Consider the following 71,409-nt stretch of genomic DNA (forward strand, 5'->3'; position numbering starts at 1 on the left):
TCTACTTGAAACAGGTGAAAATTGTCAAATAAGTTATTTTTCTGGTGTTATTTTTCTGGTGATGACTCTAAATGTTACAAACTAAATGTTGAAATATTGAAAGCAGTAAAACCACATTCATTGATGAAATGACATAAAGGATGGAAAGGGGGGATGATTTTGACCGTTTTTATTTCAGGGGGGATGCCATCCCCCCTCATCCCCCCTCAACTCGAGTACTGATTATAGGATATCATATACTGCTTAAGAAAATAAAGGGAACACTTTAACAACACAATGTGTTTTTCCATTTTAATTTTGAGTGTGACTCCAAATCCAGAACCAACTTTGATTTCCATTGATAGTTTTTGTGTGATTTTGTTGTCAGCACATTCAACTAAGTATTTTATGAGAATATTTTATTCATTTAGATCTGAGATGTCTTATTGTTGTGTCCCCTTTATTTTCTTGAGCAGTGTATGTCGGATGATACATGAAGTTTAGCAGAATTGCTGTATCGTGATATTAATGCGATTGCGTATCATATTGTGACATACCTGCGGTTTGCATCACAAAAGCAGCTGCTAGTATTCTGGGCTGCATCAGTCAGCGAGAGAAGGACCCAGTAGACCATTAAATACTCTTGCAGATAACAACATTTACATCACAAAAGCTCTGACACAAGTGACGGCAGAAACTATGAAACTAATAATGAGCTGCCTGTAACTTTTTCCCCTTTTTCCTTCTCTTGGCCGATAACCGTAGACATTCTGATGTTGAACACATACGAGAAAAGCTGCAGCTTCTCATTTGAAACATTTGGTCACTTTACCAGAACAAATGAGACCTTTAAGCGTAGCATTCTGATCTGTTGCTAATATGGTTATTGATTTCCTCCAGACTGAACGCTGCAACTGACTGAGCCGAGAAAAGGCTCACATTTTATCAAATGTTTTGCCTGCCAGAATGCGCTGCCACCAAAAGTCACATTTTAAAAGAAGAGCATCAGGGTGCGCTCTGTGTCCGGGTTGATCTTTACAACTGAAGGTTGCTTGTCATCCCAGACTACCTGAGGCACTGTGGCATTTGTTCTTGGCAGGGGTTATTTAAAGCTCCAGGGGCTTTATAGAACCGTGTTGCTGTGATGGTGTCAAGGATCACTTCCACTTGGTTCATGTAAGAGGCTGTAATCCTGCAGGGGAGATCGTGTCACTGTTCAAAGCATGATAGCAAAAGCAGGCAGACAAGATTCATTTGTAGATCACAAGGTTAGTGGACTCTAAAAGCCGTGCATCCAGGACGGAACGAGTAGGGGAAGGTACGACTGAAATCAGGCTCAGTAAAAAGCAGGTTAGTATGACTGGAGCCGGACGACAAGCGGCACAAAGTGAACCTGACAGAGGTGATGGCTGCAGGTATCTAACCAGAGGGAGCTGAGATCCTTGGAAACATTTAAGAGACGTGTCTGGGAATATTAATAACTGGTGGGAAACGAGACAGGAAGGGATGGATTGGTCTCTCACTATAGGATAACAGCAATGTTTGACACTACAGCAATAAGAACAAATACAAAGGGCAGATGTTTATCCGTTTTAGGAGTAAAACTGTGGAACTCATTACACAACAACGTTAAACTAGCAAACTCAATAAAAGCATACAAGATATTATTCAAAGCAAAGGTAATGGACACATATATAGAAACACAATAAGCAAACAAAGAAGAATGCACACATGCATGAGATGAAATGACAACTTAAATTGGTTTTGTCGGTTTCCTTACCATCTTTTCACTTTCTGTTTTCAGAGCTATCATTATTATTGCTATTATTATTATTACTATTATTATTATTATCATCATCATCGTCATTATTGTTATTATTGTTATTATTATTATTATTATTATTATTATTATTATTATTATTATTATTATTATTATTATTAATAATAATAATACTATTATTATTATTTTGTGTAGCCTCATGATACTTCTTTTTTATATTTATATATTTTGTATATTTTTTGTATATTTTATTGTTAATAAAAAATTGTTAAAAAAATGTTAAAAGGTGGGCAAGATAAGCTTTATGCTTCAAGCCCAGACCTTTTCGGTCAAAATAATCACAATGTTGACCAGGGAAAAACCTGTGTTATCTTGTTGATTATGTTTGTGATTGACCGAAATAAATATTAACTAACTAACTAGTTTGGAAAGAGAGAGAGAGAGAGAGAGAGAGAGAGAGAGAGAGAGAGAGAGAGAGAGAGAGAGAGAGAGAGAGAGAGAGAGAGAGAGAGAGAGAGAGAATATGACCTTGCCACTTGTTGTTTCCAGCTCTTATAATTCCCTTGGCAGTGGATCCATAATATTCAGAACAGGGGTTACAGGTCTTATTTGAACCTCAGTTGAATAACAATCCGTCGCATTTGTCACTGTGCCGTTATTTACGTGAGAAAAAAGGAGCCAAAAACCAAACAGGATTTAGGAGGGTAGGTTGCAGCCAGCTGGTCATCAACCCTTGATCAACTGGCCATAAGCAGGTGTGTACACCTAGAAGAGCAGATATATTTGGCAATTTACGAGTCTATGGTGTTCAAGTATTTGTGTTAACACAATACCAAGAGGGAAAGACATAAGCAATGGTCTTATAAGAGCAAGTGTTGCAGCTCATCAGTCTGAAGAGGGCTAAAAAAATATTTGAAAATATCTAAAGTTAAACGTACCAGAGGGAGGAAGATTAATTGCACGTGGGAAGTATTCCCAGGAGCGGATCTCCATGGAAATTTACATATTTAATGTCAATTAAATACAGGACTGTCTCAGAAAATTAGAATATTGTGATAACGTTCTTTTATTTTCTGTAATGCAATTAAAAAAACTAAAATGTCATACATTCTGGATTCATTACAAATCAACTGAAATATTGCAAGCCTTTTATTATTTTAATATTGCTGATTATGGTTTACAGTTTAAGATTAAGATTCCCAGAATATTCTAATTTTTTGAGATAGGATATTTGAGTTTTCTTAAGCTGTAAGCAATGATCAGCAATATTAAAATAATAAAAGGCTTGCAATATTTCAGTTGATTTGTAATGAATCCAGAATGTATGACATTTTTGTTTTTGTAATTGCATTACAGAAAATCACAATATTCTAATTTTCTGAGACAGTCCTGTATAATAATAATAATAATTAAAGCTGCAAGCAGCGATGAACGGGCCCTCGCACTCACGGCCACCGCCCCCCATAAGCATAAAAGATCAGAAATGACACCACCCACGACTTCCTATGTCAAACCATTCCAAAGTTATAGCAGAAAATCGGGACAACCAATCAGAAGAAGGGGCGGGGCTAATTAAGGCCAACGAAGCTTAAGAACTCATTACAGAGTCCCATGACACCACCCACGACTTCCTATGTCAACCATTAAAAAGTTATAGCAGAAAAAAGGGACAACCAATCAGAAGAAGGGGCGGGGCTAATTCAGGCCAATGAAGGTCAAGGACTCCATAAAGAATCTGATGACACAAGCCACCACTCTCTATGTCAAACCATTCCAAAGTTATAGCAGAAAATCGGGACAACCAATCAGAAGAAGGGGCGGGGCTAATTAAGGCCAACGAAGCTCAAGGACTCCATAACGAATATGATGACACCACCCACGACTCTCTATGTCAAACCATTCAAAAGTTATAGCAGAAAATAGGGACAACCAATCAGAAGAAGGGGCGGGGCTAATTAAGGCCAACGAAGCTCAAGGACTCCATACAGAGTCCCATGACACCACCCACAACTTCCTATGTCAAACCATTCAAAAGTTATGGCAGAGAAAAGTATTCTAGGGGGCGCTGTTGAACCGTTAGGCCACGCCCATTAATGCAAACCATGAAATATCAAATTTATCGCCAAGTCTGTCTTGCATGCCAAATTTGGTGACTTTTGGAGAACTATCAAATATGGACCAATCAGATTTCAAAATGGCCGACTTCCTGTTCGGTTTCGGCCATGGCTCCAAGAGACTTTTCTTTAAGTTGTGCCATGATACAGGTGTGTAGCGATCTTCGTGCATGTACATCAAACCGTATTGTGGGGCTTGAGGCACAAATTTTTCCGGGGGGCGCTGTTGAGCCATTTTGCCACGCCCATTAATGCAAACCATGAAATATTAAATTTATCGCCAGGCCTGGCTTGCGTGCCAAATTTGGTGCCTTTTGGGGAACTATCAAATATGGACCAATCAGATGAAGGGGGGGGTGCGCTTGTTGGCGTCTAGCGTCGCCACGGTAACACTTTTGAAAGAGAAAAGTAATGCGTGTAGTCGCAGGATGGAGACGCACATTTTGATGTATAACACATCTGGGTTCACGATACGGTTCGGGCCGTATTAATTCTTGAAGGAATGGCATATATTGCTCCAAAATTACGCGATTAATTCAGAATGTTCAAAATGGCCGACTTCCTGTTCGGTTTCGGCCATGGCTCCAAGAGACTTTTCTTTAAGTTGCGACATGATACAGGAGTGTACCAATTTTCGTTCATGTACGTCAAACCGTATTGTGGGGCTTGAGGCGCAAAGTTTTTTCTGTCTGAACCAATCAGATGAAGGGTGGGCACGCTTTTTGGCGTCTAGCGTCGCCACGGTAACGCTTTTGAAAGAGAAAAGTAATGCGTGGTGTCGGAGGATGGAGACGCACATTTTGATGTATAACACACTTGGGGGCACGTTACGGTTCGGGCTGTATTAACTGCCGAAGGAAGGCATAAATTTCGCCAAAATGACACGATTAATTAAAAATGGCCGACTTCCTGTTTGGTTTCTCGACATGACGCCCAGAGACTTTTCTTTAAGTTGCGCCATGATACAGGTCTGTACCGATTTTCGTGCATGTACGACAAACCGCATTGTGGGGCTTGAGGCACAAAGTTTTCAAGGGGGGCGCTGTTGAGCCATTTTGCCACGCCCATTAATGCAAACCATTAAATATCAAATTTTTCGCCAGGCCTGACTTGCATGCAAAATTTGGTGACTTTTTGGGCACGTTTAGGGGGGCAAAAAGGCCTTCCTTTTGTCAGAACAATAAGAAGAAGAAGAAGAATAATTCCTACAGATACAATAGGGCCTTCGCACTGCAAGTGCTCGGGCCCTAATTAAAGCTGCAAGCAGCGATGAACGGGCCCTCGCACTCATGGCCACCGTCCCCCATAAGCATATCAGACACGACACCACCCACGACTTCCTATGTCAAACCATTCAAAAGTTATGGCAGAAAATAGGGCCAACCAATCAGAAGAAGGGGCGGGGCTAATTCAGGCCACGAAGGTCAAGGACTCAATACAGCGTCCACCCACGACTCTCTATGTCAAACCATTTAAAGGTTATGGCAGAGAATAGTATTCTAGGGGGCGCTGTTGAGCCATTTTGCCACGCCCATTAATGCAAACCATGAAATATCAAATTTATCGCCAGGGCTGGCTTGCATGCAAAATTTGGTGACTTTTGGGGAACTATCAAATATGGACCAATCAGATGAAGGGTGGGTGCGCTTTTTGGCGTCTAGCATCGCCGCCACGGTAATGTTTTTGAAAGAGAAAAGTAATGCGTGTTGTCGTAGGATGGAGACGCACATTTTGATGTATAACACACCTGGGTGCACGTTAAGGTTCAGGCCGTATTAACTGCAGAAGGAATGGCATAAATTGCGGCAAAATTACACAATTAATTCAAAATAGCAGACTTCCTGTTCGGTTTCGGCCAAGAGACTTTTCTTTAAGTTGCGACATGATACAGGTGTGTACCGATTTTTGTGCATGTACGTCAAACCGTATTGTGGGGCTTGAGGCACAAAGTTTTCTAGGGGGCGCTGTTGAGCCATTAGGCCACGCCCATTAATGCAAACCATTAAATATCAAATTTTTCGCCAGGCCTGGCTTGCGTGCTAAATTTGGGCACGTTTAGGGGGGCAAAAAGGCCCCTTTCATCAGAAGAAAAAGAAGAAAAAAAAAAGAAAGAAAAAAAAAATTCCTGCAGATACAATAGGGCCTTCGCACTGTAAGTGCTCGGGCCCTAATAATAATAATAATAATGGAGCTGTGTTTCAGGTCCTACAGTGGGCATGTTTAACTGGTCTTATTACATGTTCAGGTCAATGACAGCAACATTAGAAAACACTGAGCATTTCTGTTTGGTTGGAAAGGTCATCAGTAGAAAGACTCTTCACAGAAGCCTGATACACCCCGATACAAGCATGACTGAGGACGGGACTACAAAACTGAACAACCACAAGACATCAGCAAGGACGCCCTTCAGACCAGTCCTCTTCCAGCCCGGTCCCCAGGGCACGGTCCTGCACATTTCAGGTGTTCAGTGTTGCCCGCCAACACACCGGACGGCAATGACTGATATCACCATCAGCTTGTCATCGGGGCCCACACAGGTCTGTCAATAGCTCACTAATTTGAGCCAGGTGTGTTTAAACTGTCCAGAACAACGCGCCCTGTTGCCTGGACTGAAAAATCCCTGCACTACACAGATGAGAGCAAGCTGGAGCTTTTTGGAGTTTAACCCTTGTGCTGTCTTCGGGTCAAGGAAGGAGGAAGAGAAGAAGGGAGGAAAGAAGGAAGGAAGGAAGAATGAAAAGAAGGAAAGAAAGAAGGAAGGAAGGGAGAAAATAAGGAAGGAAGGAAGGAAGGAAGGAAGGAAGGAAGGAAGGAAGGAAGGAAGGAAGGAAGGAAGGAAGGAAGGAAGGAAGGAAGGAAGGAAGGAAGGAAGGAAGGAAGGAAGGAAGGAAGGAAGGAGAGAGCAGGAGGAAAGAAGGAAGGAAGGGAAAAAAGAAGGAAGGAAGGAAGGAAGGAAGGAAGGAAGGAAGGAAGGAAGGAAGGAAGGAAGGAAGGAAGGAAGGGAGAAAAGAGGAAGGAAAGAAGGAAGGAAGGGAAAAAAGAAGGAAGGAAGGAAAGAAGGAAGGAAGGAAGGAAGGAAGAAAACAAGGAAAGAAGGAAGGAAGGAAAGAAGGAAGGAAGGAAAGAAGGGAGTAAAGGGGAAGGGAAGAAGGAAGGAAGGGAAAAAAGAAGGAAGGAAGGAAGGAAGGAAGGAAGGAAGGAAGGAAGGAAGGAAGGAAGGAAGGAAGGAAGGAAGGAAGGAAGGAAGGAAGGAAGGAAGGAAGGAAGGAAGGAAGGAAGGAAGGAAGGAAAGAAGGAAGAAAAGAAGGAAGGGGGGAAGGAAGGTAAAAAAGAAGGAAGGAAGGAAGGAAGGAAGGAAGGAAGGAAGGAAGGAAGGAAGGGAAAAAGAAGGAAGGAAGGAAGGAAGGAAGGAAGGAAGGAAGGAAGGAAGGAAGGAAGGAAGGGAGGAAAGAAGGAAAGGAGGAAAGAAGGAAAGAAGGAAAGAAGGAAAGGAGGAAGGGAGGGAGGAAGGAAGGAAGGAAGGGAGAAAAGAGGAAGGGAAGAAGGAAGGAAGGAAGGAAGGAAGGAAGGAAGGAAGGAAGGAAGGAAGGAAGGAAGGAAGGAAGAAAAGAGGAAGGAAAGAAGGAAGGAGGAAGGAAGGAAGGAAGGAAGGAAGGAAGGAAGGAAGGAAGGAAGGAAGGAAGGAAGGAAGGAAGGAAGGAAGGAAGGAAGGGAAGAAGGAAGGAAGGAAGGAAGGAAGGAAGGAAGGAAGGAAGGAAGGAAAGAGGAAGGGAGAAAAGAGGAAGAAGGAAGGAAGGAAGGTAGAAAGAAAAGAGGAAGGAAAGAAGGAAGGAAGGAAGGAAGGAAGGGAAACAAGAAGGAAGGAGGAAGGAAGGAAGGAAGGAAGGAAGGAAGGAAGGAAGGAAGGAAGGAAGGAAGGAAGGAAGGAAGGAAGGAAGGAAGGAAGGAAGGAAAGAAGGAAGGAAGGAAGGAAGGAAGGAAGGAAGGAAGGAAGGAAGGAAGGAAGGAAGGAAGGAAGGAGGAAGGAAAGAAGGAAGGAGGAAGGAAGGAAGGAAGGAAGGAAGGAAGGGAAGAAGGAAGGAAGGGAAACAAGAAGGAAGGAAGGAGGAAGGAAGGGAAACAAGAAGGAAGGAAGGAAGGAAGGAAGGAAGGAAGGAAGGAAGGAAGGAAGGAAGGAAGGAAGGAAGGAAGGAAGGAAGGAAGGAAGGAAGGAAGGAAGGAAGGAAGGAAGGAAGGAAAAAAGGAAGGAAGGGAGGAAAGAAGGAAGGAAGGAAGGAAGGAAGGAAGGAAGGAAGGAAGGAAGGAAGGAAAGAGGGAGGGAAGAAGGAAGGAAGGAAGGAAGGAAGGAAGGAAGGGAGAAAAGAGGAAGGGAAGAAGGAAGGAAGGAAGGAAGGAAGGAAGGAAGGAAGGAAGGAAGGAAGGAAGGAAGGAAGGAAGGAAGGAAGGAAGGAGGAAGGAAAGAAGGAAGGAGGAAGGAAGGAAGGAAGGAAGGAAGGAAGGAAGGGAAGAAGGAAGGAAGGGAAACAAGAAGGAAGGAAGGAGGAAGGAAGGGAAACAAGAAGGAAGGAAGGAAGGAAGGAAGGAAGGAAGGAAGGAAGGAAGGAAGGAAGGAAGGAAGGAAGGAAGGAAGGAAGGAAGGAAGGAAGGAAGGAAGGAAAAAAGGAAGGAAGGGAGGAAAGAAGGAAGGAAGGAAGGAAGGAAGGAAGGAAGGAAGGAAGGAAGGAAGGAAGGAAGGAAGGAAGGAAGGAAGGAAGGAAGGAAAGAGGGAGGGAAGAAGGAAGGAAGGAAGGAAGGAAGGAAGGAAGGGAGAAAAGAGGAAGGGAAGAAGGAAGGAAGGAAGGAAGGAAGGAAGGAAGGAAGGAAGGAAGGAAGGAAGGAAGGAAGGAAGGAAGGAAGGAAGGAAGGAAGGAAGGAAGGAAGGAAGGAAGGAAGGAAAGAAGGAAGGAAGGAAGGAAGGATAGGAGAATTAGGTCATTTTGACCCAAAGACAGTATAAGGGTTAAATGTTCATCATGTTTGAAAAAGCAAACAGGATTTTAGCAGAAACACTTCCCACCCACTTTCAAGGGGGTCAAAGATACACGTGACACCCGGAACCATATCAGCAACAAACATCTGAGCTGGCGTGTAGTGGAGTAGGTACGGTGCTGATTGACCGTCGTCAGTGTGCCGTGCAGAAATACAGCATGTTATTAGCAATTCCGCTGTCATAGAGGCTGGATTGTATCCCGTCACGGTGGAGTTTGATATGCTCCGTACCTGTGGATCTGGCTGAGAACGGCAGGACGCGCAGACCCAGTTCGTGATGGAGAACATTCTGTGACATGAATGAGTACAGCTGGCCTGAAGAGAGCCGTGCACACGCACGTTCCCGAGCACCTCGGGGATCAGAATAGAAGCTGGAAAGAATGACTCTAAAATGCAATCATGAGTATCAAATATCTCCAAACAATTATGAAAAGACGCCCACTTTTTGTTTTTCTTTTTGACTTCATGTTACTTTTTTAAATAAGTAATGTTACATCATGAAAATGTATAAGTTACATATTCGTTTGTTTGTATATATTTGTTATATATATTTGTGCTTTTATTTTCTGAGTGGAAGTGTGGTGGCTTTTTATGTTTTGAAGTGGTCATATCTCCCAACACCAAGACCCGTGACGCTCAGATGATTTTTATTATGTTTTTACACAAAGGTTTTAAAGACGGATCGTAACTTTCGTACATGATTGTATTTCCTTATCTCCCTTGTTTCCTGTTTCAGGATGTTTGTTGTAGGAGTTTAATTTCTTGTGTTATACTTGGATCTGTCAGGTACGGTGGCCGACAAGGGCCAAACGCACTGCAACGGCCTAATGCGTCTCAGTTAAGGAAAACGGCTTCAAGTACAGAAACGATTCAAATTCACAAACTCAAAACGAGGTACAAAAAGAGGAACGTGGTGCAAATGAAAAAATGTGCTGCAAAAAACAAAGACAAATGCAGCATCATCAAACGATGATGAACAAAAGAGCGCCCCCTGCAGGTTTGGAGCACTTCCGGTTGTAGTGACCAGTTATGAAGCGTTTTTCTTTTGAAGATGGTTTCTTGTTTTATATCGTTTTGTGCTTTGCATCGTTTCTCTATTTGCAGCGCGTTTGATGATGCTGCATTTGTCTTTTGTAGCACGTTTTTTCATTTGCACCACGTTCCTCTTTTTGTACCTCGTTTTGAGTTTGTGAATTTGAGTCGTTTCTGTACTTGAAGCCGTTTCCCTTAACTGAGACGCATTACGCCGTTGCAGTGCGTTTGGCCCTTGTCGGCCACCGTATACAGGGTCTGGGTTCAGTTTAATCTTGCTTGTTTTTGAGGCTCGTCTTATTTTCTTGCTTCTGTGCTCTTCCCTTTCTGTTCATGTCATTTCCTGTTTTACTTTGAAGGTCTGTCTTTTCTCTGTTGCTTTTCAGTTTTACTTTCCTTGGCCTTCTCTCCCTGATTGTTTGCACCTGTGTTTCGTTAGGCCTGTGCTTGTATCTTGTCTGTCCGTTCCTTGGCTGCTCCGTCTGTCCGTCATCTTGGCCGTGTGTCTGCTGGGTTTTCTCATTTTGGCTTTTATTTGGCTTTCTGGTTTCCTGCTTGGCAGCATTTTGTTAAATAAAGTGCTTTTGTTTTCACACTCCTTTCATCTGGGTCATCTTCGCTCACTGCTTTACACTTTGACAGTATTATATCTATATAAACAGCACTGTTTTTACGGTGTCCAGACAGACACTTAGGTGACAAAATAATAAACATATTTATTTCTTACTACGTTGTCTATTTAACAGTTGTTACCATAATTGGCTTGGCACATTTACGTCCGTCTTCCTTTGCACAAAGTTGTTTTAGCCTTTCTGGGGCTTCAACACTATTACAAACCATTGAATCTTTTAAAAGCCTGTCTGAGAGAGACGTCATACTAAGATCGGGCCCCACGGACGCTCTGCTTCAGTGGCTTCACGATCTGCATGGCAAACAAATGCACGGAGCCGCAGCAGTGGAACGATTTATTGTTAATGGGCCAGAGCACGTTATTGATTTACATTCCCACTCACACAAGAAAATTATGAAGAATTTTCCCACAGAAGCATTTGTGTGAATGTCTTACGCAATGCGAGTCTCTCTCTCTGAATCCAAATATGGTCATCTTTGAATCACATGTTTTGTGTAAATGAATGCAGGGTGGAAGAGCACGCACTTTACAGCCCGCCAAATACGCCGGGTCACGTCTCCATTCTTGTTTGTTCTTGCCCTTTGCGGCTGAAACGTCCGTTTTAGAAGCATTTGGGGAAGTCCAGACTGTGCAATTTCCATTGGCCACAGTTATCTGCACTGAAGTGGTGGGCATGCTATCAAACACGCAATTTCATGTCACAATAACAGCCAGCTGTCTTGAAATGTAAGACGTGTCTTCAAAAAATGTGTCGGGCTCTCCTTCTAGCAAAACAACATCCACAGAAAAGTCAGGGCGTGATTGACAGCAGTGTTGATTGTTCAAGGAGAGATGCACAGCCCTCTAAGACACATCTATTTTTTATTAAAGTCCCCCACATCCAATAATTTCCACTCATCCCAAATATACATTCCTGCCTTGCTCTGAAAACTAGGTCTCGTACGTTTATCGTCTTGAGTGACTTGACACCCGTGTCGCCGTGGCAGGTAAACACCCACAGAGCTGTTGTTGTCGTTGGCAAGTCACTCCGCCGCTCTGCTTCTCAGACAAACAGCTATTACTGTTCCCTCAAACAGCCTGCACTTGAGAGAGGAGTGTGTGGGGGCAGTGTGAAGAAGCAGTTAACAATCTGTTGCACGAGCAAAGGAGGTGCAATAATTGGGTTTAAAATAGTTTTAGGTGTTAGATGCCGAGGGATCTGAACTGGGACTCAAATCACGTTGGCGCTGATTTGATTCGGAGGTGGAACAAAGTTACGTAAAAGCAGTCATTTCTGCTGCCTGGCTGGTTTGTTTTGGCGTTTGGTGCACCGAGACTTCTAAGAGAGACCACCTCAAGATTAGTAATCTCTATAAACAATGTCCGTTTATGGTTTTATAACACCACTTCCGAAGAGGTTGAGACACTGGGTAAACAATGTGTACCATTTCATGATAATTATTAACTTATTTTGAATTTGATGGTAGCAATGTGTCCTTTAATAGTTGGGCCGTGGACAACGGGAAGATGGAAATGTTTCTGGAGGAGAATCTTGACAAACTAGTTCAGGGGTCGGCAACCCAAAATGTTGAAAGAGCCATTTTGGACCAAAAAAAAAAAAACAAATATGTCTGGAGCCGCAAAAAATGAAAAGTCTTGTATAAGCCTTAGAAAAAAGTAGAAATGTCGAGAAAAAAGTTAAAATTTTGAGAAAAAAGGCTACATTTCCATTGTATTTAAACATTAATCTCAACATTTCGACTTTTTTCTCGACATTTCGACTTTTTTCTCGAAATTGTATTTCAACATTAATCTCAATTTCGATTTTTTTCTCAACATTTCGACTTTTTTCTCAACATTTCGACTTTTTTCTCGGCATCTAAACTTTTTTCTCGACATTTAGACTTTTTCCTCGACATTTAAACAATTTTCTCGACATTTCGACTTTTTTCTCGACATTTCGACTTTTTTTCTCAACATTTCGACTTTTTTCTCGATGTGCACAATAAAAAAAAATCTTCCCCTCCAATATTTTATCTCCTGCATTGCCCTGATACTCTTCCGTAAAAATCTTCGTTAACAGAAATGTTGAAATGTAATATTTATTTTACACATTTTTTTTTTTTTTTTTTTTTTTTTTTTTTTTTAATATATTATATAATTATAAAAAAAAAAAAAAAAAAAATAAATAAAAAATAAAAAAAAAAAAATGTTGAAATGTAATATTTATTTTACACATTTTTACAGCATTGGTTAAGAATGTTTGTGTCATATTTCTCCTCCTACGGAAACCATACGAAAACAAAAAATATATTTTCCTCCCCCATTTATTTCCATTTTCAAACATTTTTGGAAAAATCTCCAGGGAGCCACTAGGGCGGCGCTAAAGAGCCGCATGCGGCTCTAGAGCCGCGGGTTGCCGACCCCTGAACTAGATCAACAGTGGCATGAAAAGTATAAAAAAAGTATAAAAGTATAAAAAGAGTATCTTAGAAAGGAGGAACGTCAGAAGTAAAGATGAGCAGAAGTTAATCAGTCAGAGGAAACCTGCATCTCTAAATTACTAAGCAATCTCAGAATAATTTCCCTCAGAGTAGAGTTTGGAGAAGTTTGAATATCTCATTATCTGCAGAACACAATATCATCAAATGATGATGAGAATCTGGAGAAATCAGTGTACACGAGAGGGCTGCCTGCGATCCTTCTGCCTGCAGGCAGAAACCAGGCACGGTCCTGTAATGAAAGGCACTGTATGGGATCAGCTTTTTTCAGATTGTGATCATGTGAAGCTTCTGTCCTCGCCAAAGATAATTTAAAATGGATAGGGACAAAGTAGAAAACTGTCCTGCGGTCAGACAAATGGAAATCATTTTTGGAATCCATGGATGCCGTGTCCACCAAACAAAGAGGGGGAGGGATGATTCAGCTTCTTATAAACCTTAAGTCTAAAAGCCTGCTTTTTGTTTGATTGTTTATTGTGGTTTTTTTTTTGGGGGGGGTGGTGCTGAGGGAGAATATGAGTTTATATACTGTATAATACTTTTGAAAATCATTTCACACTGTTAAAACGTCCTAACTTTCTTGGAATTGTTTTTTTCTTCAGCATCTTCCATCACAATTTTGAAGAAGGTGTGAAAAATGATGAAGGGACTGGGATGGGAGGCCCTGAATGTATTTCTGGACTGACAGTGAATGAAACCTTTGTGTGCATTTCTCTGTTCGGCATCATCCCTAATTACAGTCGAGCACAGTAAATCCCATCATATGATGTGAGACCGAGAGAAGAATATATTTCTCAGGCGTATAATAATGTTTACATGGACAAACCCTGAGCAATGTTTAATCCCTGTAGTCCAATCATCCCTGCAACTTCCCCTAGTGGGATAAAAGGACGTTGGCCTCCATGCGTGAAGTCTCGTCGTGTAATGTTCTCCCTTACTAATACATGTGCGTGCTTCAGGTGGCCGAACTGGGCAGAACCGGGCCGTGCTCGGCTTTACACGGATCTAATAAGTTAAGTTAGTTGGTCCAAGTGCTCTGAGGCAACATATTCTCCCTTTATTAAAGCAGCACTATGTAACTTTCAGCTTTTGTTGAGTTTGGCGGCTCCTTTGGACAAAAGCGGTAGTGCTTTACCAGAAAGAACACTACGTTTCCCATGAGCACCAGCGCGTACTGCCGGAAAACTCCTGTCCCCGTTGCTGCATTTGTTTTGATGAGAGAAGACGGACGGACTTTCAAAACTACTTTTCTGTTTTCAGCGGTCGTTTGCAGGATGGACAGCAAAGAGGTAATGTATCTATTTTTGGCTAAACAATATAATATGACGATGTTGAAAATCACTAAGTTCAACTTGGTTTTATTAGTGAAGTCACCCCCGCCCCCGTCCTGTTTCAGCCAGATAATGCGCCCCAAATTACAAACGCTCTGGTTTTGTTCTACTGCACCTTTTTCTTGTCATGTTTTTTAGAGGGACTTCGTTATAAATTAGTAGTCCAACATACTTACTAACAAAATAAAAAATACTTTATAACCTGTGAATAACTGAATGCCCATTCCTTATATTTTGCAGATCAGCCCTGCAAGATTTTACAGTTCTCAGGAAAAATAGTAGAAATGTTCTATACATTTTCTTTGCATTGCATTCTTTCCTCTAGTGCTGTAATTCCATTCAATTGTATTATTATTTTATAAAGCTTCCTCATTGCGAATTACACAATTTTATGATCACTATTATTATTCTCTGTCTGTTGTTGATATTGTCAGTAATTTTAGAATAACCAAAACCCAAGATCTGGGTTTTTGTCCGGGCATTTAGCTTGTTACTCTCCCGCTTTCTTTTTTCGCCTCCTCCGATAAAACTTTTATTTTCTTCGTTTTTTTCGCTGCTTCGGCCATGATACCAGCTTCTGCTGAGCTCTGCGCTCCAAGCCCCGCCCAGCTTTCGTCTCGACTACGAATCAGGAAGGAGGGGGAAGTGACGTATGCCGTAAAGCAGTCAAAGCCGTAAAAATGTGTAGTTTTTTAGTGTGGAAGGGTTCCTACCATGCTCCTCAAAGTTACTAGTGCCAGTGAAGGCGATACAGACCCCTCAGACCATGACAGAGGTTCATTAAACCGGTTGGAAGTTGATGTTCCATCACAATGACTCTGGAAATATGATATTAAGCTGGAAAAGTTACATTGTGCTGCTTTAACTCCTCTGTCAGTAAAACCTTGTGAACTTGTCAAAAACTTGGCTGTTATGTTAGATGCTGATCTTAACTTCCAGAAACACATAGCTAATGTCTCCAGGACTGCCTTCTATCATCTCAGAAATATATCTAAAGTAAGATGCTTTCTGTCACAATCAGACTCTGAAAAGTTGGTTCATGCTTTTATCTCCAGTAGATTAGATTATTGCAATGCACTTTTTGCAGGACTAACAAAGCAAGTGTTACATAAACTCCAGACTATTCAAAATGCTGCAGCCAGAATTCTAACAAAAACCAGGAGGTATGAACACGTCACTCCTGTTTTATCCTCTCTTCTCTGGCTCCCTGTTAAACAAAGAGTAGATTTTAAAGTACTTCTTATTGTCTTTAAATCTATGAATGGCTTAGCTCCCTCCTATATGGCCGACATGCTCACACAGGGGTGTCCAAAGTCGGTCCTCGAGGGCTGCAGTCCTGCATGTTTTAGTTGTTTCCCTGCATGTTTTAGTTGTTTCCCTGCATGTTTTAGTTGTTTCCCTGCATCAACACACCTGATTCTAATTAACGGTCGTCACCACCTTGTCATCAAAGTCTGGATAGTTCTGTTGATGACCAAGCTCCTTGTATCACGCTTTGATAAAAAAGGGACACATCTGAAACATGCAGGACACCGGCCCTCGAGGACCGACTTTGGACACCATCTAAGGCAGTTAGATCATCAAATAATACAGGACCGTCTCAGAAAATTTGAATATTGTGATAAACGTCTTTATTTTCTGTAATGCAATTAAAAAAAAACAAAATGTCATACATTCTGGATTCATTACAAATCAACTGAAATATTGCAAGCCTTTTATTATTTTAATATTGCTGATCATGGCTTACAGTTTAAGATTAAGATTCCCAGAATATTCTAATTTTTTGAGATAGGATATTTGAGTTTTCTCAAGCTGTAAGCCATGATCAGCAATATTAAAATAATAAAAGGCTTGCAATATTTCAGTAATGAATCCAGAATGTATGACATTTTTGCATTATAGAAAATAAAGGACTTTATCACAATATTCTAATTTTCTGAGACAGTCCTGTAGTCTTCTCATCATACCTAGAATTCACACTAGATCTGCTCATGGTGCTTTCAGTCACTAAACTCAGGAATTCCTGCAGGAACTAAGGTCTGCTCCAACAGTGCCCTCTTTCAAAACCAGATTAAAAACGTACCTTTTTGCACAGGCATTTGACTAAACTCTACATGGTTGGCTAAGTGATCGCACTTTTATTAAAATGGAATTATTGTTGTTTTTCCCTTGACATACTCTTGTCTGTTTCTGGTATTGTAAACCTGTAATTTTGTTTGTTGGTTTATTTATGTATTTGAGCACATTGAGTCCATGCTCATCATGTGAAATGAATGAATGAATGAATGAATGAAGTTTATTCAGTCATGACAACACAAAACAACACCAAAAAAACATTGTACACAGCGTTAACTTTTCATACAAAACCAAAAAAATGTGTTGAACAATAACTGAAAAGGCATAGTTAGAAGCAACCTGCTTATAAAAGCCTATCCTACCAACTTTCTATTTTTGGCTACCAACCTCCAGAAAACCAAAAAGAGAATAGAAAAGCAAAGAAACAACAAAAGGCAGAGAAACAACAGAAAAGCAAAGAAACATTAACAGATGGTCAATTGCACTTAAGCTTCAAAAATAGCTTTACAAACCATTTTCTTAAATACAACAAAAGAATGACATGTTTTTAAATTTATGTTGGCATCATTCCAGAATTTAACCCCAGTAATGGAGACACATCTCCTTTTCATACCTTTTTTAGCCATTTGTACTGTGAAATTACAGACACCAATTCAGACACCAATTCACACTAGATCTGCTCATGGTGCTTTCAGTCACTACTACACTCTCTGGAATTCCTGCAGGAACTAAGGTCTGCTCCAACAGAGCCCTCTTTCAAAAGCAGACTAAAAACTTACCTTTTTGCAAAGGCGTTTGACTAAACTCTACATGGTTGGCTGAGTGATGGCACTTTTATACTACTATATTATAAATTATAAAGTCGTTGCAAAATATTTTTGCTCAAAAGTGGATACAGATCTTGTGATAGTAGCAAATATTGTTACTTAAGATGTGGATGTTTGGTTACTTAATCTTTTATTTTTGTTTCAATTTATTATTTCAGGAATTCTAGTGAATGTTTTTCACCCTTTTTTGAGTTGCATTATTGTATTATTAATCTTTTGTATGTGTATGTGTAGACCCCAGGAAGAATAGGCTTCCCATGGTGAAGACTAATGGGGATCCTTTTTAAATAAACAAATACACTTTTGTTAAAATGGAATTATTGTTGTAATTGTTGTTTTTCTCTTGACATACTTTTGTCTGTTTCTGGTTTTGTAAACCTGTAATTTTGTTTGATTGTTGGTTTATTTATGTATTTGAGCACATTGAGTCCATGCTCATCATGTGAAATGTGCTTTATAAATAAATTTGCCTTTGCCTTTCCTAATAAGTGTGCTCTGTGCGCGCCTGCACTGAACTTATTATGTAAGATGTTCCCAATCACATCCCAGCCGCGTCTGAGGCAGAAAGTCGCTCCAGGAGGTGTTTGCTCCTCTGGTGAAGGCGGCAGGACGCCTCCTCTCCTCCTCCTCCTCCTCCTCTCTTCCTCTTCTCCTCCTCTCCTCCTCTCCTCCTCCCGTCGACCCAAAACTCTGCCGTGTCTCAGTCTCACCTGACACACAACAGCGCCTCAAGTCCCCGAAGAAAGGATATTTCCGGAGGAAAGGACGGCTTACTTGGACTTGGACGGGTAATTAACATTTCCATGTTGTTTTTTCCCCCTCTAGGTGTGTCATAGGGAGCAGAGCAGGCTGTGTTGAAGTGATTTCAATCATTCCCAGCTGTGGCAGGTAGATTTTCCTCGCATTGTGCCCCAGCAAAAGCACTAGTGAGTAATGTTTCAGTCTGATATGTTTCTCTGTGACGCGCAAAGGGACTTCAGTAACATAATAAGCTGCATGGGAACCTAAAGCGCACATCCCGTGGAGAAAGTGTTAGAAACAGCTCTTTATAGTTGGCATTCATCAGGTTTTGAGGTGGGAATGATGTTGCCCCCCCTTCTTTCCTCCTCATACCTGCCCCGAGGTAAAAAGGTTTCCCCTCAGCGCCAGCAAACACATTTGCCAGCCGGACTTTGATCCAGGACAGCTGGGTAGGACGCGCACACACGCTCCCCTCTCGCCCTGTGTGCTCCAGCTCTTACCATTATTTCATGTGCTCGTTTTATTACTCTTAAATGGTTTGTTTAAGTGACAGAACAAAGCAAGATAAGATAAAATAAAATAAAAAATCGAATCAGTCGTGCATTTTCCCTTTTTTTTCCTGTGTGAGACCTGTCCTGAGGCTTTTAGTGGACTGAGAGCAATCAGTATCATCTGCACATTAAGGATGGAATGCCATGGCAGCCCGTGGCCATAGTCAGTAAATGTCCTTGCTACATTGTTTCCTCTGTCAGCAGACACAATACATAGCAATGCATCACTGTGTTAGTTAGGGGTCCAAGTTGTGCAGTAAATGATCAAAAGCATCAAGACTGCAGCTTATGTACGAGTAACTAGGGATGGGCGGTATGGACTAAAAAAATGTATCACGATAATTTCCGGCATTTATCCCGATAACGATAAAAATTACGATTTTAAAAAAAAAAAAAAAAAAAAAAATTATTTCTTTCTTTCTTTCTTTCTTTCTTTCTTTCTTTCAGGCTCATTTCCTTCCTTCTTTCCTCCTGCTCTCTCCTTCCTTCTTCCCTTCCTCTTTTCTCCCTTCCTTCCTCCTTTCCTTGTTTTCTCCCTTCCTTCTCCCCTTTCCTTCCTTCTTTCCTTCCTTCCTTGTTTTCTCCCTTCCTTCCTCCTTTCCTTCCTTCCTTCCTTGTTTTCTCCCTTCCTTCCTCCTTTCCTTCCTTCCTTCCTTGTTTTCTCCCTTCCTTCCTCCTTTCCTTCCTTCCTTCCTTCCTTGTTTTCTCCCTTCCTTCCTCCTTTCCTTCCTTCCTTCCTTCCTTCCTTGTTTTCTCCCTTCCTTCCTCCTTTCCTTCCTTCCTTCCTTCCTTCCTTGTTTTCTCCCTTCCTTCCTTGTTTTCTCCTTTCCTTCCTTCCTTCTCCCCTTTCCTTCCTTCCTTCCTTGTTTTCTCCCTTCCTTCTCCCCTTTCCTTCCTTCCTTCCTTCCTTCCTTCCTTCCTTCCTTCCCGTACGTTGTGCGTGGATTTAACGCAGAACCATAAATCAGCTTTACACAAAAACTTCATCAAGGGGAATTTATCGTTTTTACCGCGAAATGACAAATTCTTATCATGAGGAATTTTTTTGACGGTATATCGTGAACGGTAAAATATCGCCCATTCCTACGAGTAACATAACCAGAAATCCAGGCAGGGTGAAGTTGTCGCCCCCAACAGAATTAAAGTTCTTTCTATAAGTATTTCTCTCTAGCTAGGAATAGTAATCACCACACAACCTGATAAGACCTTACAGCTCCGAACAGAGACGGCCACAAGCAATTAATGTCCTACCTGTCACCATTTATCATTGTTATCATTGTTAAAGAGTCCTCCATTAAAAATGATAATTCCCTTAAATCCTGCAGATGTAATTCTGTTTACAAAAGCTGCGTCGCAAAACTAATTTCTGGGGAGTTGAACCGTGGGCAAAATGCATCAGGTAATCAGTACAATTTCCAGTGTGGCGCGTGCACACTTGGAAATATGCTCATAAATGGACGCATCAGCGCACGCTATTCAGATAGGTCCTGGTGGAACGAAATTGTATTTTCTGTAATGTTTTCCGGTACATTAACTTGTACTGTTGGAGGCTGTGAGGGCTGCACAGGCTTTGTTGGGGCTAAGCAGCTGCCGCGAGGGCTCCGTGACAACCAAAGGTCTCCTTTACGGACAGAAACAGAGCAGATTCCCCACCGTCGGAAGGGGAAGAAAGCGGAGAGAGGGAGATGATTGTCTCTGCAGACGCAGTCGTTAATGTCGTTATTGTGGGGGGAATTTAGATCAGCAGGCTATTACGGCAGGTCCACAAAATCTTGATCTTTGCTGCGTTCCTAATGAGACCACATCAGTGTGTTAGTTATTCATACAGCCTGCACCGGGGGAGATGGGAAATGTGCGTTCTGCCCACAGGGCTCACGTCTTCATACCAACGCTGATTTTTATGTTCCCATCAGAAGTGTTTGTTTCTGTGTTCGCTTCCACAGCTTATGAAGATGAAATGAGAAAAAAAACTCATTGCAGAATCGCAGAAAAAAAGACACACCTGTTCATTTGCATCCTAATGAGCAGCAAGTTTGGAATGTACTTCTGTAAAAACAAAATGCTCGTTTAAAAAAGGAAAGATCTTAGTTGAGGTCACATTCCGTTTCATGCTGCAGTTTTCAACAGAGCCAGATTTCAATCTGAGTGCTGAACCAAACCAAGTTCAACCAAAATCCACATAACAGTTTCAAAGTTTATTTAGACGGGACAATGCATATTCATGATCACTACATTAAGCAGTGTAAATACACCAGGTTTTAGCAGAATTGCTAGTTTCCACCCGCAGTCCCCACAAACAACCAGACACACTCACACCTACGGGCAATTTAGAATGATCAATTAACCTAGCATGCATGTTTTTTGGACTATGGGAGGAAACCGGAGTACTCGGAGGAAACTCACGCAAGCACAGGGAGAACATGCAAACTCCACACAGAAAGACCCTGCTGGGCCTGGGAGTCGAACCGGGAACCTTCTTGCTGTGAGGCAACAGTGCTAACCACCATGCCACCGTGCTGCCCAGCATTATAATATAATGTATCATTTTAAAATATCAGTTTTCAATTTCATTTGAAGGGATATTTTGAAGGGAGGTTTTCTCCTGCAACATGTGGGTACCTGCTCTGCAGGACTACTTCACGCGTGCACAGTGATGAAACTAAACCACAGAGAGAACGTAAACAATGGAAGACAAAACGAACAAGAGATGAAATCAGTAAATCTTAATCTTGAGTTATGGTTCTGCGTCAAAACGACGCAGTGCCTACGGCGTGTGGTTTGTGTCGACTAGGAATGGGTGATATTTTACCGTTCACGATATACCGTCAAAAAAATTCCTCATGATAAGAATTTGTCATCTCGCAGTAAAAACAATAAATTCCCCTTGATGAAGTTTTTGTGTAAAGGTGATTTATGGTTCTGTGTTAAATCCACGCACAACGTACGGGAAGGAAGGAAGGAAGGAAGGAAGGAAGGAAGGAAGGAAGGAAGGAAGGAAGGAAGGAAGGAAGGAAGGAAGGAAGGAAGGAAGGAAGGAAGGAAGGAAGGAAGGAAGGAAGGAAGGAAGGAAGGAAGGAAGGAAGGAAGGAAAGGGGAGAAAACAAGGAAAGGAGGAAGGAAGGGAGAAAAGAAGGAAGGAGAGAGCAGGAAGGAAAAAAGAAAGAAAGAAAGAAAGAAAGAAAGATTCCCGTTGATTATGTTTTTGTGTAACAAACATGGCGGATCTGAGAGCGAGATAGATTTATAGTTGAAAAGGTGGAGTTGAATTGGTATTTTTTTATCGTAATTTTTATCGTTATCGGGATAAATGCCGGAAATTATCGTGATACATGTTTTAGTCCATACCGCCCATCCCTAGTGTCGACGCAGACTACACGCCGTCACTGACGCCTCCACTGACGTGCACTTCCCGAAAATTGTAACTACGCATCAAGGCGACGCAGACCAAATGCAGACGGAGAGGGCTGTGATTGGTTTGCTTGGTAGCAACGCATTTCCGGTTTGAAGCAGTCGTGAACTTTCAGCGCTCTTTTCTTCGTGTATGTTTGATTTTTTTGTTTTGTTTTTGTTTTTTGCACAATACTTGTCCGTATCTCTTTGATTGACTGTGACCGGAAAAAGTCGGATAAACCCTTCAGGAAAAGATTGCGAATTAGCGGTGACGGGGGGTACTGCACCGCGACGAAATGGAGTGACGGAGAAGTCCGAAGGGTTCACGACGGCGTCACGGCGACGGCGTGTGCTCTGCGTTGGTTTGACGCAGAACCATAATTCAGGCTTTAGACAGAATTGTAAAAGTGATTAACGGTGGTACCCACTGAGCTAAACATTTGCTTTAAAAACCCACACCCGTCCGAGCCAATTATTTGTTTGACACTTCTTATTACTTTTCCAGGGAAAGAATGAAGACTGCGGTTGAGTGAGGGTCAAGGAGAACAGTGAAAGATGCAGATCCTGGTCTTTCCCACTGGTGGGAGAAAGTAAAGTCTTCTGGCTTTGAGGTGAGCCCAGAAAAGCTGATTATGGAGCTGCAACACAACACCAACCACAACCAGGCCTTGTGGAAGGAGATACCGTGGGATTCCTCGGAGGACTGCGCCCTCTCGGTGAGCGGCACCACTTTCCTCATCATGGCGTACAGCACGGTGATGGCCGTGGGCCTCATCGGGAACTCCTGCCTGGTGTTCGTCATCACGCGCCACAAAGACATGCACAACGTTACCAACATCTTAATCGCCAACCTGTCTTGCTCGGACATTTTAATGTGCATCATATGCCTGCCCGTCACCATTATCTACACACTGATGGACCGCTGGATCCTGGGAGACACCCTGTGTAAGCTCACACCCTTCATCCAGTGCATATCGGTCACCGTCTCCATCTTCTCCCTCGTCCTCATCGCCATGGAGCGCTACCAGCTCATCGTCCACCCAACGGGATGGAAGCCTTTGGTGAACCAGTCCTACGTGGCGGTGGCCGTCACCTGGATCGTGGCCTGCCTCATCTCGGTGCCTTTCCTTTCCTACAGCGTCCTCACTCTGCCTTTCCAGAACCTCACCATTCCCTTCCCGGTCAGCGACCAGCTCGTCTGTATGGAGCTGTGGCCGTCCGTGGAGGAGCGCCGGGCGTACACCACCTCCCTGGTCCTCTTCCAGTACTTCCTCCCCCTGGCCGTCATCATGGTCTGCTACCTGCACATCTTCCTGCGACTCAGGCGGAGGAAAGACGTGGTGGAGCGCGGCAGGAGCGCCAGTCAGAAGAAGAACAAGGGCTCGTCCAGGATCAACGCCATGCTGATCTCCATCGTGGTGGCGTTCGCCGTCTCCTGGCTCCCTCTCAACATCTTCAACACCGTGTTCGACTGGAATCACGAGGCCATCCCGTCCTGCGGCCACGACGTCATCTTTTCCTTTTGCCACCTCACGGCCATGCTGTCCACGTGCGTCAATCCCATCATCTACGGCTTCCTCAACAGCAATTTCCAGAAGCAGCTGAGGTCCACGCTGCTGCGCTGTCGCTGCTGGTCCGTGACAGAGCGGTACGAGAGCGTCCCGCTCTCCACCGTCAGCACGGAGGTCACCAAGGGCTCCATGCTGAGCAATGGGACGCTGAATGTCAACGGGTAGAGGCCGCGCTTTCATCAAGAGACTTAGAAACTGCCGGGACTTCGTCATCCAACGTTGTGTCATCATGTGGCGTTGTTTTTGTTTTGTTTTGTTTTTTATTTTTGGGAATACAAAAAAAAAAAGGCCTGCAAAGTTAAAATCCTCTCCAAACCTGTGCAGGGAAAGGAAACTTTAGGGCACCTGGCCAGTTTGGCACAGTGTTCCTGATTCAGTAATGATCACTTGAAAGAGGAAGTAATTAACGAAATGACGGTGCAAAGGTTGGACTTTAAGCATCGTAGAACAACCGAGGACTTTTCCACAAGCCTGTTTGCAGTTTTGGTCTGTACAGTCCTTCTCTCGCCGTGTCCGGCCAAATACGCAGACCGCGTCTCCTCTGTTCTGCGTGTAATTATTAGTTTAGTTTTTTTTTTAATCTAAAGTTCAGAAATATATTCATAAATCATGTTTACATGAATATCAGCTGTTATCAGAGGCTTTAGACACATCCAGCGGCTGTAAATGTGATGAACCTCCTGGGAGTGTTGGAGGGAACAAAGGCCACTGCAAACGCCGTTTTCAGTTGAGCTGTTTTCTGTTACTGGATTTGATGAAAATATTGGGGGAATGTAAGTTGTGTTGTGTTAATAATTAGCAGCTTCATTTGCAGCTGGAGGAGGAGGGTCGTAGTACATTAGATGTGGCTCGAGGCGTTTCCTGCAGTCGATTTTTACTAGCATTATCTTATTGTTTTTCTTGTGACCTTAAATCACCGCCGTCATCGTAACAATCTTTAACAGAGAACCTTTGGTACACGGGTCACGCTGTAAGCCAAGGTCTGAACTCTAGTATATGTGTATATATATTTGTGTGTGTTTGTGCGTGGGATGGTGACTCATAAAAAAGAAAAAACATCCATTTTCTATACTCTCCTCATCCTTTTCAGGGTCGTGGGGGGGAGGGCACTGTAGCCTAATCGATCCGTCATCAGACAAGAGACGGGCCGCGCTCTGGACAGCCCATCACACGGGCACAGAGACGAGCAACCACACACACTCACGCTCACCTTTTATGGTGAATTTAGATCCACCAGTGGAGAAAACATGCATGTTTTGGACTGTAGGAGGAAGCCGGAGTAACCAGAGAAACACCCGAACAGACGAGACTTAAAGCGGGAGTCTCCGTCCTGCGAGGCGGCATTGTTAACCACCGAACCACCAGGCTGCATACCTCATAAAAATGTGCCACAGAAATCTCATCTATCAGCTGCAATAAAACAAAATAAGTGACAGCAAAGGACTTTGTCAGAGCAGGTCTCTTCTTTGGTATTTATCACGTGACAGTTATAGTTTATGTTGTGATCTGCAATAAAAAGCACTTTGTAGCAACGCTAGTATCTCTCTCGGTAGCCTGATGTTACTCACTCTGTGGTATTGACTGCATTAAATCGCAACCTTTATCTTTAATTATTTTGCCTGTGTTGTAATATTTGGGTTTCACGAGCCAGAGTTTGATCCTCAGTCTGGTTTCTCGTGGTCAGAGAAGCTGCAGGAGCCTTCTCCTTTTCCCTCCGTGATTTTCCTTGGAAGAAAAAAGTTAGAAAAAAGCCTCAATAGGTCCAATCAAATTTAAAATTTCATGATATTATTTCATCTATTTTTTTCAGATATGTCTTGGTAATATCTGAATCTTCATCTTCTACCTTTTGTCGGTCTGATATCTGTTTTTCTATTTATTATTCTGACACCTGAGCAGATCAGCCAGAGGCTTAGTTCACGCTCAGGAATGAAGATAATATTGTTCTGTCAAAGCTGTAGCTCGTCAACCTCCATTTCAATTTTTAGACTTTTTTTTTTTAAAGGATTTTTCATGTGGAAATAGATCATTTAAAAAAATTGCACTCCTCAAACATCAAACTCACTTTAACAACCTAAAATTCTAAATAATAATGCAGTAGTCGTCATTTAGAGTATGCATTAAAGCTGCACAGAAAAACTTTTGCAGTCTTTGCTCTGAGAGTCAGCCTCTATGTGTGGAGTCACTTTTGTGTGATTTATGGTTCTATATAACAACTTTGTATGAAGGGGACCTATAGGACTGTCTCAGAAAATTAGAATATTGTGATAAAGTTCTTTATTTTCTGTAATGCAATTTAAAAAAAACAAATGTCATACATTCTGGATTCATTACAAATCAACTGAAATAATGCAAGCCTTTTATTATTTTAATATTGCTGATTATGGTTTACAGTTTAAGATTAAGTTTCCCAGAATATTCAAATTTTTTGAGATAGGATATTTGAGTTTTCTTAAGCTGTAAGCCATGATCAGCAATATTAAAATAATAAAAGGCTTGCAATATTTCAGTTGATTTGTAATGAATCCAGAATGTAAGACATTTTTGCATTACAGAAAATAAAGGACTTTATCACAATATTCTAATTTTCTGAGACAGTCCTGTACATCATTGGCTTTTATATTCATCCGTTGTTGTTTTTAGCACCACCAAACACTTGATGGCAGCGTAGCTGCTTTTCTGCAGGTTTCTGCAGTTCTGAGCCTCCTCTATGTAGTTCCGACCAGCACCAACCATCTTACTTCTGCACTGACATGAGGAACTAGGAATCGTTGCAGTTCCTCCACTGACCAATAAAGGCAGGCTGCAAAAGTGAGTCAACTGCTATCGACTACCATGTTAAAATGTCCAACTTTAGAGGAAAATAAACATATTTATAGCATGGTTAAAAAAACAGTTTTGGTCTCAATTGTTTGAAATCATATCTGTGACAACTCTGAGGGGGGTGCAACCCGCTCAGGGAAAAACGGGCTTCAAACCCAGAAACCTGTGGGTCCCGTGACCGAATGCTTCATCCATTGTTAACAGTCGATGGTTAAGACATAACAAAATAACAAACGAGGATATCATGTGAGTTGGAGCAGGTAAATGTTACTGACGTTGCATCAATCTATCTTTTTATCTGGCTTAAAAACAGCCAACAGTAAGTAGTACAATATGTTATATTGTCAATGGTCTGCTTTGGGGGAAGTGCAGTTGACCTATTGGTAAGACACACCCCCTCAAATGTAGAAAAAGATCCATAGATGTTTATCTAATTAATGTTATAGAGTTTATGCCCCAAAGTTTTTAAACAATGTGCCTGGGGTACACGTCAAACTGATTCTACGTATTCATTTTATTCCATTTCCTAAAGCTAAACAAATCCGAGCTAAATCTCTTCCACTTTACTACTAGCGTCGTACATTTACCTCTGATGATGGCGCTACCTAGCTAGCAGTATCATATCGACATAACTTAGTAGTGCTAGGTAGCTAAGTAGATTCAAAGTTACCTACTGCAATAACTTTAGATCTTCTACTTACCGTGTAGCGCTAGATATAAAGTTCTGTTGAACAGTAACTGAAGTTGTACCTTTTACAAATTTCCGTGATTAAAAGTAAATGAATCTAATCTGAGTCTGGAGTGCTTGAGCGGTGTTGATACCGGATGTTTTCAACTGCAGTCCTGACGGCTGCAAGTTGAGGGTTTTCCTGCTTGTGCTTTTATCTGTAAACCCTTGCCTCCATTTGAACGACATTACTATTTTTATTGAATGTTATTACTAACCCTATATATCTTTAGAGTTTGTGAAAATCTCTCCATGACACAATTAAGTCTCATTTCAATGCTCATCAACAAAATGTGGAGCTTATGTGGCCACAAATGTGGATTTCAGATAGACAGTCTGCGTGTAAAACTGTACAGGACTGTCTCAGAAAATTAGAATATTGTGATTTTCTGTAATGCAATTACAAAAATGTCATACATTCTGGATTAATTACAAATCAACTGAAATATTGCAAGCCTTTTATCATTTTAATATTGCTGATCATGGCTTACAGTTTAAGAAAACTCAAATATCCTATGTCAAAAAATTTGAATATTCTGGGAATCTTAATCTTAAACTGTAAACCATAATCAGCAATATTAAAATAATAAAAGGCTTGCAATATTTCAGTTGATTTGTAATGAATCCAGAATGTATGACATTTTTGTTTTTTTAATTGCATTGCAGAAAATAAAGAACTTTATCACAATATTCTTATTTTCTGAGACAGTCCTGTAGTACGTATGTTGTTCAGTGCAGTAGAAATTGACCAATTAGTCTATTTTGGCTAGGGGGCAGTTACAGTGTACGGTTTCCTGCTCTGGGAAACTGTGTATTCTTCCGTCCAGCGTTTTTCCATCTCCTGCTTGGTCAATCATTTTTTTCTCCTGCCATTTTCGTGACTCTTTTTGTTGCCTCTGCCATGAAACTGTCCGTCTGTGAGTTAGTTTCATCACTCAGTACTAGGGTTACATGCACATCTAAATCAAGCTATTGGCAACAATCTAGCTCAGGATTAGACAGGAGGTTGAGAGAAATCCAAGTATACATGCGTGAGAAAACAATCGATTATTGAGTGATGTGCGTTCGTTCGGTCAGTACTTTGTTGTTCATCTTTTTCTCCTCCTACTGTGTTGATATTCTGGCTTTCGTGGTGCTGTCACTCCCGGGAGGGGAAGTCCCGGGGCAGTCGCTCGGTTAAGCGTGGGTTGCATATACATGTTGTAATAACTTTAATTAGGACGCATTATCTGGTACTAATAGCTCGATCTCAAGAGCTTCATTTGGGTTTGACTACAGTCAGGCTAAGGTTTCTTTGTTAGTTTTATTTAGGATCCCCATTAGCATTAGCCACAGCATTAGCTATTCTTCCTGGGGTCCGACATAAACACACAACACACAAATTAACACTTAATACATAACAGACATACATTACACATGACAAAACAAAACAATAATAGACAAAACTCCCTTAATCACAATTTATACAGAGGATAACCAAATCACCATCATTCTCAGACATACATACATAGAAATGAAATCAAATAAAACACCTTCATAACCAATACCTGCCTGGAATAACCTTATCTAGAATTATTTGACCACTTTTCACCTTATTACGATAGGGTTTACACTACCTATAATTATATTTCAACCTTCACTTTGTTCCTTCTAAATGACAAATCATCATTCATAAAATTTTAAAAGATATTGTTTTAACTGAAACTTAAACCAATCTTTGCTACCTGCATGTGAAATATAAACTGGTATAGAGTTCCACCCAACCATGGCTCTGTAAAAAAAAGTTCTCTGAATCATACCTGTTCTCACCCTTGGTAGTATGAACCTGTGTGTATACATGCCTTTTTAGTTCAGTTAGATTAAGGCAAAAATTCAACTTTCTGTTAGTGCATGTAAACGTACTGACAGTTGATCTTGAAATAGCGCTGTTCAAAGAAAGAGTTGTTCAAAGAAACTCACCTAGATGGGGTCCGGTGGGGTTCTGGGGATGGGAAACCGCAAAAGTTAGACAACCATTTCTAAAAGTGATCAAATATTCCTAAAAGTGATCATGAACATAAGCATAAACAACTCCTTTTGCATCGCTTTAAAGAGTGTTCAAACTCTTCATACCCTGGAGCCCACGGCACAGGGGGCCCATGCATATAAAAACATAAGCCTGAGATCAGACAGGGCGTAATTAATCTTGCGTTGTTAGGGACGGCACAAAACAAAAAACTTCTGACTGGCTACAGGAATTTGGAACAAATTTGTTTTTGGATAATAAAGAATAAAACCTCAATCAGTCCACTTCATTTGTAGTACTGTAGCAGAGGCCATCAAATTTTGAGATACCCCTACCCGAGTTAGAACCAAGCACAACCATGTTTTTTGTGATCTTTAGGGTCATTTAGGGCCATTAATGAAATGGATGGTTGTGAACTTTCATTTTTGGGAGAAATTATTATTTTTGGCTATTATTTAGACCTACCCCAATCTCTGAAAAAGGTAAATCCGCATAGGGCAAAGGTGACAAAAAAAGCTTATAACTTGAGAATGCTCACCCCTTTCTTCATCACATTTATTGACATATGAACCAGGTGTCTACCCTACATCACCAAAGAGTCAGAATGTAATTAACCTAAAGAAATACTGAAATGTGGCCCTGTAAATACACATTTACATTAGGCGGAGATTGTACTTTTGTAGTGAGGACTCCTCTACTTTCTTTCAATTAGAACAGAAACATATATTCATGTCAAATAAGCTGTTTCAGCATAGTTGAAGATGCTATTAAACAATAACCAGTGGTTGTATGGACAGATTTTCTACAGGTTTATTGCAAATTAGACATCTTTATACATATGTCATTGAGAATTGCAGGCCTCTAAACAGGCCTCAGTGATGACTGAGCGCAGCTTTTTACATCAAAGCAACATTTTTAGATTTTTGCACACACACACACACACACACACACACACACACACACACACACACACACACACACACACACACACAAATCACCTTTTTGTTACATAAGACTAAAATTTTTATATTTTTCCAAACAGATACATCTTTTTTTTACCAATTCTGGCAAACACCAGCAATTATATGTTCGGTACACTATTCGTTTATATTGATAAGGATGACTCAGCACTGTTGATCCAGGACCTTGTTTTTTTCTGTGTGTTTTTTTTAGCTTTTTGTGGCTCGTGCTCCTTCATATGAATATTTCAAACTATTTCCGTGGTCAAGCCCGATGTGCTGCCTCCATGTGCATTATTTAAGGGAATGTCTGGCATGCACAATTTTTAGATGTGCTTGTAATGGTGAATACATCCGTTTTTTTCTTTTTTCTTTTTGTGCAACCGATGTTAAACAGCGCGGGGTGGGAAGAACATGTGTGAGAGATCAGTGGGAACAGTATTTTTTCTGTCTCAGAGAAGACATTCCTGGGAGGAAGCGAGACGGTGAGACTTTTGCTGGTGTACTTCTTAGAAGGGAACATATGGGATGCAGTGAAGTATTCCTTATAGACAGAAAGAGCCTGCTTATTTGCCACATTGTTTACTGAAGCCAATTGGGTCTCTGAGAGCGCTCTTATAAGTCCTTGTCAACATAATTGACTGAGCGCTTCCGCTCCTTTGGCCCACACTGACCTTTACAAACTGCCAGTCCCCTCTGCTCCCTCTCATTTCACCGCCATCACCTGTCTCTCCTTTTAAAGCCCCACAAGAGTGAAGTAGTGCTGCTCATTTTGCTTGGAATAAAGAAGCCAAGATGCCGGAGGTGTTGAAAGGCTGCAGTGGCACTTGCCAATGAATAAAAACTCAAATTGTGCCATTTTTGCATTGTAACGCGACATAGCCAGACTGGGGGGCACATTACGGCAATTTGTAATGAAGCCCAGCTGGAGACAAATACTTAATGATTTCACGGGGCCAGACTCTCGCTGTCAGTGGAGCCGTTCCAGAAAGATTAGCATCTTGGCTCGCTGCATTTTAATTTAGAGATTCTCATATAAGCAGTCTCTGCAGATCACAGGAACAACATGAACTTTTTTGGCCAGAGATTGGCTCAAGCTGTTGTTTTGATTCAACAACTGGAAGAAAATGAAGCTTTTTTTCATCCTGTTTACAGTTTATATTTTGATGCTGAATAATTTGTGTACAGGACTGTCTCAGAAAATTAGAATATTGTGATAAAGTCCTTTATTTTCTGTAACGCAAAAATGTCATACATTCTGGATTCATTACAAATGAACTGAAATATTGCAAGCCTTTTATTATTTTAATATTGCTGATCATGGCTTACAGTTTAAGAAAACTCAAATATCCTATCTCAAAAAATTTGAATATTCTGGGAATCTTAATCTTAAACTGTAAACCATAATCGGCAATATTAAAATAATAAAAGGCTTGCAATATTTCAGTTGATTTGTAATGATTCCAGAATGTATGACATTTTTGTTTTTTTTAATTGCATTACAGAAAATAAAGAACTTTATTACAATATTCTAATTTTCTGAGACAGTCCTGTAGATCAAAAAAGACTAGTCTTTGTATAAACTACTTAATTTTTAGTATGTACAAAATTCATTTGCAAGTAAAGTCAACTTAATTGTGGCAAGTAAAGTGAATTTAACACAATTAAGTTGACTGTACTTGCAAAATGTATTATTTATATTTGAGTTTTCTTAAACTGTAAGCCATGATCAGCGATATTAAAATAATAAAAGGCTTGCAATATTTCAGTTGATTTGTAATGAACCCGGAATGTATGACATTTTTGTTTTTGTAATTGCATTACAGAAAATCACAATATTCTAATTTTCTGAGACAGTCCTGTATGTGCGTTAAAAGAAAATCACCTGAAAGTCTGACTTGCACAGACATCAGGCGTGATCCACCTCTGATCCTTTTGAGCACGCACAAATCTTATTGTTCTCGCGGATGAAAAGGTCAGAGCGTAAGGGTTCTGTCTTTAAAGTCCTTATCTCTACTCGAGATAAAGATCTCATCTGTAGGATGAACTCAGACAGGAGGGTACTCCATTTATGGGTCACACACGTTATCTCCACCAACATCTCCATGTGTGAAATATGATGGGCCAAGTCTGGGATACATGCATATGAACGAATTGGGGCAAAGCTTATGTTATGAAACACAACCCTTTATCCAAAAAAGTCAAAGGAGAATGCAATGATTTGCAAATCTCTTTGAACCATAATTAATAAACGTAAAAAAAAAAGTACTTGTATTTTTTTGGTTTCGATTTGTGGCAAAGGCTTGGCCTGCAGAGAGGACAGTTCAGCGCCCAGACTGGGATGTAGCGTCGTCTTAATTATGCTCCGCACACCTTGTTCTGGCTGTCATCATCTTATCACGACTTTCACTCCTTGATATGAATAAGCGGTCTATAAATATCAGCGGCTTCATTTCCTCTCCGTCACTGTTTGTTGATGGCAATTGCCACGAACAGATTCTGCCCTCCAAGATTTTCTCTGTCTGTCTTATTTCCTTCTAGTAATTAACCACACATCCTGGCCGCGGATCCTCCGTGTTCTCATTTCTCCAAAACAGACACGAGGTCTTCCCAGGAAAAAAAAAAAGATGAGGATAAGAACACATGTTGCTCCAGAACAAGAATGTACCGTTTATCTTTGATGGTTTTTATCTTTTTCCAGCTGCGTAAGCTGCTCGTTCCACAGGCACGAACGTGCCCTCATGCCATCAAGTGTTGATGACGAGCCAGATGGTCCGTCTCCTGTTTACCTAGGAGGACACTGCATCCTTTGTTTCCCCGGGACAGTTTTATCTTTGTCCATCTTAAAACAAGCTTTAGCTCAGTATTTGTTCTGGAGCAGGTCCGTGTAGGGCTCTGACAGAACTAGCGTATAAACTGCTCATGTAGACGCTAGGGATGGGCGGTATGGACTAAAAAATGTATCATGATAATTTCTGGCATTTATCCCGATAACGATAAAAATGACGATAAAAAGAATACCAATTCAACTCCACCTTTTAACTATAAATCTATCACCACATTCAGTCTTTGGAGTCTCCAAATCACTGCTTTAAAAGAATACTGAATGCTACTAAACTACACCAATTAAATTGAATTAATAAAAACCAATTAAATGAGTCCACCTGTACTGCAAAACTGGAATGACTCAAGCTCCTCGCTCTCAGATCCGCCATGTTTGTTACACAAACACGTCATTAATGGGAATTTTTCTTTCTTTCTTTCTTTCTTTCTTTCTTTCTTTCTTTCTTTCTTTCTTTCTTTCTTTCTTTCTTTCTTTCTTTCTTTCTTTCTTTCTTTCTTTCTTTCTTTCTTTCTTTTTCTTTTTCTTTTTCTTTTTCTTTCTTTCTCTTTCTTTCTTTCTTTCAGGCTCATTTCTTTCTTTCTTTCTTTTTTTTCTTTTTCTTTCTTTCTTTTTCTTTCTTTTTCTTTCTTTTTCTTTCTTTCTTTCTTTCTTTCTTTTTCTTTCTCTTTCTTTCTTTCTTTCTTTCAGGCTCATTTCTTTCTTTCTTTCTTTTTTTTCTTTCTTTCTTTCTTTTTCTTTCTTTCTTTTTTTTCTTTTTCTTTCTTTTTTGTCTTTCTTTCTTTTTCTCTTTTTCTTTCTTTCTTTCTTTTTCTTTCTTTCTTTTTCTTTCTTTCTTTCTTTTTCTTTCTCTTTCTTTCTTTCTTTCAGGCTCATTTCTTTCTTTCTTTTTTTTTCTTTTTCTTTCTTTTTCTTTCTTTCTTTCTTTCTTTCTTTCTTTCAGGCTCCTTTCTTTCTTTCTTTCTTTCTTTCTTTCTTTCTTTCTTTCTTTCTTTCTTTCTTTCTTTCTTTCTTTCTTTCTTTCTTTTTCTTTCACTCTTTCTCTCTTTCTTTCTTTCACTCTTTCTTTCTTTCACTCTTTCTCTCTTTCTTTCTTTCACTCTTTCACTCTTTCTTCCTTTCACTCTTTCTTTCTCTCTTTCACTCTTTCTTTCTTTCTTTCTTTCTCTCTTTCACTCTTTCTTTCTTTCTTTCTTTCACTCTTTCTTTCACTCTTTCACTCTTTCTTCCTTTCACTCTTTCTTTCTCTCTTTCACTCTTTCTTTCTTTCTTTCTTTCTCTCTTTCACTCTTTCTTTCTTTCTTTCTTTCACTCTTTCTTTCACTCTTTCTTTCTTTCTTTCTCTCTTTCTCTCTTTCTTTCTTTCACTCTTTCTTTCTTTCACTCCTTTCTTTCTTTCTTTCTTTCTTTCTCTCTTTCACTCTCTTTCTTTCACTCTTTATTTCTTTCTTTCTTTCAAAACGTGATCAACGGGAATTTATCGTTTTTACCGCGAGATGACAAATTCTTACCGTGAGGAATTTTTTTGGCGGTATATCGTGAACGGTAAAATATCGCCCATTCCTAGTAGACGGCATGGTGAGCTCTGTTCTTAGACACTGATATCCAGAAGTGTCCGTGAGCCCACAATGATTTCCAATCCACAATAAATTCTGTTTTTAATAAAGTGCATCAGTTATTGATCTTTAGCCTTGTCTCATGCACACAGATACTTCTCCGGATTATCTGACTCTTTTGGTTATATCATGTCCTGTAGATCTAAGTCTGCAGTTTTCAGCTGAGGGAAATGATTCTGAAATTGCTTTGTAGATGCAGATTTCCACAAACCTCTGCTCATCTTTACTCCACCATTGCTCTTTTTATGCCCACTCATGTCACTGACCTGTTGCAATTTAACTGAATTCAATGTTCCTTCAGATATTGCTGCAATCAAATTAAAAAACGAGCAAATATTTCGTAAAATAATTGGTTTTCAATATTAGATTTGGTTTTCGTGTTCAGTTGTTAATTAAATATAAGTTTATGAAATTCACAAATCACTGAACTCTGCTAATAGGTATATTTTACACCGCATCCATAACTGTTTCATAATTAGACTCATAAATCTAAAATAGACTGAAACACATTTCTTGGCTGCAGCCGCCAGTTTAATTGTATTTATAACACACACACGCGCTGCTGATTCATGTGCACGGATGTCGAAACCTGCCAGCTGTGATCCCACCACATGGTTAGTTTTGAAATCCTGACCAGTGTTGTTTTGATTAATTAAGTGCATATGAGACTGGCTTCGGCGAGACTAATTAGAGGAAAGTAGAGGGCCTTGTAGCTGTGGGAGTTCACGCTCAGCGGAGTGTGGGTCTTACTAGGTAAGCCCTTGTTCAACGCCTCAAACTCCACTTTATTATTGTCTGCTGGTAGTTAATATCTCAACTTAATTTCAAAAGTGGATTCCCTGAGTCATAGTTTTTCATAGCTTCTTCTAGTCCTGCTGGTGCTTTTCATAAATTAATCCAAATCACTTTTCAAAGGACAATAATCCACCCACTCAGCGCTGGGTGTCTGAGCACTGAAAGTGGCCGCAATCTCATCAGTAACATGAAACCAAGGAAACGATTTTCTGTCATGTGCATTAGCTAGAGTATGACCCTGGAGTAACCAACTGATTGAACCACTTAAAAGAAGAAAAAAAAAAGAAGAAAATAGTGAGTGAAGATAAGAGAGAGGTCACGACTCGCGACATGTACACATCAGGAGAACATTGCAGGCTGTCGTATCCCTGTCAAATCACCATGATGAATACAATTCGATCTCTTGTTGTTCAGTTTGCTTAAATTCCAACCACTACAGGCAAACACACATGTTGCCCTGCTCAAATAATTGCTTATCCAATAACACTGTAATTAAGCAGTTTTACAATGCAGAGAGAGGAGATTGTGGAGTGTACGTGATTGAAGCCGTGCAAACAGTGAGCTCACGGACAAATACAATAAAGTGCTGAACATTTGAATGAATATTGCCATTAACAGAATTTGACACAGTGTTGAGGACAAGGTTGAATATAAAGCTCACGGACGCAGCTGCTGGGCTCATGTTTGGATTTAAAAGGTTTCTGCCAGATTGTTTCTGTGACCCAACAGGAAGAACAGTAAGAGTGAATGTTGGGATGAAGGATGGAGATTCACGCTGTCGTTTTGAGCCCTCTGGTGGCCGAGCCGTGTCACATGACATTACTGCTCTGATTTACAGTATGTGACATTGGATTGCTTCATTCATTAAGAAAAGAAAATAATCCTATTTTTTCCCCTCCGTGGATTTTAATTCATTATTGTTAAAGTTTCCGCAGTTGTCATTTTTTTAACCCTTGTACTGTCTTTGGGTCAAAATGACCCCATTCTTCTATCCTTCTTTCCTCCTGCCATGCTCTCTCCTTCCTTCTTCCTTTCCTCTTTTCCTCCTTTTTTACCCTCCTTTACTCCTTTTTCTTCCTACCTCCCTTTCGTCATTCATTCCTTTATTACCTTCTTTGCTTTTCCTTCTTTCTTTCCTTTTCTCCATTCTTTCCTTCCTTTTTCCCTTCTTTCCTCCCTTCCATCTTTTCTCCCTTCCTTACTCCCTTTCCTACTTCCTTCCTTCTTTGCTCCTTCCTTCCTTCTTTCCTTCTTTTTCTCATTCCTTCCTTCCTTCTTTTCTTCTTTTCTCCCTTCCTTCCACCTTTTCTCCCTTCCTTACTCCCTTTCCTGCTTCCTTCATTCCTTCTTTCCTTCTTTTATCTCTCCTTCCTTCCTTCCTTCCTTCCTTCCTTCCTTCCTTCCTTCCTTCCTTCCTTCCTTCCTTCCTTCCTTCCTTCCTTCCTTCCATCTTTTCTCCCTTCCTTACTCCCTTTCCTACTTCCTTCTTTCCTTCTTTTCTCCTTCCTTCCTTCCTTCCTTCCTTCCTTCCTTCCTTCCTTCCTTCCTTCCTTCCTTCCTTCCTTCCTTCCTTCCTTCCTTCTTTTCTCCCTTCCTTCCATCTTTTCTCCCTTCCTTACTCCCTTTCCTACTTCCTTCTTTCCTTCTTTTCTCCTTCCTTCCTTCCTTCCTTCCTTCCTTCCTTCCTTCCTTCCTTCCTTCCTTCCTTCCTTCCTTCCTTCCTTCTTTTCTCCCTTCCTTCCATCTTTTCTCCCTTCCTTACTCCCTTTCCTGCTTCCTTCATTCCTTCTTTCCTTCTTTTCTCTCTCCTTCCTTCCTTCCTTCTTTTTCTCCTTCCTTCCTTCCTTCTTTTTCTCCTTCCTTCCTTCTTTTCTCCCTTCCTTCCATCTTTTCTCCCTTCCTTACTCCCTTTCCTACTTCCTTCATTCCTTCTTTCCTTCTTTTCTCCTTCCATCCTTCTTTTCTCCTTCCTTCCTTCCTTCCTTCCTTCCTTCCTTCCTTCCTTCCTTCCTTCCTTCCTTCCTTCCTTCCTTCCTTCCTTCCTTCCTTCCTTCCTTCCTTCCTTCCTTCTTTCCTTCTTTTCTCCCCTCCTTCCTTCTTTTCTCCCTTCACCCTCCCTTGACCCAAAGACAGCACAAGGGTTATATTTTCCACATGTTTATTCTGTGAACAACCTGACCGAGAATGAACTATAAATACTTGTCGAACCCCAAACTTCATCAACACTCAGCTGAGATGCCTGGGCTTCGGTAAACCGAGCGTTTTTCCTTGTAGGGTTAAACCTGTGGGCTCCACCAGGTTGGTCCACGAAAAAAACCACATTCAGACCCAAACAGTTTAACAACCTCCCACATTTCTGACGCCACAAATTTACAAAACCACCTACGCAGCAGGAACGATAAGGCTAACTTCATAAGAAACGGAAATCATCTTATTAGTGCAACCCAATTATAACACGCTAAATAGAAATAATAATGATAATAATAAAAACCTTCTTTGTCTGAAGTCAGTTTGTGTTTTATTTGACATTTTGAATTATTATATTATTGTTTAGTCAAGTTAATAAGGAAACAACGCACTCACATCATTGACATTGATCCAACATTAGAAAACAGGGGGATAAAATGTATTTTAATTGGCTTCAAGATAATGAAAACTGTGAATAATTTTGAACTGAATTAGACAGTACCAGCTGCTCATCGAGCACTAGTCCCTCTGCTGTGGCAGCATCTTTGGAGAAGTCGCACAAGTTTTAGTAGGACATGTTTTTTAGTAAGTGACTTGTTTGACCCTAGTTACATGACTGAAAGTTGCTGGCTGGTTGTTTCGTGTGTCGGGAAGGTTCATGGCAGCAGGGTTTGGAAGTGATGTAAAATACGAGTCAGTTTGGAAAGAAAACTCTCTCATTTACAACTTACAGGACTCTCTCCGAAAATTAGAATATTGTGATTTTCTGTAATGCAATTACAAAAACAGCCAAAATCAGCAATATTAAAATAATAAAAGACTTGCAATATTTCAGTTGATTTGTAATGAATCCAGAATGTATGACATTTTTGTTTTTTTAATTGCATTACAGAAAATAAAGAACTTTATCACAATATTCTAATTTTCTTAGACAGTCCTGTAATGCAGCTTTTGCAAAACTGGAGGAAAGTGAGTCAGACGGAGGTCGAGCTGACTGATTCAAGTCGTGATCAAACCCATGTTGCTACTCTCCCCATGGAGATTTAGTTAAAAAGTTTTTTAAGGTTTCTTTTTTTAAGTTATTATGGATTTGACTTTGCTTGGAGGAACGTGAACCACACCCCAGAGAGCCAATACTGACCTTAAACAACCATAAAATAGCCGTACGAACAAGGGTTTGGGGATTTACTGCAAGGTTGCTGCCATATCTACATTTCTATAGTTATTATATAAAGTGGCTATATAAAGACACATATCAGAATGTTCAATATTGTGACTTTAAATACTTGGAAAAGGCAATGTTTGCAGAAGAGGAAGGGAACAGATGCCAATATAGCCGGGAGATGACAAACCATGGGATGGGGTCCAACTTGTTATTCGTGGACGTTGAAAAGGACAGAAATAATAAGCAGTAGAAAATGTAGAGACACAAAAGAAAACAGAGGAAGTGGAGAAGGTTGTGTGGATGTTGAGAAGGAGAAATAAATGATAGTGGAATTTAATTATCTGAATATAAAAAGAAAGTGAAGTGAACAGAGGATGGGGAGGTTGAGTGGTGTGCAGGGTACGCAACAGCACGTTTACTTTCTTAAATATCTGAATATAACGTTTAATATAAATGAATGATCTGACAATGATCTTTAATCTCTGCAGATGGGCGGCAGAAGTTATGCGACAATAGCTGTGATTCAATCCAGGTGTAGAGTAAATTTAAAAATGTCTTTTGAACTCTTCTGATCGCAGTGGCGTCAATTCAGTGGAAGCTAAGGTATGGCAAGGTTACGAGTCACAGAACTTAACTAGAGTATCAATCAACATGTCCAGCAAATACTCATCACAGAAGTCTGCTATGTAGCTTATCTGTGTGGTCAAGAAAATTGGAACTTTTTCAAATGCAGTCTCGCTCACTGCAAAAACTCAAAATCTTACCAGGAATATTTGTCTTATTTCTAGTTAAAATGTCTCATTTTTAGTCAAAAAATCTCATTACACTTAAAACAAGAGTCATTATCAGAAAAATAACTTATTTGACCATTTTCACCTGTTTCAAGTAAATTTTCACTTGAAATAAGTAGAAAAAATCTGCCAGTGGGACAAGATTTATCTTCTCATTACAAGCAAAACAATCTTGTTCCATTGGCAGATTTTTCTACTTATTTTAAGTGAAAATCTACTTGAAACCGGGGACAATTGTTGTTTTTGAGTCTTGTCTTAAATGTAATGAGATTTAAAAAAAAAATGAGACTAAAAATTAGACATTTTAACTAGAAGTAAGACAAATATTCTTGTTAAGATTTTGAGTTTTTGCAGTGTATATGTACTAGTGAAATCGATCATGTTGTTCTTATTTGCATTTGTAGTTATTCCATAAATGTATTTAATAAAACAAACATTTACATTTAACCCTTGAAGCAAAGGTGTGGCAGCTGCCATACCTTGCCATACCCAATTGACGCCCCTGTCTGATCGTAACATGGCTTCCATATCGTCATCCGAATGCATTTGCGTGCTTAAAAAGCAGCTAAATACCCTCTTATTGCAGCTGGTGGTTGATGCAGAGCATACAAAACTGATTCAGGGTAGGATAAAAGTCTCTGATGTTATTAGCAAGGTCTTCCCATGAATCGAGGAATGAGCAGAGGTCCTTGACAGGAACTAGTGGGAGTCCTCATGAGTCTTTCCGCTTTGCACAACCCACATGTTCTCAGACTAGAGGAGTGTCAGGAGGAAAAGTCACCTGAATTCACTTCTCCTGACAGCTATTTAAGAAGACTGTTTTCTCCTCCTCCCTCTCTCCAGCCAGCGCTTGTTGTTGTTTCTGTTTCTTTGTGTCAGTATTGTTACATAAATGATAGTTTATTGGGCAAAATGCCATCTCTCCTGTTTTGTCCAGACTTTAAGTCGGTTCATGACGAGTTAAAGTCCATCACATCAAACCTGTAGACGGTCTTATGAAAAATTAGCCTTTCATTTTTATGTCTCCCTTAAAAAATGAATAACAGTGAAGTGTTGTTGCGTAAAATATCCCAAATGAATCTCACAAAAAACTTGAAACAAAATATTCTGCAGGTTTTATTCATGATTTGGATATACATCTCTCTTTCTCTCTCTATATATATATATATATATATATATATACATACAGGACCGTCTCAGAAAATTATACTATTGTGATTTTCTGTAATGCAATTACAAAAACAAAACTCACCTTTACAGAACTGCTTTTAATGTGTGATTAATGTCCTGTGTCATGTAATTGTCCTATGTGTACTGCTTTTATGATTTTTACTCATGTAAAGCGTCTTTGAGTGCCTAGAAAAGCGCTATACAAATAAATTGTATTATTATTATTATTATTAAAAATGTCATACATTCTGGATTCATTACAAATCAACTGACATATTGCAAGCCTTTTATTATTTTAATATTGCTGATCATGGCTTACAGCTTAAGAAAACTCAAATATCCTATCTCAAAAAATTAGAATATTCTGGGAATCTTAATCTTAAAATGTAAGCCATAATCAGCAATATTAAAATAATAAAAGGCTTGCAATATTTCAGTTGATTTGTAATGAATCCAGAATGTATGACATTTTAGTTTTTTTAATTGCATTACAGAAAATAAATAACTTTATCACAATATTCTAATTTTCTGAGACAGTCCTGTGTGTGTGTGTATATATATATATATATATATATATATATATATATATATATATATATATATATATATATATATATATACAGATATAATGACTTAACTATGTAGCGATCAGGGATATGCTGATATCACTCATCGTGAAATCAAACATTATTTTTTGTGTGTTTGGTATCCATTTTTCCTGTTGGTTACACTCCCCTAAAAAAACAATAAAGAAGACAGAATAGAAATAATTAAGAAACATTCCTCATGAAAATATAAACAGTGAAAATGGATTTCTCACTAAAACTCACTGGAAGTGCTTTCACTCTGTAGACTTTAGCAAACGGTGGCTCCTCTGCACGGCTCAAGACACTGCAAGTTGCATCCCTGTGCGGAAACCCTTCAACCACCTGTGGGAGGAGGAAAATGACGAGAAGAGGTGCAAAGCAGTGATTAAATAAGGGATGCGTGCTGTTAGAGGAAGGCTCACGCTGTCCAGGGTTCCTGGGAAGCCGTCCAGCTCCCTCTTCCCTCCAGGACTCAGGCCGAAGGACCAGTGCTGGCAGCAGCCCTGAGGCAGCACGGCCCCCAGCAGCAGCATCAACGTCCACATCTTCACAGCCATTCTGCAGACAGGAAACACAACAGTAAACCTGAGTATCTCCGGTTCCTCCCAGCCCCGTATATAAAAATACTTGCTCTTCTACCTTTTGTTCAGGAGCCAGGGACCTTCTTCTGTCTGCTCTGCTGACATTTGTGAGTCCTGGTTTATATAAACCAGGACTGCTTTGTTTAGAGCCAGTTCACTGCAGGGGGTCACAAAGTGGGATTAAGCATCACCGGCGACCTGCAGAGCTCTAAAAATGTGATTTTCCCCCTGCTCCATCTAAGTGGCACATCACCAGTACTGGAGTTGAGGCCTGAAATAAAAACCCCTGTATCATCCCCCCTGTAAAACTACTATCCCCCCTTTCCATCCCTTATTTCATTTCATCAATGAATGTGGTTTTACTGCTATTTCAACACTTAGTCATCACCAGAAAAATAACTTATTTGACCATTTTCACCTGTTTCAAGTACATTTTCACTTGAAATAAGTAGAAAAATCTGCCAATGGGACAAGATTTATCTTCTCATAACAAGCAATAAAATCTTGTTCCAACTGCAGATTTTTCTACCTATTTTAAGTGAAAATCTACTTGAAACAGGTGAAAAATTGATGTTTTTTTCCAGTGATGAGTCTTTTTTTTACTAAAATTAGACATTTTAACTAGAAATAAGACATTCTTGTTAAGATTTTGAGTTTTTGCAGTGATCCATTTTACTTATCCTGTGAAGGACAGAGTCATATTGATAAGTTCAGAAAACTGTTTTTTATTTTTGTGTTTTGATGTATTTGATGTAAGCCCAGTGGATATTTAAAGCTTACAGAAGGCTGCATTTAACTGCTGCTATGTCATTCCTGCAGTATTTCTGCAGCTGTTTTGGTCAGTGCTATTATTCGTAATATATTATATTATTTGTAATCAGCACAAATTACTGTCCCCATATGATAAAATCCACCATCCCCCCTGATTTTTTTTTACAACTCGAGTACTGCACATCACGTACCGCTCCTCACACAGCACGGTATTTCTGCCACCGTCACTAGTCAGTCTGTATACAGGACTGTCTCAGGAAATTAGAATATTGTGATAAAGTTCTTTATTTTCTGTAATGCAATTAAAAAAACAAAAATGTCAAACATTCTGGATTCATTACAAATTAACTGAAATATTGCAAGCCTTTTATTATTTTAATATTGCTGATTATGGTTTACAGTTTAAGATTAAGATTCCCAGAATATTCTAATTTTTTGAGATAGGATATTTGAGTTTTCTTAAGCTGTAAGCCATGATCAGCAATATTAAAATAATAAAAGGCTTGCAATATTTCAGTTGATTTTTAATGAATCCAGAATGTGACATTTTTGTATTTGTAATTGCATTACAGAAAATCACAATATTCTAATTTTCTGAGACAGTCCTGTATGTGCACAACTGACAGAAAATGAATGAAACATATCAGGCAAACTCTTTGTATTCTTCATAGCAGTTTATTTTCAACAGTCATTTGTGGAAACAGATTTCCATGATTGAGTGCAGTAATCGGGGACGCTGCAACGCTCCCCGACTCAAATCAACGCACGCCCCATATTGCATTCAGTGAGATATATTAAAATAAATAACCACAGTTCTCCCGCTGATTTTCACACTCGCGTTGAAATACAGAAAAATGATTGCCTTCATCAGTCATTCTCACAGGCTGGGTACCTTCTATTTAACTGAGAGAATAGTATTGCATTGGAGCGGCTTGGAGCCGCAGCAAGAGGAACTCCGCCGGCCAAAGACGAACGCCGCTCTTCACACATGCGAGTGCACACCGTTTAACAGGAAATGAGGCGACACTCCTTCACAAAAACACACACAACACCAAACTACTCTAACAAAGACTTTTTTGGGAAGTTTTGGAAGCACTGCATTTGATTTAGATCAATAAACAGAAGAGAAGCACCAAACCTTTTTTTTGGTGAGGGGGTATACCATGTAAAAGAGTTAACATACACATGTGCAAATAAGTTTGAAGCAATGAATAAGTGATATACATGAGTACGTGGAGGACAGCTGTCAGCTGGATTGCCTTCCCATAATATGAATAACATACGTAGTCGTTTCATTAACGCCGCGGCACATCTACTTGCATGCAACGGTGGACCACTCATACACTGGATTGATAAAAGAGGTAGATTCACAACGCACAAAACGAGGGAAAGCAACATTTTGAAGTAGGTACGGAGAAACCTCACAGCTCTACGTCACGATTGCATACTCAAGCTGTGTTTCGAAACTCGCCCGTAGCATAGTTTAACGTACTAACAGCACTCCTAGCCTTTAAGAACGTGCTATTGTACTGTATGGCTTTGGCTTGCATTGCTTGTAAAATCCAGCAAAAAATTAAGTTACATACTTAAAGATGGAATATGTCGTATATTTTATACACAGCAAATTGGTAAAGTCACCCCTTCTGTTTCTGCTACAGCAGCTTTCAGCGAGGCTCAGCTCGACTGCTCGAAGGGAAAACCATCTGAACCCTTACTAACGTCAAGCAATATAAAGTAAACACAAATGACATCATATGAATATGATAGTGTACATCTATGGAGGATTTTTTGTGCCAAAATTAAATATATAAATACATCATTAATTAATTAAAATGGGAATTAAATATATCATTAATTAATTAAATGTGTCATTAATTAATTAAAATTAGAATTAAATATGTAATTAATTGATTAAAATACAATTCATTTTAAGTAAAAAAAAATGTATTATTTCAGCGTTTAATTAATTAATGACACATTTAATTAATTATTTCGTGTTGCGTGTGAATCATGAAATGTAAAATGTGACGAGTGAAACTGACAGTTTTACATTTCTTGATTCACACGCAGCAACACGAAATCATTAATTACATGTGTCATTGATTGATGAAATGCTTAAAATAATAAATATAATTTTTTACTTAAAATGAATTGTATTTTAATTAATGACATATTTCATTCTAATTTTAATTAATTAATGACACATTTAATTAATTAATGATATATTTAATTCCCATTTTAATTAATTAATGGTGTATTTATTTATTTAATTTTAGCACAAAAAATCCTCCATATACATCAGCGCACGAGGAACATTACTATCTTTTGGTGATATATGCAGCTGAACATTTAAAATAAACTAACAAAGAACATACATTGACCACCCTGGATACGTTCTAGTGCAAGGTTTTTAAAGCTAACATAATATTGGTGGAATGCCAGGGCTGTGCATACGACTACCTGCACTGCAGGCAGGGCAGGGACTGGAAGAGGAGGAACATTTACCGTATTTTCTGGACTATAAGCCGCTACTTTTTTCATAGGTTTTCAACCATGCGGCTTATACAAAGGTGCGGCTATTCTGTGGATTTTTCTTCCACTTTGTTTCTGTTTGCAGCGTTACTTTTATTTTCAGCAATGGCGGGTCTCGACCACCGTACTCTAACCAGAATTAGAATCAAAACTAAGACAAAATAAATGCAAAGAAGAATACACTACTTCTTCTTTAGCAGATAGAAGTAGGTAGAAGCAGATTTCAAACGGATAAATAGATAAATAAATACCGGTTATTATGTCCTGTTTTAATCAGCAAAGTTGCTGCCGTGTTAAAAGACACTGTTAGGAAAGGATCTATTTAGGTACAAACATGTACATCATTTACAGTTCAAAATGGTTCTGTACATGTAGTAAATATCTAATCTAACAACATAAATATCTGTGGCTTGCATATCTTTTTTCTTTTTTTAAATAGAGCGGATGCGGCTTATATGCAGGTGCGGCTTATAGTCCAGAAAATACGGTACTCTATGCAGGCTGAAGGAGGAAAAAGAAACAAATTAAAAAACCATTGGTCTTTCAGGAGTGTGCATGAGAGTTATCTGACACTCTGGGACATGTGCAGAGGTGTCAGCATCTCTTCAAAAATGGCTCCTTTCACATTGGATCCTCTCAGGTTGGCTTCTTGTAGATCACAGCCAGAGAGGTCGCAGTTCTGGGAAATAAGAAAAAAACAAAATGTCATTAAAACTTCAGACATTACAGTGGCAAGAAACGGTACGCGAACCCTCTGGACCTTACTGCGTTTCTGCATTTATTTGCCACAAACTGTCCCCAATTGTAGACAAACACAAAGTGCTTAAGCTGATTATATTCCAACAATAATAATGTCTCATGTCTTCACTGAGAACGCCGCTTTAACGGTGACAGTGCTGGAGGAAAAAAGGGAACTTACAGACCATTTACTTCAACTTAAACCTTACTGGAGTCAGAAGTTGGTGTACACGGAGTCCAACTAATAAAATGAGGTTAACAAGTACTTCACTAGATAACAGACACTCAAAGGTTTTAAGTTTGCTGTTCATAAGAAGCATCTTCTGATCTGAACCATGCCGAAAAAAATTAAAGCTCTGGCTACAAACTACCAAGAGTATATACAGGACTGTCTCAGAAAATTAGAATATTGTGATAAAGTTCTTTATTTTCTGTAATGCAATTAAAAAAAAACAAAAATGTCATACATTCTGGATTCATTACAAATCAACTGAAATATTGCAAGCCTTTTATTATTTTAATATAGCTGATTATGGTTTACAGTTTAAGATGAATATTAATATTCAAATTGAGATAGGATATTTGAGTTTTCTTAAACTGTAAGCCATGATCAGCAATATTAAAATAATAAAAGGCTTGCGATATTTCAGTTCATTTGTAATGAATCCAGAATGTATGACAGTTTTGTTTTTGTAATTGCATTACAGAAAATCACAATATTCAAATTTTCTGAGACAGTCCTGTATGTGCACAGGGCTGGACGGGGGGTCAAGGTCCCTCTCGTCCAAGTGTTTTAGGAACCATCCAGTCTGCACTTTCAATCAGGGCTGCTCGTGAGTGGAACTTCATACCAACTGAGATTAGAAACCAATCAAATGATGCTTCTTTTAAATTTTATCTAAAAAAGTGGTTAATTAGTGGCCAAGGCTGTCAACATTAAATTTTAGTGCTTAATTTTCCTGGCTTGCTGCCCTGCCTGTCGGTGTTTGTCTGATCCACCTGTCATGTTGCCTATTAGTTTGTCTAGTTCAGGGGTCGGCAACCCGCGGCTCTAGAGCCGCATGCGGCTCTTAAGCGCCGCCCTAGTGGCTCCTGGAGCCTTTTCAAAAATGTTTGACCTTTATTTCTTTTTTTTCTTCCTTTTTCCTTTCCTTTTTAATCTCGACATTTCGTCTTTTTTCTCGAACTTTTTACTTTTTCTCCAAATTTCGACTTTTTTCTCGACATTTCGACTTTTTTCTCAAGATTGTACTTCAACATTAATCTCGACATTTCAACTTTTTTTTTTTAATTTTGACTTTTTTCTCAACATTTCGACTTTTTTCATGAAATTTTGACTTTTTTCTCGACATTTTGACTTTTTTCTCGACATTTTGACTTTTTTCTCGAGATTGTACTTTAACATTAATTTCGACATTTCGACTTTTTTCTCGAACTTTTGACTTTTTTCTCGACATTTCGACTTTTTTCTCGACATTTCGACTCGAAGTGCATAATGAAAAAAAATGTCCCCTAGTTCTAACTAATATAGATACATGCAGCATGTGTTGCCTTCATTCTAAGGCTTATACAAGACTTTTCATCTTTTGTGGCTCCAGACATATTTGTTTTTTGTGTTTTTGGTCCAATATGGCTCTTTCAACATTTTGGGTTGCCGACCCCTGCTCTAGTTACACTGTTGCTGTTTGTGCATGGCTTTTTATTCTGTGTTTAGTGCTTTTGTCTTGTTTGTTTTTGACCTGTTAGTGTGTTATTGTGTCTTGTGTAATTAATGTTGATGTTACTGTTGCTGCTCCATGTTGTTTCTGTTTTCGTTTGTAGCAATTGTCTGTTGTTGAGCTGATGTTAACCTGTGTGTGTATGTATTTTAGCTTAGTCTCTTACCTTTTAATCTTTATTCTGATGTAGCCTTCTTATTTGGAAATGTTTTATTGATTATATCTTAATTATTGTTTCTTCTAGGTTGACTATTTTACACCAGTCCAGGGACAGCAGATGCAAAATAGCCTTTTTTGGCTAATTCTGGCATATTTTACATTTGTTTAAATGTATTATTAATGTGCATTGTCCCTGATTACGACGGAGTATTAGGGCCAAACTAAGACAAAAAAAAATGGAAATTACGAAAATAAAGTCGTAGAATTACCAGAATAAAGTAGTAATGTTGTGAGAATAAAGTCGTAATATTACGAGAATAAAGTCGTAATATATAATATAATATATAAATATAACTTCACAAGATATTCCTCATTTTAACACAGGGAGAAGAAGCTCTTCCTGTTAGAGTTCTCATAAATTACTACTTTATTCTCGTAATATTACGACTTTATTCTCATAAATTACCACTTTATTCTTGTAATATTACGACTTTATTCTCGTAATGTTACGACTTTATTCTATTACGACTTTATTTTCGCAACATTGTAATTTTACGACTTTATTCTCATTATATTATGACTTTATTCTCGTAATTTCAATTTTTTTTTGGGTCTTAGTTTGGCCCTAATACTCCGTCGTACTGATAACTAAACCTTTAAATAAATAAATCCGACCAGTCGGGACGGACTGTCTATAAACAGACACATGTTTGTGTTGCGGCGACTCTTCCCAGACGTAAACACCCAGTTGAGTTGACTCTAAAGGCCAAATATGATCACATGTAACAGCTTGAAGCCCTGGCGACATCACTACTACTGGCAAGTCGCTGGACAGGCGGGATGTCGACAGCAGAGCGGGACTGGGGGAGCTGCCTATCTCTGTAAAAACAACAAAACCACTGCTGTGCATCTCTGCCAAGCAGCACTGTGATGATCCACAACGGTGCAAGGAAAAGTTGATAAAAGTGTGGAACAAAAACATGCCGTTTCCCAACGTTATTTCCACATTTGACAAGATATCCTCCAGGTTAATATCCCAGCGGCTGCAGCTGAGTGATGCGGCAGGACCATGACCCTCAGCATCAAGTAAAAAACCATCAATACACCAAACAAAAGAAAAAAATCCAGTTTTTGCAACAGCTCCGACTCCAGACCTTAACTTCATAAGGATGGTGTTGAAAGAACCCAGGAGATCCGTTCCCAACAAACATCCCACAAACATGTCCAAGTTGAAGCAGTTCTGTAGCGAGGATGCTCGTCCTGAGGGTCACTCAGCTGTCGAAAGCTTTTGTTTGGACTCACTGCTGCCAAAAGCTTGACCAGCTGCTATATCCAAGGTGTTCAATAAAAGAAACAAGAGGTTTGAACAGTTTTGAAGAAAATCTGTGCAGAAAAGCAGTTAAATCGAAGGGGTTCGCATACTTTGTCTTGCCTTTTAGTGCTCAAAATGGAAAATATAAGTACAGGACTGCCCAGAAAATTAAAATGTTGTGATAAAGTCCTTTATTTTCTGTAATGCAATTAAAAAAACAAAAATGTCATACATTCTGGATTCATTACAAATCAACTGAAATATTGCAAGCCTTTTATTATTTTAATATTGTTGATAATGGTTTACAGTTTAAGATTAAGATTCCAAGAATATTAAAATTTTTTTGAGATAGGATATTTGAGTTTTCTTAAGCTGTAAACCATGATCAGCAATATTAAAATAATAAAAGGCTTGCAATATTTCAGTTGATTTGTAAAGAATCCAGAATGTATGACATTTTTGCATTACAGAAAATAAAGGACTTTATCACAATATTCTAATTTTCTGAGACAGTCCTGTATATTTAATTCCCTCCAGGGTTCTATGTTGTTGTTACATTTTACTTGATTCCTCATTTTAATCTACTAATCATTGTACATCAACCTAGACGGAGGTTTTTCCCCAGACATGACTAGATTTAGATTTCTCTTTTGTCTAAACAAAAGTTTAAAGCCCAAGAAACATATTTGGTAAAAAGCCATATTAAGTTATCTTAAAATTAGAACCAATAAATATTAAAATCCTGACTTATTACAGTTTAATTACATTATACTTCCAGCTTTTGTTTAATGATTTTATGAGATTCTCAAGCTTCTAGGAAAACCGAACTCGATTATTAATGTCAGAGACACTTGATTTGGTCGGTATCGAGTTATAGATTCAAGTAAAGGGTATCATATAAAGGAACCAGATCACTATTTGAATGTTTTAATTATTTTTGCCTCCAGAAAGTTGTCATAAACAAGAACGCCGCCTGAGTCCACGTCATTCACCACTTTTGAAGATAATCCCATTGATTTACCTCCAGATCCGTCCCCGCTAAAGTGGCGCCCCGCAGGTTGCAGTTCTTCAGCTTTGCATTTTTGAGAGTGGCCACACGCAGGTTAATACCGGTCATCTGGCTTCCTTCCATGTCAACTCCCTTCAGGTTTGCGCCTGATTACAAAAGCAGGGCATTAATGCATTAATGGGGCGGCAAATGTGGAGCCGCATTTGACGTGATTATGACTAGTTGAATAACCTTCCAGGTTGGCCTTCAGTCCAGACGGGTCTTCAAAGTTGCATCCTTTCAGAGACGCTCCTTCAGCGTTCGAACAGAGCATCTTCACTCCTTGTAAGTTTGCACCCTTAAAATGACAATATAAAGATTAAAAGTGCTTACGACAACTCTGAGCCTGATTTAATCCCCTCAGAAAATAATATGAATATATAAAAGCCCAGCTTGTCATTATTAAACGGAGAGGGAGTGAACCCCACAACACCAGTCATGTATTAGATCAATCATCTTAGTGTTAGTTAACTCAGGGTTACATGTGTTCGTTTATGCAGACTTTATCTATGACGCGTCAAAACCATGATAATAACGGCATAAAATGGACGACGTACTTCTCAGAATCAGAGAAACAAGTTCTACTAGATCAGGGGTCGGCAAACCAAAATGTTGAAAGAGCCATATTGGACCAAAAACACAAAAAACAAATATGTCTGGAGCCGCAAAAAATGAAAAGTCTTGTTTAAGCCTTAGAATGAAGACAAATGGCGAAAGGTGAAATGTCGAGAAAAAAGTTGAAATGTTGAGAAAAAAGTCGAAATGTCGAGAAAAAGTCGAAATGTTGAGAAAAAAGTCAAAATTTCGAGAAAAGAGTTGAAATGTTGAGAAAAAAGTTGAAATGTCGAGAAAATAGTCGAAATGACGAGATTAATGTTGAAGTACAATTTCGAGAAAAAAGTCGAAATGTTGAGAAAAAAGTCGAAATGTCGAGAAAAAAAGTCGAAATGTCGAGAAAAAAAGTCAAGATTTCGAGAAAAAAGTCAAAATGTTGAGAAAAAAAGTCGAAATGTTGAGGAAATAGTCAAAATGTCGAGATAAATGTTGAAGTACAATTTCGAGAAAAAAGTCGAAATGTTGAGAAAAAAGTCGAAATGTCGATAAAAAAGTCAAAATGCCGAGAAAGAAGTCAAAATGTCGAGAAAAAAAGTCGAAATGTTGAGGAAATAGTCAAAATGTCGAGAAAAAAGTCGAAATGACGATAAAAAAGTCGAAATGTCGTGATTAATGTTGAAGTACAATTTCGAGAAAAAAGTCGAAATGTCGAGAAAAAAGTCGAAATGACAAGAAAAAAGTCGAAATGTCGAGAAAAAAAGTCGAAATGTCGAGAAAAAAAGTCAAAATTTCGAGAAAAAAGTCAAAATGTTGAGAAAAAAAGTCGAAATGTTGAGGTAATAGTCAAAATGTCGAGATTAATGTTGAAGTACAATTTCGAGAAAAAAGTCGAAATGTTGAGAAAAAAGTCGAAATGTCAAGAAAAAAGTCGAAATGTCGAGAAAAAAGTCGAAATGTCGAGAAAAAAGTCGAAATGTCGAGAAAAAAGTCGAAATGTCGAGAAAAAAGTTAAGATGTCAAGAAAAAAGTCGAAATGTCGAGAAAAAAAGTCGAAATGTCGAGAAAAAAAGTCAAAATTTCGAGAAAAAAGTCAAAATGTTGAGAAAAAAAGTCAAAATGTTGAGGAAATAGTCAAAATGTCGAGATTAATGTTGAAGTACAATTTCGAGAAAAAAGTCGAAATGTTGAGAAAAAAGTCGAAATGTCGATAAAAAAGTCAAAATGCCGAGAAAGAAGTCAAAATGTCGAGAAAAAAAGTCGAAATGTTGAGGAAATAGTCAAAATGTCGAGAAAAAAGTCGAAATGACGATAAAAAAGTCGAAATGTCGTGATTAATGTTGAAGTACAATTTCGAGAAAAAAGTCGAAATGTCAAGAAAAAAGTTGAAATGTCGAGATTAAAAATGACCATGATAAATCATTCCTCCAACCTTGGCTCATGTTTACTGGCTTCCTGTTATTGCCATGTCTTAACACTTCAAACTATATTATCCCAAAAGAGCACTTCTTTCTCGGATTGGAAGTTTACTTCTGATTCCCAGAGTTTTCAAAAGTAAAAGTGTCAGAGCCTTCATACGACTCCTCGTAGATCCAGCTCTCAGTTTGGGTCCAGAACCCTACTTTATTTATTTTTTTTAAACTTTATTTAAAATAATTATCACAGAATAGTATACAGGAACAGTAGACAAATAGAATACAGAACATGTGCCAGATTATACATATTACACAAGTCTACGGTTTTAATAGCCTTTTCGTTTGTTGATTTAGTGATTAGTTTTAAGTAAAGTTACATTTCTTTCTGGAAAACATAAAAGCAAGGGGTTTTCTTTGAAAATGTACTCTTATGAATATGAAATTTGGCAAGAAATAAAAACAGATTTATCAAAAAGTAACATTTTCCTTCTTTCTTAGGGAAACAATGGAAACCAAAAACAACATTTTCCCAATGTAAATTAAAATCTATAGTGAAAGAGTCAATAATAAATTTGCTAATATCTGCCCATAGTTTTTTCGAATGAGAGCAAAGCCAGAATAAATGAATAACTGTTTCTGGATGTAAATTGAAGAAGGAACAGTTCGTATTAATGTCCTTTTTAAATTTCTGCATGTAATGGCTAGCAGGATAATATTTATGCATGATTTTGTAAGAGACCTCCTTAACCTTATTTGTGATTAAAAACTTGTTAGGAAGCATCCAAGTTTTTTTCCAATCAATATGATCTGTGAAACGATTCCAATAAACAGTAATATTAGAACCCTACTTTATGATAAAGGTTATCATTGGGGCTGGCTCTGGTCACCCTGAGCCATTCCTTCAGTTATCCTGCTGCAGGTCTAGACTGCTGGGTTTCTGTTCTCATGTGTGTTCAGTGTGTTCCTACTCACGTCCAGGTTGGCTCCAGAGAGGTCGGCCCGCTCCAGATTTGAACAGCACAGGTTGGCGTGTGACAGATTGCAGCGGCTGAGATTAGCCATCTTGAAATTTATATACCGCAGATCCAGTCGGGACAGATCACCGCCACTGAAATTTAGTCCCTACAGGAAACAAATCTTTATTAGAATCAAATATAAGCTCGACCCGGATGAGTGTTGAGCTAAACTGAAGCGTGATCGTGTAGCTGCACCTGACAGCGGAGCTCTGACTTGGTGGGCGTCGACAAAAGAAAACGAACAAACTCTTTGCGGGATATGGGAGAGTGGTCTTCAGGCGGCTGCGAGTTCTGTTTTAAAAACAAAAGCTTGTTGGTCAAAATAAATCTAAGGGACCGTCGTTATTGGTGGATGGTAATACAGGACTGTCTCAGAAAATTAGAATATTGTGATAAAGTTATTTATTTTCTGTAATGCAATTAAAAAAACAAAAATGGCATACATTCTGGATTCATAACAAATCAACTGAAATATTGCAAGCCTTTTATTATTTTAATATTGCTGATTATGGCTTACAGTTTAAGATTAAGATTCCCAGAATATTCTAATTTTTTTAGATAGGATATTTGAGTTTTCTTAAGCAGTAAGCCATGATCAGCAATATTAAAATAATAAAAGGCTTGCAATATTACAGTTGATTTGTAATGAATCCAGAATGTATTACATTTTTGTTTTTGTAATTGCATTACAGAAAATTACAATATTCTAATTTTCTGAGACGGTCCTGTATATCTTCTTCTACCTTTATCACGGCTTCCAGCTGTTCAGCCAGCTGCTCGATCCCAAAGAACCGAGCCTCCTCCAGAACTCCTACAAACACATTTGTGACAATGATAAGACATCTCAGCTTGTTCAAAAGCTACAAATATAAACCACTTGTTCTCTCAGGAGTAGTCAAAAAGCGTACCTTGTAAATTGATGCCTTCATTGATAATGAGCTGACCGTGTCTCAGGTAGTTGAGAATAGGCTCAAAGTAATCAGGGCTGCGGTCTATTAAGTAGGCCCCGTGCCCGTCCTGCTTGTTTCCCCACACATCTGGGGGGGAAAAAGGCAGACATTAAAAAACAAAAAAACCCTGTTTTATAAACAGAGGTGGGTAGTAACGAGTTACATTTACTCCATTACATTTACTTGAGTAAGTTTTGGGAAATGTTGTACTTTTAGGAGTAGTTTACTATACTTACTATACTTTTTACTTTTACTTGAGTAGATTTGTGAAGAAGAAACTGTTACTCTTACTCCGCTACATTAGGCCATGTTGAGCTGTTACTTTTCTTTTATCCCTTTTATCCGCGTACGCGTCAATCTCATGACATCACTGGGTGATTCTTTGGGAAAAATGTTTGTTTTTGCATGTTTTGTCACATTTACACAGACTCAAACACACACAGAGTTTCTATGAGTTCATGTTTGTTCTAGTTCTGCCTGATTAAAAAGAAAAGTACAAAGGCTTGAAATTTTGTGCTACTTGTGCTTAATTAATTTTTTTTATTCTGTTATTATTTTATTTATTTTATTATTTATTAAAGTACTTGAATTTACTATAAGATTATTTTAATTTAATCTATTTTTTATTTATTTTATTATTTTATTGATTTAATTTGCCTGAAGATGATTATTTTGTACTTTTGTCTGTTTGAATGGTTGTGTTAAAAAAATAAATCAGACATTACTCAACAGTTACTCAGTACTTGAGTAGTTTTTTCACCAAGTCCTTTTTTACTTTTACTCAAGTAATTATTTGGATGACTACTTTTTACTTCTACTTGAGTCATATTATTCTGAAGTAACAGTACTTTTACTTGAGTACAATTTTTGGCTCCTCTACCCAGCTCTGGATATAAAGAATAAATGCCTCCTGATCGGCTTACTGACCTTTTTCGCGGAACATGTGTGCAAGCATACTCTCGGGCTCCTTGCTGACCAAAGTGCTTCTAAACACAGGACAGAGACATTCAAACAGAGAAGTTCTGAGTCTTATTTGGTGTGTAGCTGGTGTATTAACTGGTAAATACATAATTGTGGCTACTGATACCTGGTGGTAGTGAAGAGGCGCCCGCCGATGTTGAGGGTGAGCCAGTCCGTGTGTGCGCCGTGCGGCTCGGATGTGGCCTTAGCGTCATTCTGTGGGTCTGTGGTTGTCGTAAAAATAAAAAATAAATACGGTAAGAAGATTTGCAGCCATGATGATGCAGACAGCAGACAACACCCCTGCAGTGTGTAGGACTCACCAATAAATGGATCTCCTTCTGACACATACAGCACGTCATCATCTCTGTCCCACATAGACAATCCAAGACAAAATGATGAGATGGTTCATCAAGGCAAGGCAAGTTTATTTATATAGCACAATTCAACACAAGGTCATTCAAAGTGCTTTACATCAACATTAAAAGTGGCAAGACATAATTAGACAGTAAATAACAAATAAAATGAAATGAAATTATGAGAAAAGAAGGTAAAATAATAAAAAGCACAAGTTGTTAAAAATAAGGGCAGTAGAGTACAGCAGGTCAGAATTTAATTTAAGAGTAGCTTCAGTAAACAGTAATGTTTTTATCCTGATTTAAAGGAGCTGACAGTTGGAGCAGACCTCAGGTCTACAGGAAGTTTGTTCCACCGGTGAGGAGCAGAATAACTGAACGCTGCCTCACCTTGCTTGGTTCTGGTTCTGGAACCACAACAAACCAGATCCAGATGAACCTCAGGGGTCTGGGAGCTTCATAGGAACTAACAGATCCAGCATGGATTCTGGTCCAAGACCATTCAGGTCTTTGTAGACCAGCAGTAAGAGTTTAAACTCTATCCTTTGACTCACTGGAAGCCAGTGCAGTGATTTCATGACCGGTGTAATATGGTCCAGGTTCCTGGTGTTTGTAAGGACTCTGGCGGGAGAGTTCTGGATCAGCTGCAGCTGCCTGATTGATTTCTTGTGAAGGCCTGTAAAGATGCCATTGCAATAATCCAACCTACTGAAAACGAATGCATGAATAAGTTTTTCCATGTCTTGTTTTGACAGAATACCCTTAATTCTAGCAATGTTTTTCAGGTGGTAATAGGCAGATTTAGTGATAAACCTTAGATGGCTGTTGAAGTTCAGGTCTGAGTCAATAATTACACCAAGATTTCTGGATTGATTTGTAGCTGTCAATGACATGGAGCCAAGGTGAGCGCTGATCTTTCATTTTCATTTTTAGGGCCAAAAATTATCACCTCTGTCTTTTCTGCATTTAGCTGGAGAAAATTCTGGCACATCCACTCCGTGATTTGATGAAACAGCACACTAGGCCTGTGTTGAAAAAATCGATTTCCCAATTCTAAATCGATTCTCATATCAATTCCTAAAAATCATTTTTTTTTCTTTTATTTATTTATGTATTTTTGTTTTTTTTCATCATTACATTACAACTTTTGGTTATTTTTTTGTTTATCCCCAAAAAAGGAATGTTTTGTTGGACACGAGAATAACTGGTGCCATGTTTTTGCCTTTAAATATGTTTAAAGGTATGAAAACATTAAAGTGTTCAGTTATAATTGCATAAATTGTCTATATTTCATTACTTTATACACTGTCTTGGGGTTACATTTGCAAAAAATGCTAAAAACCAAATGCTCAAAAATTAAAAACCAAAATAGACCGAAAATGGAAGAAATAAAAACGGAATGTGGGAAAAAATAAAACCGATTTCTTTCGTCCTCCGTTTGCTGCCCTGGATCTGTTTGGTAATTCTGACCCAAGATGTTTCTGAAAGCAGTTCTATCAGCATTCTGGGAGCTGATTGGTCCTTACAGCATCATTAGCTGCCAATACTTGCTGTTTAATCTCAATATAATACTAGTATTAATATTTTACATAACTACAGTCATATAATTCATGCAACAGCTCAAAAAACAGTTTTAATAACACTAACCCAAATCAATATCGGAATCAAATCGAATCAAATCGTGATAATCGATTCTGAATCTTAAGAATCGGAATCGAATCGATTCTTGACATTTCAATCGATCCCCAGCCCTGATGAATACAGTTACTCAATGAGAGTAAGGCAGATGAAAACAGCACAGTGGTGGTCAGGTAAATTACCTGATCAGGGCTATGTCATCGATGAGCCCTCCCTTCCCATTGAACAGGCAGGAAGCCCTGATGGCCAGCTTGTTGCTGGCTGCAGACAGCAGGTCAGACAAGCTCCCATACACTGCTACGACCTGAGAACAACACACACAACTGTCATGTCACATGCATGAGACAGAACAGGCCACATAAAGAAAGGTTTGGCTATTTAGGGGCGGATGAAGCCATAAGGGATGATGTTAGTTTGTCATAATGAATCAATGCTGCTGCTGCTGCTGCTGCACGGTCAGTGGAAAAAAGTCCGTCATCCAAACGGCCCACTGGACCAGCACACGTCTCACCCACCTTGCCATTCTTAGACGTCCCGTTTACAAATAAAGTGACTCTTCTCATTCTTTGTGAGCTTTGGTTATTAATACATTTATGTAAATTCAATAAAAATGCTGTTTTAGCAGGCTAACTACTTGCCCTGCAGCTTTGCTGCATCAGACAATAACACGAGACCGGAGATGCGTTCACGGGCTGTCGGGAAAAAAGTGGCCTTTAAAAATGTCTGTCTCAGAAAATTAGAATATTGGGATTTTCTGTAATGCAATTACAAAAACAAAAATATCATACATTCTGGATTCATTACAAATCAACTGAAATATTGCAAGCCTTTTATTATTTTAATATTGCTAATCATGGCTTACAGCTTAAGAAAACTCAAATATCCTATCTCAAAAAATTAGAATATTCTGGGAATCTTCATCTTAAACTGTAAGCCATAATCAGCAATATTAAAATAATAAAAGGCTTGCAATATTTCAGTTGATTTGTAATGAATCCAGAATGTATGACATTTTTGTTTTTTTAATTGCATTATAGAAAATAAAGAACTTTATCACAATTGTTGAAAACAGAGAACTGAGGCACTCATGAGGGTAAGGTTAATAAAATGCCTTTATTATTGCATGGCTAGTCTCTTAAAAGCGTGTCTACGCGTTTCAGCCAAACTGGCCTTCGTCAGGACAAAAGAGAAATGTTTGTCAGACAGCTCAATTCACAATTAAATAGGTGATTTCAAACAGCTGCTCAGTGTGAGCAGGTAGGAGGTCACATGACCTGAACAGCAAGACCTGCCAATAACAAGCAGAGGGTGAGAGGCTCTGTACTGAAAGAAAAAAACACAGTAAATAAATCAACATTGCACATTTAAACATTGCCTATAGTCAATTAAATAAATCAAAAATGCATACAAAATAAGTATTGAGCCTAAAAAGAAACTAAGGAACCGTCAGAGTCATGCTTATGTTCTGCCAATCTTGCCATCTTGTGACATCTGGTCATACATTTGACATAAATACATTTATTAATTGCAATACCTCTTATGTTGTTTACAGACTTGAGTGCCCTTGTGGATGTGTTGGATGTTTTTGTTTATGTTCTTGTATTGACCACACTAAACGGAAGTGGGCGGAGTCACACAGGTGTTTTTGATTTGTGATTGTCAATAAATGACTTCGGCTTGCCGGCTCCGTGTGTGAGAGCAGCGGCATATGCCAGTCAAACGAAGTGGATGTTTGTGACTGAGTTATTTCCTCCGTTATGGTTTCCTATCGGCATTCCAGCCCTTAAACCTGGCAGCGTCAACAGGTTATGGGCCCAGAAAGGACTTTGGAAGCCGATGGAATCGTTTGTGTTTCGACGGAGATGAAAAGAACTACGAGTTATGGGAGACGAAATTCCTGGCGCACCTGCGCCTGATTGATCTCAAGAGCACGATATTGGGTGAACCACCTGGAGACGGTGACGAGAACGCGGAGGAGGACGCCGACAAGAATGAGCAGGTGTATGCTGAATTAATCCAGTTCCTGGATGACAAAAGTTTGTCCCTGGTGATGAGAGACGCTGCTGATGATGGCAGGAAAGCATTAAAAATCCTGAGAGATCATTATGCCGGCGCGGGGAAGCCGCGCGTCATAAGTTTGTACACTGAACTGACATCTCTTCAGAAGGCCGTCAACGAGAGTGTTACGGACTACATTATCCGCGCAGAGACGGCGATTACTGCACTGCGAAATGCAGGAGAGACTCTGAGCGATGGATTACTGACTGCCATGATTTTAAAGGGCCTGCCAGAGGCGTTTAAGCCATTCTCTGTGCACGTTACGCAAAGTGATGAGACTTTAACCTTTGCGGAGTTCAAGACCAAGTTGAGAAGTTATGAAAGCACGGAGAAATTTGCGGCTGTCTGCTCAACTGAGGACAATGTGATGAAAATTGGTGAGAGGAGAAGAGCTGATGTCAGCTCAATCACCTGTTACTCCTGCGGCCTGAAAGGACACATGGCGCGGGACTGCGCAAAAAGCACGGAGATGCGCAGAGATCAGAGACGCTGGTGCAGTTTCTGCAGGAGTTCCGGGCATCGAGATGCAAACTGCAGACGGAAGAAGCAAGATAAAGCCAAACAAGCAGTGGACGGAGAGGACCACACCTTCGCTTTCATGGTGGACCAGGGCGCTCCTGTCTGCAGGATGGAGAGGGGCCTTATGGTGGATTCTGGCGCAACAAGGCACATCGTGACTGACATCACCAGATTTGAGTTTTTCGACGCAAGCTTCAAGCCACAGAGTCATGTTCTGGAGTTGGCTGATGGGGTGAAAACCAGCGGAGTTGCGGAGAAAAGGGGTACTGCCAAGTTTCATCTGGCAGACATCAACGGGAGAGTTGTGGATGTGCTGCTGACGGATGCGCTGTATGTCCCGTCGTTTACGCAGGACATATTCTCCGTCAAAGCGGCAACTGCCCAGGGAGCAACGGTAATCTTCAAAGAAGGTCAGAACAGACTCATTCACAAAAATGGTGGAGCTTTTGACATTTATGTGTGTGACAGACTGTTTTATCTGAAAACAGTTAAGGACCTAAGTGATGTTTGCAATGGTTGCTATGACATCCAGACGTGGCATGAAATTTTAGGCCATTGTAATTATGATGATGTGTTGAGTCTGGAGAGTGTTGCAAAGGGTATGAAAATTAAGAACAAATCTGAAAAGTCTGAAATGAAATGTGAAGTGTGTATTCAAGGAAAATTTGAACAGAGCAGAAACCGAGAACCGGATGAAAAAGCAAAGGGTGTTCTAGAACTAGTACATGCAGACCTGGCTGGACCAGTACAGCCTGTAGCTAAAGATGGGTTTAGATATGCTTTAGCGTTTACTGATGACTATTCTGGTGCCATCTTTACTTATTTCTTAAAAGCCAAGAGTGATGCTGTTAAAGGTACAGAAAAGTTCATTGCTGATGTTGCACCTTATGGTAAAATTAAAACTTTAAGATCAGATAATGGAACTGAATTTACATCATGTGATTTTCAGTCACTGCTCAGCAGAAATTCCATTAGACATGAAAGATCAGCTCCTCATTCCCCCCATCAGAATGGGACAGCTGAAAGAAGTTGGAGGACTTTATTTGAGATGGCCCGGTGCATGTTAATTGAGAGTCATTTACCAAAAGAGTTGTGGACTTATGCAGTTCAGGCTGCTGCAATTATTCGTAATCGGTGTTACAACAGACGGCTCAAGCAAACTCCATACACTGTGTTAACTGGAAAGAAGCCTGATCTCTCTCAAATGAGAATTTTTGGGTCAGAATGCTATGCCTACAAGCATGATAAGAAAAAGCTGGATGCACGCTGTGACAAAGGGATTTTTGTAGGTTATGATAAAAACAGTCCTGCATATCTTGTCTTTTATCCAGACACGGGAAGAATATTGAAAAACAGGCTGGTGAAGTTCATCACAAAGAAAGCTAATGAATGCTATACTCAGACAGATGAAGAAATAGAGGAGCATGTTTTGTCTAGAGAGAGAGTTGGCATGGAGTTACCAAAATCTGACCTGGTGCAAATAGCTCCACAAGAAATAAAAGATGAGACCAATGACACAAATGTGAGCACAGATGGGGGAGAAAGCAGTCATATGACACGTTACCCAAAGAGAGAGAGGAGACCTCCTCAGTACTATACAGATTCTTCTCATGAGGTAAAATGTGTCGAAGATCAGGAAATGACTATTGACTATTGCTATAGAGTTGCATGTGGTGTCCCCCAGACAATGAAGGAAGCAATGAGCTCCTCAAAATCAGAATTATGGGCTAAAGCTATGAAGGAGGAAATGGGTTCTTTGCAGGAGAATGACACCTTTACCTTAACCACCTTACCTGAGGGCAAACATGCAGTGGGGGGCAGGTGGGTTTATGCTGTAAAGGAAAGTCCTGTAGAAACTATTTACAAAGCTAGATACGTGGCAAAAGGCTACAGTCAAGTTGCTGGCATTGATTTTAAAGAAACTTTTTCTCCTACTGCTGATATGACATCTGTACGTAGCTTAATGCAGCTTGCAGCGCAGTATGATTTAGAACTACATCAGATGGATGTAAAGACTGCATACCTTCATGCCCCGATCGATTGTGAAGTGTTTGTAGAACAACCAGAAGGATTTGAAGTCAAGTCAGATACTGGTGAGAAATTAGTCTTTAGACTAAATAAATCTCTTTATGGTCTTAAACAGTCAGGAAGAAACTGGAACAAAATGCTTCATGATTATCTCACAGAAAATGGTTTTGTTCAGAATTCAGTTGATTACTGTGTTTATAACAAACAAACAGAAAATGGACGGGTAATATTGATCATTTGGGTTGATGACCTCATTATTGCAGCGAGTGATGATCAGATACTTAAGAGTGTGAAGAAAATGTTGGGAGCAAAGTTTAAAATGAAAGATCTTGGAAAACTTAAGCACTTTCTAGGAATTGATTTCACACAGAAGGGAGGTGAAATAAAGATGAACCAGAAAAGATGCATTGCAAAGTTATTGGAGAGATTTGACATGACTCACTGTAAAACGAGGTGTACCCCATGTGAATGTAAACTGAAATTTGATGATGAAGGTGAACTTGTTGAACCAAAAAGATACCGTATGATGGTTGGCAGTTTAATCTATGTAATGACCTGTACAAGGCCAGACCTGAGTTTTATTGTCAGTAAGCTGTCACAATATTTGTCTGAACCCAAAGAACAACACTGGGTTGCTGCAAAACATGTGTTGAGGTATCTGAAAGGTACTGTGGACCAGGAAATGTCTTTCAAGAAAAGTGATGAGAATCTAAAACTTCTTGCATACAGTGATGCAGACTGGGCGGCAGACCAGAACGACAGACGTAGTATGACTGGTTACTGTTTCAGTTTATCTAAGACAGGACCCATTATTTCCTGGAAGAGTAAGAAACAACACACTGTTGCTCTATCCACATGTGAAGCAGAATACATGGCTTTAGCTGCAACAACACAGGAAAGCTTGTATCTTGTAAATTTGATGAATGAGATGGACAATCACTGTAAATATGCACCTGTGACAGTTTATGAGGACAATCAAGGCACGATCGCACTTTCTAAAGACCCTGTCTGTCGTCAGCGATGTAAACACATTGATATCAGGTATCACTTTATCAGATCTGCACTTGTCGATGGAAAAGTGACCGTTGTGTTTTGTCCTACAGAAGATATGGTGGCAGACATTTTCACAAAATCTGTAACCAAAGCCAGAATGGCTAAATTTGTATGTTTCATTTTTGGTGTTTGAAATGATGGCTGTTATTTGATATGTGCTGGCAACCTAAGAACAAGTGGGGGTGTTGGATGTTTTTGTTTATGTTCTTGTATTGACCACACTAAACGGAAGTGGGCGGAGTCACACAGGTGTTTTTGATTTGTGATTGTCAATAAATGACTTCGGCTTGCCGGCTCCGTGTGTGAGAGCAGCGGCATATGCCAGTCAAACGAAGTGGATGTTTGTGACTGAGTTATTTCCTCCGTTATGGTTTCCTATCGGCATTCCAGCCCTTAAACATGGCAGCGTCAACAGGATGCTTCTACATTGGGAGAACAAAGCGTAAATTGAAGGCAAGATTGGCAGAACATAAGCATGCCATTAGAACTGGTAATCCGCAGTACCCCATGGCTGTTCACTACAAAGATGTAAGTCACGGTAGTTGTGACTCCTTAAAAATATCCGGCATAGAACATATTGAAGACTCTATCAGGGGAGGAGATAGACTCAAAAGACTCCTGCAAAGAGAGTCATTTTGGATTTACACATTAAAGGCCACTCATTATCCAGGGTTGAATGGAGAACTTGACTTTTCTCCTTTTCTGTGAGTGTATTTTGTATTCTTTGACTATTAGTGTGTTTTGTTGGCCTTTAAGATTGACTCTGACGGTTCCTTAGTTTCTTTTTAGGCTCAATACTTATTTTGTATGCATTTTTGATTTATTTAATTGACTATAGGCAATGTTTAAATGTGCAATGTTGATTTTTTTACTGTGATTTTGTTTTTTTCTTTCAGTACAGAGCCTCTCACCCTCTGCTTGTTATTGGCAGGTCTTCCTGTTCAGGTCATGTGACCTCCTACCTGCTCACACTGAGCAGCTGTTTGAAATCACCTATTTAATTGTGAATTGAGCTGTCTGACAAACATTTCTCTTTTGTCCTGACGAAGGCCAGTTTGGCTGAAACGCGTAGACACGCTTTTAAGAGACTAGCCATGCAATAATAAAGGCATTTTATTAACCTTACCCTCATGAGTGCCTCAGTTCTCTGTTTTCAACAATTTATGGATCTCCCTTGACTGAAGAGCACCTGAGGGATACTATTTTTGCTAATACCCAAGCAGCACTCCATGCACCGCGTTCCTGTCTAAAACTTTATCACAATATTCAAATTTTCTGAGACAGTCCTGTATGTATGTATGTATGTATATATATATATATATATATATATATATATATATATATATATACAGTACTCGAGTTGAGGGGGGATGAGGGGGGATGGCATCCCTCCTAAAATAAAAACGGTCAAAATCATCCCCCCTGTAAAACTGCCATCCCCCCTTTCCATCCCTTATGTCATTTCATCAATGAATGTGGTTTTACTGCTATTTCAACATTTAGAGTCATCACCAGAAAAATAACACCAGAAAAATAACTGGAAAAAACAACAATTTTCACCTGTTTCAAGTAAATTTTCACTTGAAATAAGTAGGAAAATCTGCCAGTGGGACAAGATTTATCTTCTTATTACAAGCAAAAAAATCTTGTTCCACTGGCAGATTTTTCTACTTATTTAAAGTGAAAATCTACTTGAAACAGGTGAAAATTGTTGTTTTTTCCAGTGATGAGTCTTGTTTTAAGTGTAATGAGATTTCTTTTACTAAAATGAGACATTTTAATTAGAAATAAGACAAATATTCTTGTTAAGATTTTGAGTTTTTGCAGTGATCCATTTTACTTATCCTGTGAAGGACAGAGTCATATTGATAAGTTCAGAAAACTGTTTTTTATTGTTGTGTTTTGATGTATTTGATGTAAGCCCAGTGGATATTTAAAGCTTACAGAAGGCTGCATTTAACTGCTGCTATGTCATTCCTGCAGTATTTCTGCAGATGTTTTGGTCAGTGCTATTATTTGTAATATATTATATTATTTGTAATCAGCACATATTATCTGTCCCCATATGATAAAATCCACCATCCCCCCTGATTTTTTTTTACTACTCGAGTACTGCTTATATATATATATATATATATATATATATATATATATATATATATATATATATATTCTTTTTTTTTTTTTTTTTTTTTTTCTACTCTCTATTTGATATGAACTATTTTTCCCATCACAGTGGTGATGCAGTTTAATTTTATTTGATCTGAACAAATAAAGATAGAAGCAGAGAAATCCGGACGACACTTGAAGGTGCTTTCCGCTTACGAATCTGTGATGAAGTGTGACGTCATCACGTTCAGTACGTGCGGCTGCTGCGCTTTCCTTTAGCTTTCCCCAAATAAGTCAATTTAATGACTGAATCGTGTGCGATCAGCGCTGTTACCCAATATAATCTCCGTGTTACTGACTCAGACATGTTTGCGCCTGCTACGTTTAATATTCGGCCTCGTTGGTTAGGAGGCTTTACCTGTTAGTGCCACATGTCTTATGTTTACGGTCTCTCCCGACTCCAAAACTAGACTTCAACATCAGTTTTGAACAGAAGTGGGAGAGTTTTATCCTGTTTGACGCTGCCGATTAATGCAATGTCTGGCCAACAGCCCTGTACGTGTTGCTCCCACTCCGCCTCTTCTCCCGACGTCCACCAGACCTTGAATGAGATGGATTTTGAACGAGGTTTGGTCCCATGCGTCAAGGCTGATTTATGGTTCCGCGTTACACCAACGCAGAGGCTACGGCGTAGGGTACGCGGCGACGCGCGCCGCTCTGCGTCGATTTAACGCGGAAACATAATTCACAGTTTAAGGCATGTGGTGTCACTGTTATATACAGGACTGTCTCAGAAAATTAGAATATTGTGATTTTCTGTAATGCAATTACTAAAACAAAAATGTCATACATTCTGGATTCATTACAAATCAACTGAAATATTGCAAGCCTTTTATTATTTTAATATTGCTGATCATGGCTTACAGCTTAAGAAAACTCAAATATCCTATCTCAAAAAATTAGAATATTCTGGGAATCTTAATCTTAAACTGTAAACCATAATCAGCAATATTAAAATAATAAAAAGCTTGCAATATTTCAGTTGATTTGTAATGAATCCAGAATGTATGACATTTTTGTTTTTGTAATTGCATTACAGAAAATAAAGAACTTTATCACAATATTCTAATTTTTCTGAGACAGTCCTGTAATTATGGAAAACACTTAAAGTAGTTTGCACTCCAACATTTGTCTATTCTTCCCGTTGCAGTCAAGTATCATGCTGTAATTGTGTGTAATTTCCCCCTGCAGGTATCTGGTCTGCTGCAATGGATGGAAACTTGGAGAAAGTAAAGTCCTTTATTCAGAAGAGGACTGATCCAAACTTGAGGGACTCGGCAGGGTTCACAGCTCTGGTGCGTTTACTGGAAATGTGTTCAATTGCAGGGCTTGTAGCACCGTATAATGTAATAATTTCCTGAAAATGTAATAAAATTTGCACTTAACGGAAATGTAATAAAACCCAATAATGTAATAACTTCCCCAATAATGTAATGTAATATAATAATGTAATAAGGTATTACATTATCAGTAAAAATGTTATTACAATATCAGTCAGGATATTTTATTACATTATTGGTGAAGTTATTACATTATTGGATTTTATTACATTTTTACAGAAGAGGGCCAGGCAGGTGAAAAATTAAAATATTTTAGAGGAGGAAGATTTTTTTTTTTCATTGTGCACTTCGAGAAAAAAGTCGAAATGTTGAGAAAAAAGTCAAAATTTTGTGAATAAAGTTGAAATGTCGAGAAAAAAGTCGAAATACCGAGATTTATGTTGAAATACAATTTCGATAAAAAAGTCAAAATGTTGAGAAAAAAGTCGAAATTTCAACTTTATTCACGAAATTTCGACTTTATTGTTGAAATTGTATTTCAACATTAATCTCGACCTTTTGACTTTTTTCTCAAAGTGCACAATAAAAAAAAATCTTCCCCTCTCAAATATTTTTTCTCCTGCCTGGCCCTAATACTCTTCCGTACATTTTCGATTGAGTTAAGTGCAAATTTTATTACATTTTCAGGAAATTATTACATTATAGGGTGCTACAGGGCTCATTTGTTCCAATTTACCTTTCTTTAATGTTGTGCTCTGCCGCAGCATTATGCAAGTCGTGGTGGTCATCTTGCTGTGTGCAAGTTTCTGCTGGAGAGCGGTGCATGTGCGTCCCCTCAGACCCCAGGCGGGGCCACACCGCTGCACCGAGCAGCTTACTGCGGCCATCAGGACGTAGTTACACTCCTTCTGCAACACAGAGCAGATCCCATGCTCTGTGACGATGACGGTGCATCTCCCTTGCACAAGGTATACACATTTCCAATAGTAACTTAATTAGACCTTTTCAACAGAAACTGTTTATATTTTAATCATTGTTCTGCTGCGTCCTTGAGCAGGCTGCAGAACGGGGCCATAAAGATGTGTGCCAGCTTCTTGTTGAGCGCTGTCCAGCTCTCTGCAATCATGTGAACAAGAGGCTTCAACAACCCTACCAGCTGGCAGCGCAGGGAGAGCTGCAGGAGCTCCTGAAACCACCTCGGTGACAACACTGCATCAGGGGCATGCCGTGTTGCTAAAATCACACAAATTGTAGAAGGTGACGTCATTTTTTGAGGCAGGATTACACCTGTGTGAACCCAAGTCTGAGTTCTGTATCTCAATTTTTATGCCACATGAGGACAAACTGAAATGAACCTCCTCTCGTTTTTGATCTTCAGCGCTTTTGCAATAATTGTACCTGTGAAGCTATAGAAAACTGTAAATAAAAACATCTGTCACTGTTCCACTTAGTCTATATTACTCAATAAAACTGGGGATTGTCACTTTTTCCCCTTGTTACAAACCATTACCTTTAAAAAAGAAAAATGAAGACTATATCAGTCTTTGTGTTTAGCATGAGAGCAGTTCCAGGCCGAGGATGTAGATCTGAGAAGTGACGAGGAAACAATGTAGGGTGAGGCTGCAACATAAACTGAGAGCATAAGTTAAGAAATAACAGCTTTACACTATAGATCTCTGTATATCACAATTAAAAATCAGGAAAAGAAGAAAAAAACAGTAAATTTATTTTCTTGAGGCTGCAACCTGCAAAAAAGATTAAGGACATTAAATAAAACAGATCACCCATTTTCAAGAATTTATATTATTTTTAAAGATAAAATTCACTAGTGCATGGTTTTCAAGGGGAGTGAATGCAACTTTGTGATAAAAAACAACAAAAAAACCCTTGTTTATCCTTTAGACCACTGATGAGTCTGTGTTTTGCAGACATGCAGATAAGGAAAAATTTAAGGAAACTTTTGGAGTTATTTAAGAAAAAAAAAGTTTATGTGATTAAAAAAAAGGTGATAATGAAAATAAATGTAAATTATATATTTCATTGTAAATGCCTTATAAAGATAAACATTATGTGCAAATTGTACGTTTCTCTTTTTCTTCCTCGTCCCAGAGTACTTTTCATCGTAGTAATCATTGCTACCATTGATCAGTCCCCTGAAATCATCCAGATTTTAGGACTGTCGTCACTTTACAGTTATAGATTGTTTTACTATGTATTTTATTTTGAATTTGACTTGTCTTAACGAGCATGTTGAAAGGGATTTTCTGCAACATGTCTTGGGCACACCTTACAGTAACTCATGCATGTTTTGATAAAGAAGATATTTGGAAAAAAAATAAATCAGGAAAAATTAGCATGATATGTCACATTATAAATAAATAAGGGACAAGGGCACAAGCTTGCTGGACACCTGTGATCTTTGGTCCTTCATGTGGCTCTAGAACAGCCGTCCATCAGAGCCTGATATAAGCAAATGCAGAGCTTAATTTGGGAAATCTTTTAAGTTATACAATTTAGAAATAACTCATAAATGATACTTGTAATGATTTATAATCATTGACGAGCCTCCAATCTTTGCAAAACTGGTTTATTTAGCTCAACTGCAGCAGACATCCAATACACACGTGTCACAAGTTACTCTCACTCCGTGACGGTCTATCCTGACTACACACTGGCCGTAGTGCTGTAAAACTGTCGTAAACATAAACACTCATGACATCTCCCCCTTTTAGATGCTGCTCTTACCCATAACCCCTGAACCTCCAGTTCAGAACAAGTAACAGAATCTTACGGTACTTATTTTCTGTCAACATAACAAATATCAAACAATAGCATATTCTTAGAGACAATAACCATTTCTTCTACATGTACTGTATATATTTCCAAACAGTCTCTTTTTTTCCTTGAAAACAGTAACCAAAATAATAGTAATAATAATACTTCCAAGGTGTTTTCACAGTAAGCAATCACAGTAAACACCATGGCGTCTGTTGTAGTAGTAGGCCTGGTTATCTTTCTCGACAGCATCTCTCACTTGAACACGCTGCCAGCTCGGCCACTTGGGCTGCAGGTTCTTTGCAAGAGCGGGCAGAGTAGTTCGTATCTTTCTGCCCATCAGGAGCTCAGCTGGGCCGACTCCAGTGCTGCTGTGTGGAGAAGATCTGCAGATCATTAGTGCAAGTACGGGCTCTTTCTGTTTTAGGATCCTCTTGGCTATTTGAACCGCTCGCTCTGCCTGTCCATTTCCTTGTGGATTACGGGGGCTAGAGGTTTTATGTGTGAAATACCACTTGAATGTTGCACTACTGAGCTGTTGCCCGTTGTCACTGATAACCTCCTCTGGTATTCCATACCGAACAAATGTTGTTTTTAGTTTTAAGGTTACCTGAGCGGTGGTTGTTGTTGGCATGTGGAGTTTATCCAAAAATCTGGAATGAATGAATGAATGAATGAATGAATAAATGAATGAATGAATGAATGAATGAATGAATGAATGAATGAATGAATGAATGAATGAATGAATGAATGAATGAATGAATGAATGAATGAGTTTTATTTTTGTGTCATGTCTGAAGACCCATCCCTTACAGGATTATAAGACACCAGAAACAGAAAATCATCAACATACAATATCACACTCACTTAATTGGGAGCTGCACAATGTACACCAGAAAAACAAAATAAATAAATCAAAATTAAAAATAATAAATAAATAAAATAAAATACTTAATATTTCTTTCTCCCCAACAAAAACCAGAATGGATATTTTCACATACGGTATATATTACTTTTCTTCGTTTATCCCATGCTTTCTCTAGATAGTCAGAAAGTTCAAATACTTTACAATAAAAAATCCATTTGAGCCTCTCAGCATCACTTACCCACATCAAATCTATATTCTTACTTCTTACTGGAATAGTAGTCTACTATGACTAGGAAATGATCTCTGTCATGTAGCATGCTCACACAGATCTATGCCGATTTTCTTCCACGGCCTGTAAGGGAGAGGTGTTGACATTGCACTCATGACAATATTTAAGTCTTTTCAGTCCAAAAAAAAAAGGATCACGATAACTGCTTCCAGAGCAGACATGAACATGTTGATGCTTTTTTCAGTAAGACAATGCAAACTTAATATTCTCTCATGGCTGAAGAAGGAGATACTGCACTGGCCCCAAAGGAGAAACAAGTTTCAGTCCCAGGTATCTTACCTGATTGTCATCCTTAAAGCCAGAACGTCTCATTTGTTGTAAGAAGTAACAGCAGCATAAAGTGTTAAAAGGTCTGAAATCTAAAAATGCGTGTATATTAACAAATAAAGCTGACAGGGAAAAAAAAAATCAGCTTTTTTTTCTTCTCATTTTTTGATATTTTCCCATCTTGTCTGATTTGGGGTTACAGGACTGTCTCAGAAAATTTGAATATTGTGATAAAGTTCTTTATTTTCTGTAATACAATTAAAAATTATTATTATTATTATTTTAATATTGCTGATTATGGCTTACAGTTTAAGATTAAGATTCCCAGAATATTCTAATTTTTTGAGATAGGATATTTGAGTTTTCTTAAACTGTAAGCCATGATCAGCAATATTAAAATAATAAAAGGCTTGTAATATTTCAGTTGATTTGTAATGAATCCAGAATGTATGACATTTTTGTTTTTGTAACTGCATTACAAAAAAATCACAATATTCACATTTTCTGAGACAGTCCTGTATATTATAAAGGCGTGGTTGCTGATATTTCTTCCTTAAATCAATGTTACCCTATGTTTGGAATTTTAAATAATCTGAAATGAAAACGGTGCCATTAAAAATAATGGCATAAAAAAATGCATTCATGCTGAATCTCAAAGCTCCTACAAAATCGTACAAGCTCCTTGTAAGCAGTAGAGGATGAAACGAGTCCCTCGTCCGTCATCATGTACCGACTGTTGACTGCGGTGCAAACACCAGCTGCTGCACTCATTGCAGCATTAATGGTTGGTTGCATGTGGCGTGCTTTTTAACAGAGAGACATCTTGCCCGTGTTGCTTTTGCAGGTAAAAGTTTCTCTGCTCCTTGCAGAGAGGCGGTCCTTCCTGGGTTTTTCACACTTCAGCCATTAAGGGGAGCTATTGTCTTAAAAGAGAGAACCATCCTTGCAGTGCACCAAGTGATTTTGATGGCTGCTAAAAGGGTGACCTCATTCGTTCCTCCCAGGACACTGCTGGAAAACTAAACCGTGTAGCCGTTAGTAAGCGCCAGAGAGGAGGCATGGGGGTAAATATTAAAGCTGGCACCATTGTCCACCCTCTTTATGCTGCCATACATCAGTGCATTGGCTAGATCAATCTGAAACAGAGTAGACACTGAAA

At 39.1% G+C, this 71,409-nt stretch overlaps 4 protein-coding genes across 4 annotated transcripts; 2 read left to right on the forward strand and 2 right to left on the reverse strand.

The window, feature by feature from the left end:
- The first annotated feature begins 17,937 nt into the window (after window positions 1-17,937).
- On the forward strand, window positions 17,938-25,286 carry npy8br (neuropeptide Y receptor Y8b). The gene is made up of 2 exons (XM_061730420.1): window positions 17,938-18,066; window positions 22,466-25,286. Exon 2 carries the CDS (start codon window positions 22,593-22,595, stop codon window positions 23,694-23,696), a length of 1,104 nt encoding a protein of 367 aa, XP_061586404.1. The 5' UTR covers window positions 17,938-18,066; window positions 22,466-22,592; the 3' UTR covers window positions 23,697-25,286.
- A 16,012-nt stretch (window positions 25,287-41,298) lies between these two features.
- LOC133450927 (progonadoliberin-1-like) lies at window positions 41,299-41,866 on the reverse strand. The gene is made up of 4 exons (XM_061729828.1): window positions 41,838-41,866; window positions 41,621-41,756; window positions 41,442-41,540; window positions 41,299-41,346 (listed from the first exon to the last, which is right to left on the reverse strand). Exons 2-4 carry the CDS (start codon window positions 41,753-41,755, stop codon window positions 41,299-41,301), a joined length of 282 nt encoding a protein of 93 aa, XP_061585812.1. The 5' UTR covers window position 41,756; window positions 41,838-41,866.
- Window positions 41,867-44,786: 2,920 nt separating this feature from the next.
- Window positions 44,787-57,616, reverse strand: kctd9a (potassium channel tetramerization domain containing 9a). The gene is made up of 12 exons (XM_061729829.1): window positions 57,460-57,616; window positions 57,127-57,248; window positions 55,274-55,317; window positions 55,078-55,174; window positions 54,918-54,976; window positions 53,949-54,077; window positions 53,784-53,851; window positions 53,236-53,331; window positions 52,997-53,146; window positions 50,250-50,355; window positions 50,031-50,164; window positions 44,787-45,761 (listed from the first exon to the last, which is right to left on the reverse strand). The coding sequence occupies exons 1-12, from the start codon at window positions 57,505-57,507 to the stop codon at window positions 45,645-45,647; spliced, it is 1,170 nt and encodes a 389-aa protein (XP_061585813.1). The 5' UTR covers window positions 57,508-57,616; the 3' UTR covers window positions 44,787-45,644.
- A 7,342-nt stretch (window positions 57,617-64,958) lies between these two features.
- Window positions 64,959-67,970, forward strand: ankrd39 (ankyrin repeat domain 39). The gene is made up of 4 exons (XM_061729830.1): window positions 64,959-65,338; window positions 65,963-66,066; window positions 66,816-67,019; window positions 67,109-67,970. The coding sequence occupies exons 1-4, from the start codon at window positions 65,248-65,250 to the stop codon at window positions 67,253-67,255; spliced, it is 546 nt and encodes a 181-aa protein (XP_061585814.1). The 5' UTR covers window positions 64,959-65,247; the 3' UTR covers window positions 67,256-67,970.
- The last annotated feature ends 3,439 nt before the right edge of the window (window positions 67,971-71,409 follow it).

Source organism: Cololabis saira, chromosome 9 (assembly GCF_033807715.1).
Source record: "Cololabis saira isolate AMF1-May2022 chromosome 9, fColSai1.1, whole genome shotgun sequence".
Lineage (NCBI taxonomy): Eukaryota > Metazoa > Chordata > Actinopteri > Beloniformes > Belonidae > Cololabis > Cololabis saira.

Coding starts and splice junctions, on each gene's coding strand:
- ankrd39 (XM_061729830.1), top strand. CDS start 65,248: ATGTCTGGCCAACAGCCCTGTACGTGTTGCTCCCACTCCGCCTCTTCT. Junction 65,339..65,962: donor TGAGATGGATTTTGAACGAG/GTTTGGTCCCAT, acceptor TTCCCCCTGCAG/GTATCTGGTCTGCTGCAATG. Junction 67,020..67,108: donor GTGCATCTCCCTTGCACAAG/GTATACACATTT, acceptor GTCCTTGAGCAG/GCTGCAGAACGGGGCCATAA.
- npy8br (XM_061730420.1), top strand. CDS start 22,593: ATGGAGCTGCAACACAACACCAACCACAACCAGGCCTTGTGGAAGGAG.
- kctd9a (XM_061729829.1), bottom strand. CDS start 57,507: ATGAGAAGAGTCACTTTATTTGTAAACGGGACGTCTAAGAATGGCAAG. Junction 57,249..57,459: donor GGACGTCTAAGAATGGCAAG/GTGGGTGAGACG, acceptor TGTTGTTCTCAG/GTCGTAGCAGTGTATGGGAG. Junction 45,762..50,030: donor TAGCGGGGACGGATCTGGAG/GTAAATCAATGG, acceptor CTTATTTCCCAG/AACTGCGACCTCTCTGGCTG.
- LOC133450927 (XM_061729828.1), bottom strand. CDS start 41,755: ATGGCTGTGAAGATGTGGACGTTGATGCTGCTGCTGGGGGCCGTGCTG. Junction 41,541..41,620: donor TCCCAGGAACCCTGGACAGC/GTGAGCCTTCCT, acceptor CTCCTCCCACAG/GTGGTTGAAGGGTTTCCGCA. Junction 41,347..41,441: donor ACAGAGTGAAAGCACTTCCA/GTGAGTTTTAGT, acceptor TTGTTTTTTTAG/GGGAGTGTAACCAACAGGAA.